This window comes from Helianthus annuus, chromosome 16 (assembly GCF_002127325.2).
Source record: "Helianthus annuus cultivar XRQ/B chromosome 16, HanXRQr2.0-SUNRISE, whole genome shotgun sequence".
Classification (NCBI taxonomy): Eukaryota; Viridiplantae; Streptophyta; class Magnoliopsida; order Asterales; family Asteraceae; genus Helianthus; species Helianthus annuus.
In genome coordinates, this window is record NC_035448.2 from 62,731,246 (window position 1) to 62,803,334 (window position 72,089).

Sequence of the window (72,089 nt, forward strand, 5' to 3'; positions counted from 1 at the left end):
AAACAATAAAACAATAAAATTATAAATTTCATTTAAATAAAAACCAATATTTCTAGGAATATTTTAGATTACAACTTAAAAATAAACATATAAAAATAAAAACTTACATAAACAAAACCTACTCCTCGTTCGAATCCAGAAATTCCAAACATAAAGAATCTACAAGTTCAATTAAATTGTATCTCAGCCGAAAGTGAATTTTTTTCATTACGCAAGTCTTGTTGGACATTTTTGGGAACGGTAACTTGTGCAGGAGGATCCAGCACCCAATCTGGAGATATTGCACGTCCGTCTTCTTTTATTAGCATATTGTGTTTTATTTTCTTGAATTTCAAGGAATAAACATTGTATTTCAGCTATTTTCTTATGGAGTTAATTACACAGATGGACCATGTGGTTTATAGCCGGTTTCACCTTTAGGTACTAACTTTTTTTTCTAACATGTTTAGGTTTTATGGTTTCAATTTTGTAACACGTTTGGGTACTAACATCAAAGTTATTAATATAATGACTAAAATACCCTTCCATTTTTTTAATTTTATCAATGTAACACCTTTGGGTACTAACACCTAATTTTTTTAAGTTTAAATCAATTTAAAAAATCAATTTTATTTATTTTCATCTTTTTATTATATCTCTTAATAAACATAAAATCTATTTTTTATAAGTAAATATTTTTATATAATTTTTAAGAAATGATAAATAATTTAGCACGATAGAAGTTGATCAAAATCTTAAATAGTTAAAAATTCAGTAGGTATAATAATAGTTGGTAATATCTAAATAAATTATTATTAAGATATTAGGTTAAAATTCCTTGTATTACACGTGTTTAATGTATAAAACTTAGTTTTAATTTTTGTAATTTTAAATATCTTTCTATACTAATAAACAAAAATCAGTTTTTGACACGTGTAGTAATTTTAAATATATGGGATTAAATAAGAGTAAATTACGTTTTTGGCCCCTGTGGTTATATCACTTTTACTACATTAGCCCAAAATAAGATTTTTTAACACATATGCCCCCATGGTCTCTATAACTAACTATTTTGGCCCCTGAGGCTAACTCAACCTCAAACCCTGGTTAATTACTAGTCACATGACATGCACATGATGGGTAAATTGGTAATTTCTTCTCACCTTTACTTTTACTGACTTTATAAAAAATAAAACAATAAATATCAAATCTTCAACCTCAAATCTCTGTACATGTCAATGATGATGCGTTCAGATCGTAAGCCACCGCTAGCGTTGAGATCTCCGATTAGGCTTCGTCCCCGCCGCCCTGCTCAGTCATCTGTAAACAATCTTCAAACTTCATCAGATACTCTTCGCTATTTTTCTCGATTTTAATCTCTTTTGGTTCGAATTTGATTGATTTTGTTGCTGGATATTTCTAGGTTTTTGATTTTATATACTGAATTCAGATTTTGAGTTCTGGGTTTGTTAAAGATTTGGTTTCTTTTTACAGGATTGTTTTCGACAATTCCTTTAATATGTTTTGTCTTAGAGATTATGGGTTTTTGATTCCCTAAACTAAAAGTTGGGTTTTCATCTTTTCTTTGGTTTTAAAAAGTTCGCTGTCTAGATGAGATTTTTTTCCTCTTGTGTTGTTACAGAAGATTTTTCCAAGGGTTCCTTTGAAAGTGGGTTTGAAGGAGATTAGGGATTTGGAGGTGAATGGGGATTTGTTTAGGGTTTTGGTGAATGAAATGATTTGGGGGTGAGCGGATGAAGGAGAAGATGTAGCCGTCATTAGTGAGGGTGCAGAGTGGCAGAAAGTGATGTGGGTAGAAATGATTTAGGGTTTGAAGATGATGGGTTCTTAAAGATGATGATGTGTTTTTGAATATTTGGGTTAGAAGATGATAATGTGCATTGTTTTATTTTTTATAAAGTTAGTAAAAGTAAAGGGGAGAGGAAATTACCAATTTACCCATCATGTGTATGTCATGTGACTAATAATTAACTAGGGTTTGGGGTTGAGTTAGACTCAGGGGCCAAAATAGTTAGTTATAAAGACCATGGGGACACATATGTTAAAAAATCTTATTTTGGGCTAATATAGTAAAAGTGATATAACCACAGGGGCCAAAAACGTAACTTACTCGATTAAATAATATAAAACCAATAACAATAATAATAAAAGACTGTATCTCATCGGAACTAAAGTGTTTCCTAAGCAAATAGATACACAAATAAAATAGAGACGTCATGGTTTAATCACACTGTCTCAAAATGTGCCAAGTAATTGATCGTAACACACAAATCAAATTATATTATACATTTTTCGATTTTACTACAAAATTTATTAAATTAGTTGTAGTTATTTTTAAACAGTTTTTCTTGATTATGCTTCATAGATATATTAATTGAACTAATTTTCAGATATTATATTCGTGTGTTTTCAAAATTGTTATGGATTTTAATAGATACTTATTATTTCATTTGTTTCTTTATTTAATTTATATTTTAAACAGTTTTTATATATCCATAATATTAGTCAGATATTTATCTATATTATTTAGTAATATTATTAATAAATAAAAAATGAAGCGAACGTTTTCTGACTTTATTAATTTATATTTATAAATAAAAAATAAAAAAATATATAGATTTTATGTTAATTAAGAGATATAATAAAAAGATGAAAATAAAAAAATAGATTTTGTAAAATTGATTTAAACTTAAATAAAATTAGGTGTTCGTACCCAAAAGTGTTATACTGATAAAATTAAAAAGAATGAAAGGGTATTTTAGTTATTATATTAATAATTTTGGTGTTAGTATCAAAGATGTTACAAAATTGAAACCACAAAACCTAAACACACAGTGGTGTTTGTGAAGAAAACAAGAAGACCCAAGAACGAATCAGATATGGCTTTATTTTTTATGATAACAAATCTAAAAAAACTTTGATTTTAAATTTTCAGATCTTAAAATAATTCTTTGAACACCCTAAATTTGATTTTGAATTTGCAGATCTTAAAATAATTATTTGAACACCATAAATTTGATTTTGAATAAAACGACGTGGTTTGAAACGGCCAGGTGGTGGAGAAAGTGTTTGGGGTTCTAATTAGAAGGGTTCAATGTGAAATCCCAATACTACAGTCGCACAAAACCTTTAGGGGTTTTGGTTCGCAGAAATTCAATGGAATTTAAGTGAATTGGAATTTGAATTTCATCTCTTAAGATGTTTGGTTCAACATAATTTGATGGAATTAGAATCCCAATTCCAATCTGTATGTGTTTGGTTGACAATGAAATTAGAATTGGAATTAGGCATGAATTCCTTTAAATTCCTTTAACTAAAGGAATTCAAAATCTTTTCTATATGTGAAGGAATTAAAGTAAGTTCATTGGAATCTTCGACCGTTTCGAGTCAAACTGTTTCGACCCATACCGTTTGACGCGAACAGTTTCGACGCGAACGGTTTCGACCCGTATTGTCTCGAATCGAACCATTTCGACGCGAACCCGTTTTGACCCGTACCGTTTCGACGCAAACCGTTTCGACCCGTACCGTTTCGAACTGAACCGTTTCGACTCGTACCGTTTCGAACCGAACCGTCTAGACCCGTACCGTTCGACCTGAACTACTTCGAATCGAACCGTTTTGACAAGTACCATTTAGAATTGAACCGTTTCGACGCGAACAGTTTCGACCCGTACCGTTTCGACCCAAACCGTTTTGACCCAAACCGGTGGTTGTGGGTGCCGGGTGATTGATTCCATTTCATTTGACAATCAAACACAACAAAAATGGAATTGAGATTCCAATTCCAACAATTTCCAATTCCAATTGGAATGTTTAAATTTCAAATCCAATTCAATCAAATTCTAATTACTATACAAATTCCAATTCCAAATTATTCCGCGAACCAAATGCTCCCTTGTTTATTAGTTGATAGAGGGCTTATTAGTATGTTAAACATTAATATTAATATATTAGAATAAAGAAAATTTAATTTGTGGTCTAAGACCATGTATAGTGGTTTAGCCAAATAATGCCCTCACCATGGGGCATTATTCGACAACTGGCAGTCCAGTTAGCATGGGGCGTTATTGCAAAAGTGGCGTAGTGGGAATAATGCCCTTCCAATCATATTAAAAAGAAACAAACTAGTTTCTTATTGGTGGGTCAAATCCAGTCAACCATTCCACAAACCATTTTAGGCGTTTTATATATAACGCTAAACCAATTTTTTTTTAAAAAAAAAAAAACTGCCCAAAAAAGGCCTATGTAATGGGGGGGGGGGCGTTTTTTTTGCAAATAATACCCCACTACGGGTGGTCTAAAGAATAAGCAATAAGAGAACAAATACTAAATTGTTGATAGAGGGCTTATTAGTATTTTAAACGTTGTCACATTAGAATAAAGAAAGTTTAACTTGTGGTCTAAAGAATAAGTTGCCCGACCAGTTCAAGACAATACTCTCCTTTATTTGTTATTCGGTCAGAATAAATGTTTGTACTTGGCATTGATAAGAAATAGCAAACCAAGAATTTAGCCTTAAACAGCGTTTTCGTTTCTAGATTTGCATAACCAGCCAATTTCAGTTAATAAATCCAAACCCTGGGTCAGATAACAAAGCAACAGACTTAAACAAATCGAAGAAGACACACAAGTAGTAACTAATAAGTTCCAATTAAGATTTTTCAACATGTAATATAACATTAATAAAATAGTAATTACAAAGCGAGTTAGGTTCACTTGATCTTAACATCTTCTTTCATAACATATACTTACCTTGATAATTTACTCATTCTCTACCCCTTCTCCATTTGACTGCCTGGGTACAACTTTAGGCCTGGTTACTGCTAATCTGCCTCCCACTAATGTTAAACCAATGACGTGTTTTCAGAATCGAAAAAAAAAAAACCTTTAATATTTTTGTTAGCAGAGTTATATAACTTAAAAAGGTAATGAGTCTTACCCTCCAAGGCAATTCATCTCCTTTCCTCAACAATATGTCCTGCACAATCAAGTTTTATAAATTAGTTGTGTTAAATTTGCTAGTACACAACGGACAGGATTACCTTTAGAGAGTTGTCGATGGAGTAAACGTCTCCAACACAACGCTTTTCATCATCTAAATTGTAGACTACAATCGTCAAACACTTGCCATCGACCATCTTTGCGAGCTCATCCCTAGCCTCAATCCCATACTCCGTTCCAATTTTGGGTGCACGCAATCCCCTGTTTTCATCGAAATAATTCATTAATTATAAACCCTTCAAACTCAAAAAACATATTTTGCTCCTACTAATACCGTCTTACAGAAATAAAAGACAGCTGAACCGGATGCTATACGAAACGTATCTATAGTGACCTGTGTGTCTGGTCGAAAACCCGGACCAGAACCTTTTGCATTGTATTCTCATACCCAGAACTGTAACATTAGCATTCGGGTTTTTTTAACGGGCAAGGCAAAGAAGTTTAGTAAGAAAACAGTTTCAACTAGTTGAGAAACAACCCTAATATGTGTTGCATATATTCTTATTCTTAAAACTGTTTAAGTGGGTCAAATAAATCAAATACAAAGGATAACAGCAAAATAAACATTGTTGCAAAGAATGTTAAAACAAATTAAGGATGTCAAATAAACATTGTTAAACAGTCCTGCCTCCGAATCACAAGCCCATTGGGTTAAAAGGGGTCTTATAAGCTAAAGAAAGATGCAACCTGTAACTAAGCGTAAAGCTCGCTTGACTTATTTCGTTGACCGATCATTCTTGTGTGTCCATTGACTTACCGTGCTAGTGCGTTTATTGTGTGCATGTGCGCGTGTGATTAGTTGCTACCATAGACGGTAGGAGTCACGATTATTCTTTGAGATCGTGTTCGGGGACGAGGGGTGCACGCAAGGAGAAGGGAAGGAAGTATATTTGTGCTTAAAAGGCGCGTGCCTTCTGGAAGGGGAATAGAAGGGCCGAGTGCAATGAGTACAACAAATTCTATTTTTGATACCTTAGCCTGATCTGGCACTTTCTGGCCAGAACTTCCATATCATCGATTTCCACCAACCTGTGACAACAAGTTAGGACTTGTAATCAAAAACAGCATGTACAAATTTAAAAACTTAAATATGACATGGAAAGAGCAAATACTCGTAGTCTTGTGTTCCCGCATTTCAAGTGCCCGACGATTATCATGACTGCACAACGCTATACCATGCTCACCTACAGCGTATAGTATATCTTGGGGTACAATATAGAAATCCTTAACCTCAACAGAGACACTGAAGACCACCCCATCTGTTACTCTTGTCCCTATCACCTGATTTGCAAAACTAATAAGAAATCGGGTTTGAAAAGAGTGTGAGTGTTGCATGAATTTCTTCTTACAGGAAGTGTCGACAACTGAAACGCCGGACCATCCACCGCAACCCGTGGAGCTGGAGCATACTCCGGAACCGTTAAAGCTTCATTACGCGGCGCTGGTCCTATCACAGAGTAATAATGAGGGAGCCCGTAAAATTGCAAGAAGCCCTTGAAACAGAGAAATTGATTAATATAAGTTATTCACTTAATCATAGATGACTCAAACTACACTCCTAATGCGTACGATCTTTTGATGCAAATATAAAGTTGCATATATGTGAATATTGTGAAAAAACCTGGTTCCGGTTGGCATCAATTGTTGGACCAATTTTGACTTTTTACATATATTTATACTTATTTTAGATTAGTAACTTGGTTTTAAAATGCGCGATACGCTTCGATGCGTTTTGGTCCAAAAATCTGATACGCGATGCGTAATGCATAATGCGAGCGCATCACGTATCCAATGCGTTTCTTATTTAAAAAAAATACTAAAAACTAATTATGCATAACAATTTTTATTGTCAATACTTGCATATAATAATATACTTCTAAATCATTTATTAAGTGTACTTATACATAAAATACATATAAAAAACACCAATAAACGTCTATAAAAATCAAAGAAAATAAGGAAAAAGAAAACAAAAAAATAATTCAGTAAAAAGACGAGATTGTGAAAAAACGAAAAAAATTCAGAAGAAAGTAGCATGGCTTTACCTGCAACACACTATCATAACGGAAAAATACAAAAATCAGAAAAAGTATAGTTTTTTTTTTGTACTTTTTACTACTGCAACACACAAGCTCCCACCTACATCTTTTGACTTTTACAATCGGATCTCATACTCTCTTTTTTTCCTTCTTTATTCTTACCTACAATCCATAAACCTGCAACTCATTCCCTAACGATTCAAAGAAACAAAGGTTGCAACGCAAAAATCCTTGTTGATACACTTTGTGTGGACGCGACTCGGCTCGGTTCGACTCGGCTCGGTTCGACTCGGCTCGGTTCGACTTGATTTCGACTCGGTTAGGTCCGGCTCAAGCCCGACGTCACGACATTTCTCCGTCGTGCGCCCCAGAGTTCGATACACGAAGCACGGAGCGCCGCAAACCAAGACCAGGTGACACATCACCATGACATCATCACTGTGATGTAATGATGATGTCATGTAGTGGAAAATTCATGAAAATATTCATTTGCATATGGATGTCGACGAAACTGAATATGTTTCGTCGACTAGGGTGTTTCGCCGAGGTCTAGCCCTGTTTCGTCGCTTGTTGGGCTTCTTCAGGCCCAATGTTTAGCCCAAGTTTGTTTCGCCGAGTTATGTTTGTGTTTCGTCATAGTTTGTGTATGTTTAGTATAAATAGCTCTTATAGTTTCTGTGTGAAACTTGGACGAGAGACGAGAGCTGTGACTTTGAGAGAGAGTCAGTAAACATTGTTTGTATATGTTTGTATCGTTCTCATCCCTAATCAATAGATATTGAATCTTTTGGTTACGCGTGTTCTTATTAATTGTGTTTGGTTTGCACCGTCACGGGGATTCCGCACCCATTACCGTGTTTGTGATAAACAAGGATAGGTTTTCGTTATCGATCCACCGGAAAAACGGGACCTACAATTGGTATCAGAGCATTGGCTCTTTTCCTTGTTTAAAACCAAACATTTTCGTGTTTGAAACAAGTGTGTTATTGTGATTTTTCAGATTTCGTTCTTAAAAATTTTATATATTTATGGAAATCAGTGCTTAAATCGTTGTTTTTGCTACAAGTTTTAGTGAAAATCTTATTAGTTTGAATGTTTACATGTTACTAGTGGCCAGTGGGTGTTTATTGAAACTTTAAGCAAAATTTTGTTTTCAAAAATTTCTCCGGTGAAAATTTGGCCGGAATCTTCAAGTAGTTCATCTGATCTTCAACGTGTTTTTGATATCTTCATAACTGTTCTTGAATATATCTTTGGTTGATCTTGTTTGAGTTTAAATTATAGGGTGTTTTATGTTTATTAATATTATATTGAAGGTGGTTGAATTTTGTGTACGTTTTATAATGACTTGTTGAAATTGTGGTTACTAAAAGTATGTGTGAGTTGAAATTTGTGTAGTGTGTCAGAAAAAGATAAGGGATAAGATTTTTTTTTAGATAAGAACAAGGAAGAGTTGGTAAGATATTTCAAAAGCAGTTTCGCCATTGTCAAACACATGTTTCGTCAAAGAATATCATTCTTGTTTCTTCGCAATTCAAATTAATTCAATATCAATTGTTGTTGAATTATTTAAATCATTTCAAAGTGGCCGACAACTTTTTGTATCTATTTAATTTTAATTGGGCCAATCTAAAAAAAACACAATCTAACAATTCACATGTTACTTAGTTTAACAATTCAGTTTCGTCGTTATCTTTTATCATTGAGTTTCGTCGCATCACACAACACACCTGAGTTTCGTCGCACCTTTCAAGGATTCTGTTTCGTCATAATAGTCCAACATCAGAACAGTTTCGTCATCCAGTCTTTTGGGTTTTGTCGTGCATTGAATTGGGCTTCAAACTGAATTGGGCCTCACCAGTTTCGTCGTTTATCAACAAAGTTAATCAGTTTCGTCGCACACAAAGATAATCAGTTTCGTCGCACACAAAGTTAATCTGTTTCGTCGATCAACAATTCAGTTTCGTCATAATTGTCCAACATCATCCAGTTTCGTCGTCCATCATAATTCACAAAAGGAATTCAGTTTCGTCGCACCTTTAATGAACTAGTTTCGTCGCACAAGAAGTTCAATTAGAACAGAGTTTCGTCGAGATACTTGTCATTTTTAACACAGGACTTGCAAAAGTCTCTTAACAGTTTGAGTTCAAGTGTGTGATCAGTTTTTCACATACATACATCAATCATGAGTTGTACGAGCCCATGGGATTGGAGTACGGACCCACGACCAGCTCAAAAGCACACTTCGATGGCCGAATATTTAGCGAATTCCATACCTCAACAACAACAGTCAATAAGTGCAAGTCAATGGGCATTGTTGTCGAATCAAAATCAAAACATATAGAATCCTTTGGTAGCTAGAGGAGAAGGAAATGCAGCTACTAGAAAGACACGTCATGATCTGTTGAAGAAGAAATTCGAATCATTTCATTTCTTAGAGAATGAAACCCTAAATGATATAACTACTCGTTATTATCATTTGATGAGTGAAATGTATTATTTTGGTGTTCTTGCATCTCAACAGGAAATGGTAGCACGATTTGCTGATGCTCTACCTCCAAAGTGGAGCCCATTCATTGAGCTTTTAAAGCATACGGGCGTTCTAGATGCTATCAATGTTAATATCTATGAATTCATTCAGAAGTTGGAGCACAAGAACGAAGAGGAAATTCGGAAAGCTAAAAGGATTGCACCTCCTCAAAACACAGAAATGTATTTGCCGGGTTTTGGTCCTTCAGCTAGTTCTAGTTCCATTCAGCAACCGAAGCTTCAAACGGCGTTTGTATCAGATACAAGCTCATCTCCGTTTCCACAGTTCAATCAAAGTGCTTATCTTTCGCGATCTCAACCCCAACCTCAAGCACAACCTCAAGCTCAAGTTTCCACAACACAACCTCAATTCGATCCAAGTGTCGATTGTGGTCCGGCCATACAGTTGGGAACCTATGATCAAACAAGAACTGCGTTTTATGCTGAAATTGTCAAGAATGTTAGCGATGGTGAATCTTCGGGAAATGATGACAGTTCAGGATATAGTGGCAGTACTGATGAAGATGGCTCAGGTGTGAGTGATTGCAATTTAGAATCGGACGTCAAGGAGGGAATGGATTCTGAAGCTGATAATTTGTCGAATGATGCTAACAAGAAATCTGACTTATCAAGAAAGTTGATGCTACATCAGAAGAAATGGAGAAGATTCTCACTGAAGATGGATCTTTCTCTTCTCAGACTGCCTTTATGGCTAATGTCACAGTTTCTACAAGTCAGGTAAAATCTGAAACTCCTAGCATATGTAGTAATTGTGCTGATATGAAACTTAAATGTGCTGATTTGAAACGTGAATTTGAAACGGTTCATAGTCACAATCAGAGTTTGGTTATTGAACTGTCTAAATGCAAAGAGGCAAATATGGCTTTAGTTCGAAACGAAAAGGAATTTAAATATGTAATTGAAACCTTAAAGAAAAGCGTTTCCGAAGTAAACAAAGTTGTTTATCATAAACAAGTTAGTATTAACGAATACATTAACATTGTTGAGGAAACCGAAAAGGAACTAGCCATTGCCAAATGCGAGCATGATGCTATCAAGCAAAAATTGGAGAGTTATTCTAACTCCCGATTTGTGCTCGATCACATCATCGACGTTCAACAACTAAAGGGAAACATGAAAGGCGTTGGGTATAAGTCGTGTCCGTCTCCTTTGAGACACAACTATACCAAGATGCCCGGTGAAGAGGATATGCCTCGGTATGAACCCAGTGTGCCTCTTGATTATGAGGAAGTTACTACTGGCCTAGGGTTCAAACCGGACAATTCATCGGAGGGCTCATCTGATAGCAAAGAAAAGTCACCATGTGCTTCTTATCAAAGTCCTCCAACCGTTGAGGACTATGATTCGTCAGAGGTGAGTGACCAGGATGAATCACTTGATGAGACGAAAGGAGTAGAAATTCCAATTGAGAATCATATTCTTTGTGATCCTCCTACTCCTGCAGTGCAACCTGTTGCCAAGCAAGTGATAGATCCTGTCAAAGCTGTCAAAGATGTCAAGAATGACAAGGAAAGTGTGTCTGCTGTTAAAAGCAATAACGTGTTGTATACTTTGGTTGGTGATGCTAAAATTTATTCGGACAATGATTTTCCAATTAAAAATGTCGATCCATCTTTGATTGATAAAGTTTTTGAAGACAACATGAATAAATTATTGGGAAAGACGATCCCTGGAGTTGTTGTAACTCAATGTGATCCCATTCCAAAATCCGAAGTCAGAAAACAATTTGGAAGTCAAAAATCACCAACAAAGCAACAACCTTTTGCTCCTAAGGGCAAACAACCAGTTCAACGAGCTCAAAGGCCTAACGTTTCTAAATCAAAATATGAAACAAAAGGAGCTCGTTATCCTAAGAGAAGCAATGATGTTAAATTTGTAGCATCAAATGGTACTGATAAAATTGAGACTTTTGAAAACAAATCAAACACCGATTTTATCCAACAAGTCAAGATTTTAAAACATAACAGTCAAAACAATTACACTCAACATACAAATGGGTGTGATGAAAGAGCAAGTACCTCAGGTTCTACAGGTTCGACATCTGCTAGTCGATCAAATTCTCCTAAGTTTGTTGAAAGAAGAACGTGTTTTAAATGTGGGAAGTTTGGGCACACCATTAAAGACTGCACAAACTCGCCCAAACCAAATTTTGTTGAAAGAACCCCACCTGAAAAGGTTCACCCTCAACGTCGTCCCGTTTCATGAAAACATGATAAAAGAACTGTTAAGGAACAAGAAACGAAACAACGACGTCAGAACATCAAGGCTGTTGAAAAGGCTTTAAAATCTGAAGTCAAAACGGTCAAAAGGGAACCAAGTTCTTGACAACCATTAAAACCAGAAGTTTCAAAATCTGTTTACAAAACTCAATCTGGTAAACAAAAACAAACTTGGAAACCTAAGACGGGTGATAGTTCAGGGGGAGATGCGGTGTTTGAAAATCTTCAGGAAATTGAAATTACATTTCTTGATTCTCAGGGGTAACCCAAGTCTATGAAGGCTTGGGTCCCCCTCTCCAACTAATCTCTGAGTGAGTGTGTAGGAAGTTCCAGGAGGAACTATCGATAGTCATAGGATTGTTGATAGTGGAATGTTCATGCACAAGATCAGTACAAAAGAAATTGTTGCCCTTGATGGAGAGAAGAAGCAGAAAAGGGAAACAGACGAGTCTGAGAAAGAAATTGAAAAACTTCGACAAAATGAAAATCATTCCAAAGTTTGATTGTTAAAGGCCTTGATCAGGTCCCCAGGATAGATTTAAATCAATATGTACGCACCTGCAGCACGTCTGAAGTTCAAAATCAACAAGATGAACGTGCAGTGTACATTTGTTCGCGGTGTGATTGAAGAAAATGTGTTTGTTGAACAAACCAACCGGGTGTGCGGATGCCTTGGTGTGGATTAAACAACCGCACACTACTTCTTAAAGAGAAAGATAAAGACCTTCGCTGGTGCAATGTGGAAGACCAGCCGGACCCGAAGGTTTCTGATCTTGTCGCTGTGAAGAGATTACTCAGTAGCTGCAAAAAAAATCGACTTTGAAATCCACACCGGGTGGATATCCAGTTTGGGGAGCGCTCTGTGACAACCGGTAATTAACGCCTCTTAATTACACGACAAACAAATGTTTAGGCGATAATAAATAGTATTTAAGATACGAACTAACTTAATTAGGCTCTTGGTATGCCTAGTAACACCTATCTGACTCTATAGTGCACTTATGGTGATTTGTGGAAAAACTGTTGATCGTTAAGCGGTAACGAACGGACACGGTACAGGATACTGACAACGCCGACAAATAAGAAGTTTATACGTATAATTTAAGCATATGAATGGGGTTTTTTTTTTTTTTTTTTTTTGCGGAAACATTATGCTTTCAAACAACACAAAACGCAAACGGTATTACTGACACTAATTTATGTCTTTTGATTTTTAAAATAATAATTTACGGCAATTTTAGAAAAACGGATTGAAACGACGACCAACGCGTTTTACGCGATTTCACGTAACCGACCAACGAACACGTCAAAAATCAACTACCGGCGTACCTTTGACATGATTTCGATTTTAAAATATACGTTATTATATTTTACGGACCTCGGGTGCGAAAACGGTTAGTAGGAATTAACGGGCCACATAAAACACCCAATTGGGCTTGTGGGCCTTGGGCCCAAGCCCAAAGCCCATTAACTAAAACCCTAACTATATAAGTGTTGTGATAACCTTATCTTCATTTCATTTGAAACCAGACAAACATAAACACACGCACCCATCCTGCTCCTCACTTTCCCAAACCCAAGTTCCTTGTCTGCAACTTATAATCACACACACCAAAACAACACCCTCTCATTTTACTCTGGTGCCACACAAGACCGAAGCCAGTTAATCGGGCGGCTCCCGGTGGTCCTCTTCAACGAGCAGCCCCCTTTTTTTTTTCTTTCGAGTGACAAAACGGATCACCACCACCACCATCATCCGGTGGTGGTGCGGCGGCTACGAAACAGGAGAGAGAGACTGAGAAGAGAGACAATCAGAGACAGAGAAGCAGCGCCGCCGCTCACGACGGCGACAGTGGAGACGACGACGGTGAATTGCTTCTTGTCGACGGGTTTCCGGTAAGAGCCACTCCCCTGTTCTCTGCATTTTTTTTTTAAAAAATGATGGTGAAAGATACTGTTTTTATTGGTGTCGAGGATGACGACAGCGGAGAACCGCCAGCGGCGGTGCTGGGCCGGCCGACGGAAGCACCTGTGATGGTGGTTATCTCTTGTTCCAGATTCGGGTTTGTTTCAAGTCATGGTTTGAGTTTGGTCCGGGTCACAGCCGTGGTTTGGATTAGGCTCGGGTTGGGTTCGGCTCAGTCAACAACTCAACATATTCGGTCAAGTTTTGGAGCGGTTTGTTCGGGTCAGACTTGAGAAGGTTTGAGTTAGTTTAGTCACGAGTCGGTTTCGGTTCGAGAGCTTTGGTTCCACTTGGGTTCGGATATTATTTTCGGGTTAGCTTCGGTTCTGTCAACCACAAGTCAGCAGTTCGAGTTACGGTACATATTTGGTTCAATCAAAGCTGGCCAACGGCTCGGGTCAACGGGTCAGACCTGGTGCGGTTCGGGTTCATGTCAGCGGGTTCGAGTAAGGCGGTCAACAAGGTCAGACGGTTCGGTCCAGTTGACTCGGTCAACTCAGTCGACGTATCGGCACACGGAGAGCGGTAAAGTTTTAACGACACGTTGAACTTTTATATATATATATACGTTAGTTTAAAGTTTTAGTTAAACGCGAACCCGAGCTCGACCGATACATTAGTGATTTCGTTTTATCTTTGGCGCTTTTTACAAAATTGGTTATATTATAATGCTTTGGTCAAAATTTGATATAAATTGCTTGAATTTTTTTTTTTTTTTTTTTGCTGAATATTGATTGAATTTTGACAAAATACTACAACTTTTATTGTCGGGTTATTCCAAAAACAGAGGAAACTCTGTCCGATTTTCGTAAAAATCCGAAACACAAAACATAATTATATTGTTAAACGACACTTGTTGAAATCCGATTCTTTCTAATAGAATAAATAAAAAGACATTTTATTTTTACGACGTTATAAGTTAACGAAAATCCGAGATTTCATTTAAGATAAGTATGCTCATTTTTATCTATTTCCAAACGCCGGTAATTCGATATACTTTGAATAATTTCATATAAAATAAATATGAAGTTTCTATTTATTTCAAACGTCTCGAAACTCGGATATCTTTCATAAAATAAATATAAGTATTTGTATATTTATTTCGAACGCCTAAACGACAAATGATTCATTACCAAATGACTTCAACACATTATTATCCGCGTCGTTTGGATAACAAACAATTGGAGCCGAGCTTAACAAGCACCAACTATATAATTATTTTTTTAATTTATCCACGAGATACGACGATCATATACGTATACGTTTGCGTTGACCTACATATACATACATATATACACATATATGTGTCTACATCTTATAAAACACTACGATGATTTGTAGTATGATCCGTCAACGTATTTGACGACTAGTCGGGAAACGAATGAATACATTATACGAGTCTATAGCGTGCGTTATTTTTATTCGAATATTTAATTACATATACATACTACCTTTCGAGACGACTAGTACGATTCATAAATATATTTATATTTTATATAAATATATATCTTTAACCTCTCGAACACCAAGTATTCCTAAAGATAACAACACTATCCTAGAATCGTTTATTTAACGATTCGGTAGAGCTCGGACACGTAGTTTAGCTACGTCATTTAATTAGAAACTTATAAGCTATTCCTTGTTAGGAATGCTATAGTTGCATGCTAACGAGTTCACGTCTTGGAGCAACACTACGGAAATCACACTTTAGCTAGCTTTGCACAAGGACATCAAGGTGAGTTCATAACCCCCATTTTTTTTACAGTTTTACATTTTTATAAATGTTTTCGGGGGTGGAAAGACATGCAAGTTTTTGCAAAAGTAAATAACTTTTCGATGAACGAAAACACATATTTAAACCATGTTGCAAATGATTTGCAACGAACTTGAATGGTTTACGAACGCTTTATACCAAACATACCGGTTTTACAAAACACACGCGTATCTACGAAACGTGCATGATTTTCATGTCTAGAGACGGGAATGTCCTAGCTACAACAACGAGACTGGGTTTGTCTGCTTACGCAAAACGAGACCACCCAGTGAGTTCATGTTCCCCTTTTCTTTTAAACGTTTTCGGTTTTATAACTCTCGGGGGGAAATACATGTTACTATGGTATGGTTAAGCAACAAAATGAATTAGTAGATCACGTGCGAATAGGCTGATACTTAAAGCACCATTAATCTTGTTTAAGACCACGGAACAAAGGGGGTAGATCTATCGGGTACAGGGCGAGCCCCACTCACGAGTCCTTGTGTGACCACATGGAGTTTCCTTTGTTACCCTCGCCGGGTGGACCGGTACTAAATCGCTTACGGGTTGGTGGCTTCCTATGTCGGCACACATATTAATGTCCTAGCTACACATTAATGATCAACATATTCATTTACGCTTTACATATCGGATTTCGACAGCTAAACTTTCAAATGTCTTTAAGATTCATTTGACACAAACTCACAAATACATGGATTTACAAACATTGGTAACGTTTTCAACTTATGTACAAGTAAGAGGACGAGTTGGTCCTACTTACAAAGACTCTCATGGGCTAGACTCAAAACTTTCATATATCATGTCGAGAAAATGATTTTACTATATTTCTCAACAACTTTTAAACCGGTAAACAAAAAGATTTGTTTCAAAACAAACTATGAACTCGCTCAACTTTATGTTGACTTTTTTCGCATGTTTTTTTCTCAGGTTGCATTTTCAAAACTATGGAACGGTTGGAATAGGAGAACCCATGGGAATTCGAGTACTTAGCGGCGTTCTTTTTCTAGAAGTCTTAGCTTATTTGCTTCCGCTGTGCAATGAAGATACCGGTCCAGTCACGCCAGCTCTGATATTTCGGGGTGTGACAGATTGGTATCAGAGCAATAGGTTTCAGCGAATTAGGTTTCTGTAGAGATACCTAGGCTTTAACCTCACTTTCCTCTGGGGACTTAGATTTTTAAGACTTAAAACACACACAGAACGCCTAGTACTCGAATATGGGTTCCAACCATTTCCAAAACAATGAGTCAACAATTTTGGTTTTAAACAAACACAAGTGTTGTGTTGATACACGGTTCACAAAACAGATTCATACCTTAAGAAAAACTTTGAGAGTTTGGGATAACATGCATTTAGGACCTTTGTAAAGCTTATGTCGAAACTCATTAAAGGTCCTCACTTAGAAACCGTGACTAACAACTCGGGCAAACGCCATTATATTATGTCGTCTATGCTATCTTACTTACCCGAGCAGGTAACCTACGCAGAACGAAACGCTAGTGCACAAGTATACGAAACTTAAACTATACGTCAGCGGATGTCAAAGTATATCACACACAACTTTCGAGACAAGGCCTTGGGGGAAACACAAATGGCCACGACAACAACGATGCTAATACTGTCAGCGGGAGAGCTACCAACCGAAATGCAGCACTTTGCAACGTGATCCTGCAAATGACACGAGTCATGCCGAGGTACGTTAAAACAAGATTTCACAACAGTCGGTGTTTAGTCTGATGAGACTCACAACTACTGGCGTTGCATAAGAAGTCACATGTCTTCGTACTCCCCCTCCCTCATTAATGGCGATTACGCTATGTTCGAAATTCCAGGTAAAGTCCTTAAATTTCTTTTATTGAAATTCCGACTTTTGCATCTAGTGAGTAGATTTTTTTTTTACATTTCTACTTACCTCTAATGGTCTTTGCATCACAAAGATTTTATTTCATGATAGCGAACACTCATTTGCTTATTTCTTAACAAATTCGTACGCTACACATGCATTGTTTTTTTTTTTTTTTTATGCATGTGGTTTCACTTCGAATGGTTGTTTTGTCAACATCTCATGTATTATTTCGCTATACTAAATCTTTGCATTGTATTCTAGACGACCCATCTTGTTGCAAAATGTTGACTCCTTGGTATCGAGTCAACAGATTTCTTGGAAAACCCATTTTCTTCTGAGTGACATACATGGTTTTTCGTTGTGGCCATGTCAAAAATTTCTTATTGATACATGAATTCATTATTGGATTATGTTTCAACCAAGTTCAATTGATTGAACTTGCTCGTAATATATATTCGATTCAAGATTCCATATGATGGATTGAGGCCATCATATTCGAAATAATCCCAACAAGCACTTCATTTGCTGTGAACCATAACATGCTTGTTTTGCCTTCGATTTCATTGATTGTTTCTCTGAACACGATCACCTTGTGGTGGCGTTTTTCACAAGTTTGAAGCTTGCGCTAATCTCGTTGCTGACCTCATGTACGGATTTAATTATTTATTTATTTGTTTATTGATATTAAATCCGCTTTGTCGATTTATCATATTAAAGCAATCTTAACACAATCGTGTGTTAAGATAGTGGTACACAAATTTATGTCATATTCCGGTGTACCTCTTAATGGATCATTCATCATCAATCGAACGTTTTGCGATATTTAGTGCTCTTTCATCTTTGATCGAAAAACATTATTTATTCGTTTCATTATCTATTGAAAATCCTAACAGATTTGTTTGAAACAACAATTCTGATTTACTTTGTTGATCCGTTCATCTGATTTCAAAACACGGTGATACTTGTTCGGTCACCGCTATTATATAATTATTTCATTCACTACGACGCCTTCTGGTGTTGGTATAAACTTGTAGCTTGTGCTAATCACGATCAACCGTCTCATGTGAAACTATATATGCTTTTCGTTTGACATATCATTTAAGTAGTCTTAATGCAACTATGTATTAAGACGATGATACACCAGGTTCGGTTGTGTTTCATTTCGGTGTATCCTTGCAACTCAACAATGTCAACACGTTGATTTTATCTTATTCATTATTTGGTTCAATAGTTGACAAATCATTTTATGATTCTATTTATTTGAGCTTGAAATTCGAGTTTCAATCATACAACAACCAACGCAAGTTTCCGTTGGTAGTAAATTCTATTGTTTCCAAAATTGATTTGCATATTGTGAACGTTCATTTGGAATTCTATTTGGTCGAAATTCCACTTTTGTTGAACCTTGTAAACTTACTCACATTGGTGATAGTATCACTACGCCTTGTTCACTTGACATCGATTTCTGGAACAAACTCAGTTGAACTGTTGGGTTCTTTTTGATGCAAAATGTCTTTATACCCACGTAATTTGAATGAGTCTTGATTCGATTACGCGGTCATTCACTTGGTATTATTCGGACTAACCTAGGAACGACACAACTCTGAGGAGATAACATAGACTAAATTTCGAGGACGAAATTTCTGTAAGATGGGGAGAATGTGACAACCGGTAATTAACGCCTCTTAATTACACGACAAACAAATGTTTAGGCGATAATAAATAGTATTTAAGATACGAACTAACTTAATTAGGCTCTTGGTATGCCTAGTAACACCTATCTGACTCTATAGTGCACTTATGGTGATTTGTGGAAAAACTGTTGATCGTTAAGCGGTAACGAACGGACACGGTACAGGATACTGACAACGCCGACAAATAAGAAGTTTATACGTATAATTTAAGCATATGAATGGGTTTTTTTTTTTTTTTTTTTTTTTTTTTTGCGGAAACATTATGCTTTCAAACAACACAAAACACAAACGGTATTACTGACACTAATTTATGTCTTTTGATTTTTAAAATAATAATTTACGGCAATTTTAGAAAAACGGATTGAAACGACGACCAACGCGTTTTACGCGATTTCACGTAACCGACCAACGAACACGTCAAAAATCAACTACCGGCGTACCTTTGACATGATTTCGATTTTAAAATATACGTTATTATATTTTACGGACCTCGGGTGCGAAAACGGTTAGTAGGAATTAACGGGCCACATAAAACACCCAATTGGGCTTGTGGGCCTTGGGCCCAAGCCTAAAGCCCATTAACTAAAACCCTAACTATATAAGTGTTGTGATAACCTTATCTTCATTTCATTTGAAACCAGACAAACATAAACACACGCACCCATCCTGCTCCTCACTTTCCCAAACCCAAGTTCCTTGTCTGCAACTTATAATCACACACACCAAAACAACACCCTCTCATTTTACTCTGGTGCCACACAAGACCGAAGCCAGTTAATCGGGCGGCTCCCGGTGGTCCTCTTCAACGAGCAGCCCCCCCTTTTTTTTTCTTTCGAGTGACAAAACGGATCACCACCACCACCATCATCCGGTGGTGGTGCGGCGGCTACGAAACAGGAGAGAGAGACTGAGAAGAGAGAGAATCAGAGACAGAGAAGCAGCGCCGCCGCTCACGACGGCGACAGTGGAGACGACGACGGTGAATTGCTTCTTGTCGATGGGTTTCCGGTAAGAGCCACTCCCCTGTTCTCTGCATTTTTTTTTAAAAAATGATGGTGAAAGATACTGTTTTTATTGGTGTCGAGGATGACGACAGCGGAGAACCGCCAGCGGCGGTGCTGGGCCGGCCGACGGAAGCACCTGTGATGGTGGTTATCTCTTGTTCCAGATTCGGGTTTGTTTCAAGTCATGGTTTGAGTTTGGTCCGGGTCACAGCCGTGGTTTGGATTAGGCTCGGGTTGGGTTCGGCTCAGTCAACAACTCAACATATTCGGTCAAGTTTTGGAGCGGTTTGTTCGGGTCAGACTTGAGAAGGTTTGAGTTAGTTTAGTCACGAGTCGGTTTCGGTTCGAGAGCTTTGGTTCCACTTGGGTTCGGATATTATTTTCGGGTTAGCTTCGGTTCTGTCAACCACAAGTCAGCAGTTCGAGTTACGGTACATATTTGGTTCAATCAAAGCTGGCCAACGGCTCGGGTCAACGGGTCAGACCTGGTGCGGTTCGGGTTCATGTCAGCGGGTTCGAGTAAGGCGGTCAACAAGGTCAGACGGTTCGGTCCAGTTGACTCGGTCAACTCAGTCGACGTATCGGCACACGGAGAGCGGTAAAGTTTTAACGACACGTTGAACTTTTATATATATATATATATACGTTAGTTTAAAGTTTTAGTTAAACGCGAACCCGAGCTCGACCGATACATTAGTGATTTCGTTTTATCTTTGGCGCTTTTTACAAAATTGGTTATATTATAATGCTTTGGTCAAAATTTGATATAAATTGCTTGAATTTTTTTTTTTTTTTTTTTTTTTTTTTTTTTTGCTGAATATTGATTGAATTTTGATAAAATACTACAACTTTTATTGTCGGGTTATTCCAAAAACAGAGGAAACTCTGTCCGATTTTCGTAAAAATCCGAAACACAAAACATAATTATATTGTTAAACGACACTTGTTGAAATCCGATTCTTTCTAATAGAATAAATAAAAAGACATTTTATTTTTACGACGTTATAAGTTAACGAAAATCCGAGATTTCATTTAAGATAAGTATGCTCATTTTTATCTATTTCCAAACGCCGGTAATTCGATATACTTTGAATAATTTCATATAAAATAAATATGAAGTTTCTATTTATTTCAAACGTCTCGAAACTCGGATATCTTTCATAAAATAAATATAAGTATTTGTATATTTATTTCGAACGCCTAAACGACAAATGATTCATTACCAAATGACTTCAACACATTATTATCCGCGTCGTTTGGATAACAAACAATTGGAGCCGAGCTTAACAAGCACCAACTATATAATTATTTTTTTAATTTATCCACGAGATACGACGATCATATACGTATACGTTTGCGTTGACCTACATATACATACATATATACACATATATGTGTCTACATCTTATAAAACACTACGATGATTTGTAGTATGATCCGTCAACGTATTTGACGACTAGTCGGGAAACGAATGAATACATTATACGAGTCTATAGCGTGCGTTATTTTTATTCGAATATTTAATTACATATACATACTACCTTTCGAGACGACTAGTACGATTCATAAATATATTTATATTTTATATAAATATATATCCTTAACCTCTCGAACACCAAGTATTCCTAAAGATAACAACACTATCCTAGAATCGTTTATTTAACGATTTGGTAGAGCTCGGACACGTAGTTTAGCTACGTCATTTAATTAAAAACTTATAAGCTATTCCTTGTTAGGAATGCTATAGTTGCATGCTAACGAGTTCACGTCTTGGAGCAACATTACGGAAATCACACTTTAGCTAGCTTTGCACAAGGACATCAAGGTGAGTTCATAACCCCCATTTTTTTTACAGTTTTACATTTTTATAAATGTTTTCGGGGGTGGAAAGACATGCAAGTTTTTGCAAAAGTAAATAACTTTTCGATGAACGAAAACACATATTTAAACCATGTTGCAAATGATTTGCAACGAACTTGAATGGTTTACGAACGCTTTATACCAAACATACCGGTTTTACAAAACACACGCGTATCTACGAAACGTGCATGATTTTCATGTCTAGAGACGGGAATGTCCTAGCTACAACAACGAGACTGGGTTTGTCTGCGTACGCAAAACGAGACCACCCAGTGAGTTCATGTTCCCCTTTTCTTTTAAACGTTTTCGGTTTTATAACTCTCGGGGGGAAATACATGTTACTATGGTATGGTTAAGCAACAAAATGAATTAGTAGATCACGTGCGAATAGGCTGATACTTAAAGCACCATTAATCTTGTTTAAGACCACGGAACAAAGGGGGTAGATCTATCGGGTACAGGGCGAGCCCCACTCACGAGTCCTTGTGTGACCACATGGAGTTTCCTTTGTTACCCTCGCCGGGTGGACCGGTACTAAATCGCTTACGGGTTGGTGGCTTCCTATGTCGGCACACATATTAATGTCCTAGCTACACATTAATGATCAACATATTCATTTACGCTTTACATATCGGATTTCGACAGCTAAACTTTCAAATGTCTTTAAGATTCATTTGACACAAACTCACAAATACATGGATTTACAAACATTGGTAACGTTTTCAACTTATGTACAAGTAAGAGGACGAGTTGGTCCTACTTACAAAGACTCTCATGGGCTAGACTCAAAACTTTCATATATCATGTCGAGAAAATGATTTTACTATATTTCTCAACAACTTTTAAACCGGTAAACAAAAAGATTTGTTTCAAAACAAACTATGAACTCGCTCAACTTTATGTTGACTTTTTTTCGCATGTTTTTTTCTCAGGTTGAATTTTCAAAACTATGGAACGGTTGGAATAGGAGAACCCATGGGAATTCGAGTACTTAGCGGCGTTCTTTTTCTAGAAGTCTTAGCTTATTTGCTTCCGCTGTGCAATGAAGATACCGGTCCAGTCACGCCAGCTCTGATATTTCGGGGTGTGACACGCTCAAATTCCTGGCAATGCACGAAGAAGTTGCAGGATTACGGTTTTGAATTTCTAATCTCTCCTATACTTGTCGATTTTTAAGCTGCTTTTTGAATTATTATCTCGTACAACACTCTTTGGCCAGAGACGTTGATCTTAAATATCACCTCACACGTGATTGTTTCACTATGAAACTCGTCAATGTTGTCATGGTCTGCACCGCTTACCGACGTGCCAACTCATTTTCCCAAAATTCGATAAAATCATTTCTGATTAAAATTAATTTTGGTAAACGGCATTGAGGTAAAACATGAGTTAACCAACATCGGAAAATCATTTTTGTAAATACCTTTGTGTTTTTTTTAAATTTATCATAGTTTGTTGATTTTAGGGAGAGTAAATCCAAAAACATAGAAAAATTTAAAAACACAAAAACAATAGAAAAACAAAAATGAGTTTCTTAGCGAGAAAAAGAGAAAATGATAGTACATCAGTGGTCTGTCGAAACCTCTTCAAATTGAACCTCAAAATGAAAAACGATAAGCAGCTCTATATAAGATATATCGGTAGGCTCACAATCATTTTAAAGTGTGCAGGGTGATATAAATCTTAAATTGACTGAAGACCAGGTGGGAACCATTCATTGGCATATGGTCTTAGTACCGAAATTTCGTTTGAGAGATTGCCGAGGTTCTGAGATATTCGCTCTTTATGCTGCTTATCATCTGGGTATCATGGTTGTATCTTTTACCGAAAAAAAAACGGGGACGCAAGTCTAGATCTTCCATGATACTATACATACGTGTACATACTGCATTCGACCTCAATAAGTGATCAACAATCACATGTCCAACAAAATAAGTGATAATATATCACATTTATCCGGGAGTTAAGTTCATCTCTCTGCTGTACGAAAGTACTGACCTGTTCACGGACTTGCTCCTATGCCCTCATGCATAATGAAAATCAAGTTCCTCATCAATAAGTGATTCTATCACATAGGGCTTGTTTTCAAACCGAAAATAAGTGAGTTTCTCACATTTTCATATACGTTAAAACAGATGATAATCAGTATACTCACCGGTAAGATGAATTCTCGTGCATACCTTGATACGGGAATGTGTCGTGTGTGGATGAACACCGGTCTGTAAGTATAAAGCATACCTTAAAGTATCCCCTCGCCATGATTACATCTGATAAGTTGAGCTTAAATGGACAACAATACCGATAATCGCTATAGGATGCTTATCTAAATGTTAACTAATTGAACAAAAAGAGCGTTTTGGCATGACCGCACACTGATATGATTCTCTTACCCTCGAAACTCGCAAAAAGAATGTCTGTAAATATTTATTTACTGCTTTCAGTTTCTGCGTCTTTGTATATATTTATTTATTGTTTTCCGGCTTTACGTTTGAAAAATGAAAAATTCCAAAAAGATTTTAGGTGTGTTTTAATATAAACTTTATAAAAGCCAAAAAGATTTTGCTTCTTGTTTATTTTTGATTGACCGATGTTGGAACTCGAGTCTATCCTACCCAAAATCCTGATCGAAAGTTAAAGGATTAAAATTGATCATTTTCTAAACTTTCAAACTGTTGTCGGTCGGTAGTTGATTGTGAAATGGTCACATGTGTCGTTTGTTTATGGAAACTATATTCCAAGCGGTTGTTCTCATTATGCGTTTAGATTTCTTGCATGTGCAGATGCTAAAGGCGAGGAGAACATGTTCGATGACAAGCTTCAGAATGAAGACACGACGTGAAGGCACTCAAAAGATAGTGATGATAGAGTTGTCGCTGACCCTTCATCAACACCACAAGAATCTAAAGAATTAAAGATCAAAAGATTCACGAGCATAACTCAATGGAGAGTTCATTTTAAGGGGGAGTTTGTTAACACACTTCCTAAATGAAAAGAGAGTTTGTTGATACACTTTCTTCTTTCGACGCGTGAAGACTTTGAAGATCCTCCGACATGAAAGACACAGAAGACGAACCATCACAGAAGACGAACCATCACGAGTAGCGTCCAAGGGGGAGTTTGTTGATACACTTTGTGTGGACGCGACTCGGCTCGGTTCGACTCGGCTCGGTTCGACTCGGCTCGGTTCGACTCGGCTCGGTTCGACTTGATTTCGACTCGGTTAGGTCCGGCTCAAGCCCGACGTCACGACATTCCTCCGTCGTGCGCCCCAGAGTTCGCCACGCGAAGCACGGAGCGCCGCGAACCAAGAACAGGTGACATATCACCATGACATCATCACTGTGATGTCATGATGATGTCATGTAGTGGAAAATTCATGAAAATATTCATTTGCATATGGATGTCGACGAAACTGAATATGTTTCGTCGACTAGGGTGTTTCGCCGAGGTCTAGCCCTGTTTCGTCGCCTGTTGGGCTTCTTCAGGCCCAATGTTTGGCCCAAGTTTGCTTCGCCGAGTTATGTTTGTGTTTCGTCATAGTTTGTGTCTGTTTAGTATAAATAGCTCTTACAGTTTCTGTGTGAAACTTGGACAAGAGACGAGAGCTGTGACTTTGAGAGAGAGTCTGTAAACATTGTTTGTATATGTTTATATCGTTCTCATCCCTAATCAATAGATATTGAATCGTTTGGTTACGCGTGTTCTTATTAACTGTGTTTGGTTTGCACCGTCACGGGGATTCCGCACCCGTTACCGTGTTTGTGATAAACTAGGATAGGTTTTCGTTATCGATCCACCGGAAAAACGAGACCTACAATCCTACCTAGTTCATGTTGCGCGCAACAGAACGCATCATGCGATAGGTCGCATTATGCAATTTCACCGCATCAAGCTCGCATCAGGTAATCTCAGCGCATCACTATACCTGATGCGTTTTCAGCATCGCACCAAAGCGCATCACGCATTATGCGCGCATCATGCGTGCATTTTAAAACCAAGATTAGTAGATTTAAGAAAGTGATCATATTTAAAAAAGTAAAATTAAAACTAGATAAACATAACTTCCTAGTTTCGGTTAGCATTGGTTGGTTGTTGGACCGGTTTTGAAGGGTTTTTATTTTTATTTTTTCAAGCAAAACATATACATGTTATAGATTACGGGTAAGCATATTTAGGGAAAAAAAAAACAATTCTGAAACTAGATGAATGCAACTTTAGATCAACCCAAGTACCCGACCCAATTGATAAAGTTTGCAAGCTATAATCTATACGAGATTAGAGAAGGAACCTCTACATCTTCAACATGAACACCATTTGGGTGGAGTCTAATAAAGGTGTCATATACAAGCTTGGTAGCTTTAAGTTCATCCTTGGGTTTTGATTCCTCCCATGCCTTCAACAACAGCTCCTTGTACCTTCAATTCAATTATTTTCTTAGCAGAGTAAGGTTGTAATTAATAAACACACACACATATATACATAGTTTTGGTTAAAGGTAGTTTTTTTCTCAAGCTACACCAACGGTTCTGTTTAAGGGTATGTTTGGCAAAAGTAGCTGGTGGCTGGAAGCTGGTAGCCGGTGGCTAAAAGCTGGTAGCTTAAGCTGATAGCTAGTAGCTGTAGCTTTTTAGATATATTTGGTGTTTGGCAGAGTAGCTGAAGCTTTTAATAAAATATATAAAATGACCAAAATAGACATAACTAAAAAATTAAAAAGTTAGTGCACTAAAAAGTTTATTATTTTTGGAAGTTAAAATAGTCATTTTTTCCCTAAAAGCTTCTAGCTCCTTCTAAACGCTACTAGTAGGAGCGTTCAACTAAAAACTTCAAGCTCCTAACCTAAAAGCTTCAAACTACTCCAACCAAACAAGATTTTTTTTCAGTATGAGTTTTTTTTTTTTTTTTTTTTAAAGCGTAAAGTTATAAACTCCTAAAAGCCCTAAAAAAGCTCCATGCCAAACATACCTTAAAAAACTTAAAACTAAAATCCTAAATGTCCTAATAATTTCTGCAATAACCAAACAACACTAAATTAAAAGTATAACTCAATAATCTACTTCTATTATAATAATATGATCAAATATTGGAAAAAAGTAGCAGAATTTTTAAACAAAATAAAATATATGATACATCAAAGGAAACTGTTTAGTAAAATATATATGTAGAACCAACCAGGAGAATGTGTTTAAAAATGAAGATGTGCATATGGAAGCTATTTAATAGAAAGGATGCTAGAAAAATAAGAAAACCATCCCATCCATGATCCATGTGTGTGTTGATATTATAAGTAACATCGTCTACAACATGATTAAAGGGTTAAGAAATTTACCAGCGGATTTGAGTAGATGGCGATGAATATACAAGCCAGGACAGGTATGCAGGAACCTGTAAGAATTAGGGTTAGGGTTGAGAATCATCCAGGCAAATCGTAAGTGATGGAAATTGGGGGTGACAGTATTGTGGATTCCCTTTCAACTATAAGGATGTCGCGTTCAAGGGCGTCGATACCAGAGATGGAATCGGAATCGCTTGAATCGGAATCGGAGTCAGAATTCACCATGTCCACCCACTACTAGAAAATCTGAAATAGTTTTCCTAGAAAATGCGTCATAAAACTGGTTTTTCTACGCATTTATGACAAACACCTGATGTAGGAAAACAGCTCGTAGGAAACCCGTTTTCAACGAATTTCCTACGCAATTTCCTACACATTTTCTACGAAACTACTACGTCGCAAATTGCTACGAATATCCTGCAATATATTTAATTATTATCTTTTAGGATTTATTTTTTTGTGACCCATTTCCTACAAATAAATTAGAAGTGTTGTTACAAATTTCCTAGAAAACTGGGTATTTTTTGTGACCAACTTCCTACAAATAAATTAGAAGTGTTGTTACAAATTTCCGAGGAAACTGAGTATTTTTTGTGACCCACTTCCTACAAATAAACTAGAAGTGTTGTTACAAATTTCCGAGGAAACTGAGTATTTTCTGTGACCCATTTTCTATAAAGAAATTAGAAGTGTTGTTACAAATTTTCGAGAAAACTGAGTATCTTTTGTGACCCATTTTCAACAAATAAATAAGAAGTATTGTTACAAATTTCCTACGAAAACTGAGTATTTTTTGTGACCGATTTTCAACAAATAAGTATTGTTACAAATTTCCTACGAAAACTGAGTATGTTTTGTGACAAATTTCTGACAAAATAAAGAAAAAAGCTATTATGTTGTGACACATTTCCAGCCACCTAATTTATTAAATAAAAAAACCTGCAAAAAAATAAATAATATTTCTGCTTTTTTCTGGCAAAAAATTCCAGAAATAATCTGCAATACCAAAAACCTGTTTTGCAAAATTCACCGAAGTTACAATGACATAAATTCAAAAATCATGCGTTACAACGCAAGTTCCAATATGTTTAAACCATAAGTTAATACAATTCAACATAATTCCAAAAAGATACCAAAAACTAGAAATAATTAGAGGGAGGACGCCAATTCTTCATAAACTCTTGAAGTTGTTTTTGAAGTCCTTCCCTTGCATTCCTTTCTTCGTCAAGACGAGTTGCAAGTAGATCCCTTTCTTCTTCAAGACGAGATACAATTAGATTCCTTTCTTCTTCAACCCGAGCTTCAAGATCTACCATTCGGGTTCGCATAACTTGGGCCTAAAAAGTTGTTAAAATATATATAATTATAATTAGTAAATACATTATATAAAGAAATGTTTTGAGGCAAAAGAAAAAAATACCAAATGGTAACAAAAGTACCTCTTCTTGAGACCGTTGGTACTCTGCTTACGATGGTGCAGACCCGGCACCGCAGGGTGCGACCTTCTCCAATCACACGTGCCCACACCGCAGGGTCATCTGGATACTCACTAAAGTTCGGCCCATAAACATCTTCCATCGCCCTCAAATAACCCCCCTACAATTTATCAAAACAATGTGATTGTAACTGCAATAGATACGCTAAGGTTGGGTAAAAATGTCATAAAGGTCTTATTAAGGGGATATATGGAAACATTCGTAGTTAATATATTATGATATATGTGTAGGAGAAAAGGGGATAGGAAAAATTACCGGAAAACCATTGCACTACAAAGGAATTGTATTCCATATTATCCATAAAGGCTTCTTGGCTGAAGTATGTTCTTATGCTTATCTCAATCAAATACCTATTCAACTTGTAAATCTTAGGTCTGTGTATTAACTATTTTTCGTTGTTGCAGGGAGGTGACCTCCTTAGGAAAATAGATGGTATGTATTATTTTTTTAATTTAAATCTTGTTTTTCGTCAGATTAGATTTGAGATCTTTTGATGGTTTCATTTTCAGGCACAGGTGGGGAAAGCATCTATGGAAAGTATTTCAAAGGTACAACAATTCTAAGAATAATTCAAGGTGTTTTTTTTAGTTTTTATTAGTACCTATCAATCACTCATGTTATTAGTATTAATACTTTCTAACCCATGTTTGTGTAGATAAGAATTTTCAACTACGTCATTCTGAGCCCGGCATGCTATCTATGGGAAATAAAGGCGCAAATACAAATGGATCTCGGTTCTTTTTAACCTTCAGGCCTCTACAAATGCTTGATCGGTACTTCAATTTTCCGTTTTTATTCATTATTCAGAAACTTACAACAAATATCTTTTGCTTACAATGATTGTACTTTGCATATTTATGAGTGCGTTACAAAATTTGCTTGATGGATCTACTGATAATGCAAAATTTGAAGATATCCAATTGCTATTTACATAAAAAAAATCGCTATTTGTCGCCATGACTCATATAACGACACTACGTCGCATATAGCGGTCGCTATAGCCGCTATTAACAACTATGCGTGTCGCAGTTTATATATTTCATATAGTAACAAACTATTTGATAAGTGGTTCTCCAAAAACCACCTTGACCAAGGTATGTATCTACACGTTTTTTATTTATTATATGATCATGAAAATTAATACATTGCTAAGAGGAAGCATAAGAGCAACCTTACATACCAAAATAACTTTTACTTGTACCAGAGGGTAGCAAATTAAAATTTTCAAACCGTTTACTTGTGAAAAGGTCAACCTGTTATATGTTTCATCTTGACTTTTGACCAGTCAAACGGGTAAAAATCTAATTATAAAAGTGGTTGGGGCGAACGGGTCAAAAGTGTCCAAAGTTTATCTTTACACACACACACACACACACACACACACACACACACACACACACACACACACACACACACACACACACACACACACACACACACACACACACACACACACACACACACACACACACACACACACACACACACACACACACACACACACACACACACACACACACACACACACACACACACACACACACACACACACACACACACACACACACACACACACACACACACACACACACACACACACACACACACACACACACACACACACACACACACACACACACACACACACACACACACACACACACACACACACACACACACACACACACACACACACACACACACACACACACACACACACACACACACACACACACACACACACACACACACACACACACACACACACACACACACACACACACACACACACACACACACACACACACACACACACACACACACACACACACACACACACACACACACACACACACACACACACACACACACACACACACATACACAATATGTGGATAATAAAAATAACAACTATAGGTACTTTTGATATGTTTTTAACCTATTTTGATAATTTCTTACATTAAGTAACGATTTTGAACCGACAAAATATTTCGGCTACTACCACCCAAAATGGTATCAGAGCCACCGATATTGCTTTTGCGGGGGCTCTACAACTACACCAACAAATACTAGAAACTGATTTTGACAAATTAATTTACTTAAACATAAAATTGATTGATAATGAAATTAGACTTATTAAGCTAAATACCCAAACTAATTTTATTGAAAGTGAAGTTTTGAGCACAAATACTGATTTTGATGATGATTATATTTCTGATGAAGATTTTAATTTTAGTCACTATGAATGGACAAGTTCTGATTTTACTGATGATGATACTGATTGGCAATATAGTTCTTCTTAATGGAAAACAAAAATTAAAAGAAGGTGAAAATTCTTTAAAAATAGATAAAGATATAATAGAAATACAAAAAACAATTATTTTTTATGGAGATAAAATAATATTTAGACTAGATAAAATTATGGAATTACTTCAATCTGCCTATCCTAGTAGGAAAGATAAAGAAACAATAACTAATTTACAAGACCCTTTAGTTCAACTTTTGCAAAATATGAAGATACCTAAAGGTTATAAAAACAATTAAAATGAATTCAGATACGGAAAGTGAAAATAATATAATTCCTAAGTTAGACGATTCTGAAATAGAAAATTTAACAACAAAAATAGGGGATATGGAATTAAATGATAATTTCATCAATATTAAAACTCAAGAAAATTTTAATATAAATGATACAGCTAGTACAAGCACTAGATTACCAATAAGAAATGAATCTCAAAGACCATCCCTAGGATACGCCGCTATAAAATCAACAATAAGACAGGAAGATAATTATAGACCTTATCCTTCAATGAAGAATGAACCAATAAATCCTTTTGGAATATATTTAGATTTAGATTGTGTTAATAACACGGAAGAAGCAATTGATAAATGGGAAACCGCTTTTAGAATAGCCGTTTCTGTTAATAAAATGGATATTGAAACAATAAAAGGATTTTTAGAAAGAACCCTATTAAATAGTGCTTTAAGATATTGGCAAAATATAAGTCCTGATGCTAAACAATATATATTTAATTCAGATGAAGATTTGGCCAACATAATAACAAGAGCCGTAGAGGCTTTTAGATTAGAGTTTTGTGGAGAAGGTAATATAATAAGAGACCCAGCTTTTACTCTAATCTCCTTATCTTTATCTTTCATTTCTAATTTTGCTGTAATCTGATTTTTATACATACATACATACATACGCACGCACGCACGCACGCACGCACGCACGCACGCACGCACGCACGCACGCACGCACGCACGCACGCACGCACGCACGCACGCACGCACGCACGCACGCACGCACGCACGCACGCACGCACGCACGCACGCACGCACGCACGCACGCACGCACGCACGCACGCACGCACGCACGCACGCACGCACGCACGCACGCACGCACGCACGCACGCACGCACGCACGCACGCACGCACGCACGCACGCACGCACGCACGCACGCACGCACGCACGCACGCACGCACGCACGCACGCACGCACGCACGCACGCACGCACGCACGCACGCACGCACGCACGCACGCACGCACGCACGCACGCACACACACACATACATACCCATATAGATACAAACGTGCATATACGTACACATACATACATACCCACTTACACAAATACATATATATATATATATATATATATATATATATATATATATATATATATATATATACTCGCATTATACTCATATGCATACGTCCACATAGTTACGTACATTTAATATTTAAAATAAGAATAATTATATAGGTTGTTTCTTACACATTTGTGACAAATCCTTAAATATCATAAGAAATGTGTCACAGCTTGCAATGGATTTAAGCATTTTTTCATAAATCAGTAAGCAATTGTATTGATACAGGATTGTTTCCTACACCTTTGTGACCATTTGCAATGGATTTAAGCATTTTGTCATAAATGCGTAGGAAATTGTATTGATACATGGATTGTTTCCTACGTCTTTGTGACAATTTGCAATGGATTTAAGCATTTTGTCATAAATGAGTAGGAAATTGTATTGATACAAGGATATTTGTCAGAAATGTGTCACAAGTTGTGATGCAATCCCGACGGATGGTTTATGAATCTATATTTTGTCATAAATCCGTAGGAAATTGTATTGATACATTGATTGTTTTCTACGCCTTTTTGACAATTTGCAATAGATTTAAGCATTTTGTCATAAATGCGTAGAAAATTTTATTCATACAAGGATATTTGTCAGAAATGTGTCACAAGTTGTGACGCAATCCCGACGGATGGTTTATTTTAATTAATAAATAAATATTTTTTAAGAATTGTGTAGAAAAAATGCTATTATCTTCCCTTATTTATTTTGCATATGTTAATATTTATTCGGTAAACAATTATAATTATCCTTTTGTAGATTATTTGTGACAGATTTGTGACGCAACTGTCAATTAAATAGGGTTTTCTTATTTTTTGTAGGAAACTTGTCACAAGTTGTGACGGAATTCCGACGGATGGTTGAAGTTAATTAAAAAATAAATATTTCGTCATAAATGTGTAGGAAACAATATAATTTCTGATAGATTTGTGACGCAACTGTCAATTAATTAGGGTTTTCTTATTTTTTGTCACAAATTTGTAGGAAACGATATTATTTTCCCTTATTTATTTGGCTTATATAAATATTTATTTGGTAAAGAATAATAATTAACCTTTTGTAGGTTATTTCTGACAGATTTGTGACGCAACTGTCAATTAATTAGGGTTTTCTTGTTTTTCGTCATGGATGCATCGAAAATTTGTAACAAAATCATGAAATTTTTTTTTGTAGGAAATTCGTCATAAAGGTGTTGTAATCTGTGACGAAAAAAATTGTGTAGGAAATTTCTGTAGCAAATTGTCCCCTTTTCTAGTAGTGACCAGCGTCGTCGCCTGTGTTGATATTGAGTTAGTTAGGGTTTCTATTGCTTCTTACAGAAGTTATATATACACACTAAGGGGTTGTCTGCCAAGTTTTATTTGGTTGTGTTATGGGCTTGGTCCGTTTGCATGGGGATTTGGTTTTGAAAAAATGTTGTAACGTGGTTCATACATAAGCTTATTTTTTTTCTCACTTATATATACCTAAAATTGATGTAATAGGAGGGGTTTGATTGGGTGCTTAATTGATAATTAGGTAATCATTATTATTTTGTATTTATATATAAACTAGGTTATAACCCCGTGTATTACACGGGGTTTAATAAATAAATTTTATATGCTAATTAATAAAATAATATATCTTTAAAACCTCATTTATTGTACGAGTTGAATAAATATAATTTTATATATTAAATAATAAAAAATATATCTATAAGAACCATATTGTACAAGTTGAATAAATGTAATTTTATATACAAAATAAAAAAAGTTATATCTTTAAAACCACGTGTATTACACGGGTTAAATAAATGTAATATTGTTTATTAAATAATAAAATAATACATCTTTAAAAAACCTCATTTATTACATGAGTTGAATAAATGTAATTTTATATACCAAACAATAAAAAATACATCTTTAAAAATATACGCATTACACGGTTTGAATAAATGTAATTTTCTGTACTAAATAATAAAAAAATATATATCCTTAAAAAACCCCGTGTATTGTACGAATTGAGTAAATCTAATTTTATATATCAAATAACAAAAAGTTATATCTTAAAAAACTTCATGTGTTACCTGGGTCGAGTAAGTATAATTTTATACAGTGAAAATAAAAATATTTAATATATTTATACAAAGTTTGGTTATCATGATAAAAATAGATTATTCTGTTGTAGCAAAATTTGTTAACGAAGTCTCAATAAATTTAACCCTTTATTTAAAACTCCGTAAATGTATAAATGATAAATAATAATAGTTAATTTTATTTTAAGTTTCGTAAAATTTATTTTATACCAAACTAAACAAAACATTCAAATATAATTAATTCAAATAAATAATATTATAAATGAGAAGAAGATTAAACTAAATAATAATTATTCATAAGATATTAAACTAATAATATTTAGTAGGAGAGTTATCTTTAATATAAGATATTAAATTAAATAATATTTTGTAGGAGGATTATCTATAATTAATTAGTTAATTAGAAGAGATTAAATTAAAATAATAGTTATATATAAGAGATGACCTAATATGATGACAAGTGTCCCTAAAGTGGTTTCTTTTATTATAGTAGTTAGATAATGTAAAAACAATTAATTTAAAACTACAATTAAATTTAGCATTATAAAATCCAAATCAAATGTATCTAATTAGGTTATAGACTTACATGGGTTGAATAATGAAAACCGTTATAATTTTAAAAGAAAACTATTTTGGAAGCACAATTGTAAGATTTACGTATCGATTTAAGGGTTTTAACGGACACACTAATGCAGATTTTGTAAGAACCCAAAAGATTAAAGATATTGTATGCATTCATCAATTTGTGCAGAACACATACAAGTACACACAGACAATTAGACAAAAGATGTAAAGTTACCTTACGAGTCAAGAAGTTAAAACATTCATTTTGTAATCAACTTGTTAAATAATCAAACAATTTATAAATACAAGTTCAATCAACAAAAACACGTCCAAAATTCTAAAACTCCAGCAGTACTCTTAGGTAGGTAGCACTACCATCTGATTCTAGTTGTCTAATTCATGTAGTCAGAGCGCACATCCAAACACCCCCTAAATGCATTTCAATTTGTAATCAAATGTAACTATTCCGTCTAAAAAAAGATTAAATAAACATACGTCAACCAACTAGAAGCAGAGGTTCCTCAATGATTTTCAATACCTTCTAAAGTAGCTTCAATGGCTTTCCTGTAAGATTAAATATATTATGGTGCTGTATTTAATCTAGTAGCCATTATAATCATTTACATTATATAGATCAAAATATATAACAACCTATTAACTAATTAGTTGCTAATTGTTGATGGACCATATTACCCTTATTAACTAATTGGGTTTCCTTTTGGGTGCATATATAAAGAGACTAATGTAGAGGTTAAGATGTTAGACAACCTAATTATTCATAACATCAAATCTCGCCTCTCTCTCCCAAACCAAACACCCTATTCGGTTAATCTTCACCATCATTAGATTGCACCCTAAGGAGAAACCAGATCATCTTGACAAGCATGTCAAACTCGATGGCAGCATCTCTTACTGGATTCTCTGCTGGCATGTCTTCAATTACGGGTATGTTTTCATGTTTTCCATTATGCCTAAAACAGAACTAATCAACATGTGGTATCAGAGCATATGTTAATTAATCAGTTCTGTTTTCGTATCCATTATTCTGGGATTGAAATCTGGAAAACAAAAATTTTGAAAGCCATATAAAATTCACAGCCTGTTTTCGAGTCCTTTAAAGTTACCGAAATCACTGCTTCGAAAAACTAAATTGTTTATTCATGTTTTTCAAAATCAAATGGGTAATATTAATGTCCGAAATCTGTTTACAAAGCCTTAAAATTCAGGTTTCGGGTTCCAGAATTATATGTTTTATTTTTAGGGTTCATCTTGTTCTTAGGAAAATTCGAATATTTCCTTTATTTTTTGGAATGTAATTTAGATTAGTGGGTGTTTTTTTACTGTTTTGATCTAAATTTTATCTCTTAAGATTTCAAAATCTGTTATAAAGACTAAGTGGATATTATTTGAAAATCTTTTGATAAGTTTGAATTAGCACTAAAACAGGAAACACTATCCCACAATCCTTAAAATTTCGAATTTTCAATCTTATCTCTACTAACAGCTGTTGATAAGCAGATTTCGAGACTTGGAGAATAAGTTTTGAGATTAGATGGTTTCGAATGGGATTCCCATTGAGATTTCTACTCGAAATCTCACTAAAATTTGAGGAAAACTGAGATCTCGACTTGCAATCAGGTTGTTGCTACTCGAAACCTCATAATGAACTCAAAATCTCATTAAGGCATTAGCCTTTCATCACTCAAAACCTCGAGATTTCGAGTGAGGTTTCGATTGGCATTAGGGACTCTAAATCTCATTACGATTTCGAGATTAAAGGGCCACTCGAAATCATAAAGGAACTCATAATGAGTCGAAATCTTACTCGAAACCTTACTTGAGATCTCACTCGAAATCTCAAGTTAAGTCGAGATTTCATAACTGAGTCGAGATCTCACTCGAAATCTAAGGTGAACTTGAAATCTCACTCGAAATCTCATTACTTTATTAAGCTGTTAATGTGAACTAAAATTTAGCTCAAGTGGTTTGATGCATCTATTTATCGTTCAAGTATTACGAAAGCTATGTTAGGTATGCATTACAAACGTGAATGTCTTATTTCTGGCCAAAGCTGATTTAATTCATTTATGCCTAGCATACTTAACAAGTGCATAACCAAAGTGATTGTCTCATTTTTATCTAAAGCTGATTTGTCACGATCACTTTGCACACATGCTTAAATGATTACACTTCTGGCCAAAGCTGATTTGTCTTCGTTTAAGTAGGATTTTAACTTAGTCTATTATTTTGATGTTAGTAATAGACAATATCATAACTTCATAATTGAAAATGGTCATTATTTATGCCTGCCTTAGTATAAGATGCCCTTAGATCATGTTAAAACTTCTTTCTTAGTATCGTAATTCGCTCATCTTATTTCCACTATCAGCACCCAATGGCGGGATTCCACCATTGACTTGTGATAACTTTGCTGCATGGAAGGACTCTCGCATGCTTACTCTTGCATTACTGGACTTCAATTATTCTTTAAGAGAGGATAAGCCAGCGGACCTTACTCCTCAAAGTACTGCTGCTGAGCAGATGACTCATGAAAAGTGGACCAGGTGTAACTGTGACAACCGATAATTAAAGGCTTCTAATTACGCGATTAGTAAACGTTTAAGGTGATAATAAATAGTGTTTAAGGCACAAATTAACTTAATTAGGCTTTTGTAATGAAATGGATTACGCGATTAGTAAACATTTAAGGTGATAATTAGGCTGAGCAGATGACTCATGAAAAGTGGATCAGGTGTAACTGTGACAACCGATAATTAAACACTACTCGACTTTACAGTACGCGAATGATGCTTTGCGGAAAAACTGTGTAACGATAAACAATAACGAACTGTTGCCGTACAAAATAGTGACAACACCGACAAATAAGAACTATATACCTATAATTTAAACATATGGATTTCGTTTTTGCGAAATTATCACACTTTCGAACGACACAAAACGTAAACGTGAACGAAAAAAACGATAGTAAGAACGCACCGACAACGAAACGTAAACATCGGACACATGTACTACCTACACAACAGAAGTTTTACGATATATTTCAAATTTTAATATCCGTAGTTGAAACCGGATCGAAAAACGAACAAGAAACGACAAACGAGGCTTTTACGTGATTTAACGCAACCAATCGAACAAACGCGTCAAACAATAGTTTTCGACGTAATTTTTAGTGTTTCGGATCTAAAATTTTTTTACGACACATTACGAAGTTCGGGTGAGAAAACGGGCTTCGAGAACGTGATTGGGCCGCTCAAACAACTAGAACTGGGCTAACGGGCCTGGGGCCCAACTCACATTTAAAACCTAGGTATAAATACTACCTTATCTTCATCATTTTTATTTTGAAACCCTAATATTTAGAAATGCACACCAGACACCCTCTCTTCTCTCTCTCTCTCGTTTTCAAGTCCGGCGAAACACAGGAGGAGCCGGCAAGTGGCGATTGCCGGCGAGCTTCTCCGGCGACACTCCGGTCGTCCTTGTTCTCCGACTAACCCCCTTCTCATTCTCTCTCCTCTCCCTCTCTCTGAACAGTTGGCCGACCACCACCCTGGGTGGTGGTGCACGACCAACAGTGGCAGAAGCTGCAAACACTAGTAAGTGTTTCTCCTAATCCATTTCATTTTCTTAGCTAGAAAATAGCCAAAAGTCAAGCAAATTGACTTTTGCTTTTACTTTCGGTTATGGCCTTTTTGGTCAAGTCAAAGTTCAAATTGAACTTTACCCTCTGATCATCACGTATAATAGGTGAAATGACGAGTCAAACTTAACGAAATAAAAGTTAAAAATGCATAAAAATGCATTTTATGACGAAAGAGTTTCGGGTATTAAAACCTAAGGTTTTGACACCAAATCAATTTTATAACATTATTAGACATGTTCTAACATGTTAAACTCATCATTTCTAGTTTAATGTTTATTCCTTAGTCAAAAGTCGAGCGGTTTGACTTCTACTTTAACTTTCGAATCTGACCCGTATGGTCAACTTTAGGATCCGACCAAGCCCATTTATATGACATATTAATATACGGAATACCCGTCTGAAGCTATACCTTTTGGTCATGTCGTTTGGTTAGTCAAATGACGAGTCAACTTTTGATACTTTTAAAAGGTCAAAAATACCCTTTTTACGTAAAATAGTTTTAAACCTATATGAGCAACATCTTTTGACATCTTAACTGATCATAAAACTTTAATAAACATGTTTTGACATATCGCACTCGTCATAGGACCCATTCGACCATCTAAACTCGTAGTTACGCATACGATCCGTTAAAGTAGTGTAAACCACTTTAACAAGTCGTAACGGGTCAAAACACTTTTACACACTTCAAATCAGAATGTAAGGTTGAACAAACCATATTACATGAGATCATTCCCTCGTTTGGTTAATAAACCTCATTCTATCCGTTATTCCGTTTAAGCCACAATACACACTAACCGAATAATAATTCGAATTATTAGGAAACACTTGAATCACTTGAGCTTCGCTAGACACGATTAGGCAAAGATATCTACGCAAACCTGTGAGTACATAGTTCCCCTCTTTTACCTTTTCAAATGTTTTGGGGTGATTCATATGTGCCTATGACTATATTCAAGATTTCAAAACAATATATATGGTTTATATATACAAAATGATTTTCAATGTGAGTACATAGTTCCCCTCTTTTACGTTTTCCAAATGTTTTGGGGGTGATTCATATGTGTTAAGCATTTTCTCAAATAATATGTATGGTATATGTGTTTACTAAGTGCTTTTTGTGTGTTTAATTTATGAGACAAAACAAGAAACAAATGCCAAATCCTTGTAGGATCTTTCTATATTAAAAGTTAGATTCTTAAAGAATACTTAAAGTACTATTGTTAATCCTTGATTGGACTTCTAAGAGTACTTTTCAACGTATGAGACAAAACAATGAAGCAAATGGCAAATCCTTGTAGGATATTCCTATATTAATAGTTAGATTCTTAAAGGATACTTAAAGCACAATTTTGAACCCTTGATTAGATTTCTAAGAGTACTTTTCAACGTATAATTATGTGTAGAGTTGTGTAAGTGATTTAGATAACGAATTAAGTGTAATACGATAAGAGCATGGTGGATACGCCGCTGGTACTTCCTATATATAAGTGCTCTTATCATATTACCTCTATTAACACGATAAGAGCATGGTGTAATACCATAAGAGCATGGTGAAACGAGAAAAAAATTGTCAAATCCTTGTAGGATCTTCCTATATTAATAGTTAGATTCTTAAAGTATACTCAAAGTACTATTATAAATCCTTGATTTGGATTTTTAAGAGTACTTCCACAAGTCCTTAGTCAAATTTTGTGTTATGTGTTTATGTGTTATGTGGTGTTATAACATAGAATCTAGAGTGATCTAGGATAATGAGGCAAGTGTAATACGATAAGGGCATGGTAGATACGCCGCTCGTACTTCCTTTATATAAGTGCTCTTATCATATTACCCATCGTAACGTTATCCAAAATCACTTGATGATTATGTGTTATAACGAGACAAAGTACAAGAGAAACAAAGAACAAAGTACACTTTTCAATAACACAAAAATTACTTGGTATTAATCATATTGCCATTTACAAAACATTTTTGTCACAAGTTTTATTATCAAAGCAATGTATTGCAATACTAAACTTTTTGCCATATATTGGCTTCAAAAATATATTTTCATTCGACAACTCATGTAGTTGTCAAAGCATTGCAATACCAAATCTTTTTGCCATTAATTTGACCAACAAAACCTATGTCACTCACCAACTTTATTGTTGACCTTTTATTTTCACATATGTTTCACGTATTGACATTTCAAGTATGCTACATATAGTAACGCACTCGGGCCTTAGATTGCTTCTAAATCTAACAACAATTACTTGTACTCTTTGTGTTGTAAAACAGCATTAATATAATGAAACTTTTAGTACCATGTGTTGTGAGCAATTAGTAATGAGACTCCCTGACAATTCCGCCGCGGGTTGCTTTTACACCGTCGGGGTTTTACAACAATCTTAGAAACTTAGATGAATATTTGAAGTTAAAGGATAAACAGGCTGAATATATTGGAATAGAGAAGTGTAAAGGGATGGATGACAGGACTGCTTAGGGAATCTTGTCATAGCAAGGTAAGCAAGATTGAAGAATATGCTAAGGACCTAAGCAAGTCCATGTCTGAGAAGCCAATAAATGCTGAGCTTGATAAAGAACTGAAACAGGATTACCTTGATCACATCATGAAACATAAACCATACAAAGCAAATAAAGCACAGTTCAAAGATTGGTCAACAGATGCTCTCAAAGAAGAAATAGAAAGAATTCAAAAGATGCATCAATGATCCTTCACTTAAGCTAACTCCACCAGACTAGAAGAAAGGCAAACAAGTTGATCAAAACAAGGCATTGAAGCTGAAGAGAATGAGAGAAGAACTTGTTGCTGCGAAGTTTGGTAATGCAAGGTCTGTTGCCAGATGGGCAGAGTCAAAGATTGTTGAAACTTACAAAAGACTGGAATAGCTGAGAGATAAGGATCCTACAGTTCCTAAGAAGCCAGTATATCCAATAGTGGTTGTCCCTCAACAGACCCTTACAACTAAAAAGCTGTCCTTAGCATCTGGCTTATCCATAGCTGCCTTAAATCAAGCAAAACGGCAGAAGCAGATGGCTGAGGCTGATGAACAGACGTATGATTATTATAGAAAAGAGGGATTCAAAACCCAGTTGTTATACCACAGAGATCCTGCCTGTGACAAACTAAGAGAAACACTTGCAAATCTTGTCAACAAGTCACAATCACCCAACTCATCAAGAATAACTCTTCACCCAAGAAAACCATCTGATTCAAAAATTATAAGGTGAAAGTCATCCTCAGACACCCAAGAATTGACTCTTCTCAGATCAGATGGTGAAGTTCAAAGGCTAAAAATGGAGGATGCATATGGTCTAGATGCAGGTAACCTCCAAGATCTGTTGAACCTTGAACTTGAAAGGGATTTTGAAGATATGATCTCCATGAACTTTGAGTTACAATTCAAAGGCCAAATCAGGGAGATGCTGATGAGGAATAAAGATCATCAATAAAGGAGTGTTTTGGCATCATCTGTTCTAGGGGGGATTGTTGGATCTAGTGGACCACACAAAAGAACAGATGATTGGAAAGCCAAAATAGTCTACAACATCCAATCATGAATAACAGTGCTTTGAAGATCTGCTCATCCCAATGAGAAGGACTCAACATCTGCTTTCTCTAAAGTCTACTAAAGCCAAAAGTCTGCCTAAGAGAAACTCTGCTGTTGAAGACAAAGTCTGCTGATCCAAAGGTCTGCCAAAGTGAACCTCTGCTGATGAAGACAAAGTCTGTTAAAGCAAATTATCCATTGCTGATAAAGACAAAGTCTGAAGAAGTTAAGGTCTACTATGGCTCAACAGATGTTAAAGACCAATAGAGGATAAAGCCCAACATATGATATTCAACAGATGCTGATCAACAATCAATACAACATTGCTTAGGCTATAGCAAATGTTAGGAGTTTGTTAGGTTATTAGATATCGTTGTCTAGGTGACATCAGCTTAGATACTTCAGATGTTTCATTTATACTATAAATAGAACAGTGCATGTATTATTCTATTCATCACTTTCCTCTTGATATTTTTGTATGAACAAACTTGGAGTGATTAGGCTGAGGGGGAGTTGTAATCCTCATGCATACGTAAACATTGTAATTGCAACCTTTATAAAAGCACGATGATGAAAGCATTCTCTTCATTGTTGTGATTTAAAAGTTATTATTCCATTGCATATTATCATCTTTGTTTTATCTTCTTTCATTGTTTCCATCTTAAACTGTCACAACAATCACTACGTCAAAACTGGGTTTTAGCCACACTTTTTCCAAAACAGGCTTGCCACAGTTTTGATTAAATGTGTGGCTAAAGGTCATTTATAATTTCTTAATACACTTTTAGCCACACATTTAATTATTAATGTGACCATTGTATAACAACTCAAAACCTTTAGCCACATATTTTATTATTAATGTGGCTATTGTATAACAGATCAAAACATTTAGCCACACTTCTAGAAAAAACTGTGACATTTACTAGTCACAACTAGAAAAGTGTGGCCAAATGTAACCTATTGACACTTTGTTTGTTTGATTTCTTGATTTATGTGACGAAAACACATCTTTTTGAAACCTTCAGTCACATATTTAATATAAAATTGTGACAATCAATAGCCTCTGTAAAAAAGTATGGCCGTATATAATTATCAAGGAAGATATATATAGTGACTTACAAAAATTTGTGTGACAAAATACAAGCAACTATCATGATATTTCAAAATAAAGTGTGTTTGTGTGGCTAAAGTCACTAGATGGACACAATAAAATTTGTGTCACCAATCATTTCCTCCTTCCTCAAAACCCCCAAATTCCCCACCTCCACATAACCTAAAATTAACCCCCACCAAGTTCAGGAGATCTCCACTGTATCTCCACCGTGTCTCCACCATGACCACCGCCAATTCCAACGTCCACGAAACCCTAACCAGATTTAGTTACCACTTACCATCAATGCTCTCTTCTCATCTACTCTCCTCCGCTACCCAAATTAAGCGTATGATTCAGTTTGAAGCAAGCTAGAATGAGATTACTCATATCGATTTCCACTTTCCTCCTCCTGCAGATGCAGGCGATGTAATTCGGAAATATCTTCAGTGGAGCTCAGAGAGATCTAAAGTCAAATGGTAATTTTTTTACTCAGGCGTATTGTAGTTTTAGTTTACAGTTTGATGTAAATTAGGTTAAACATGAGTGGGTTTGTTTTGATTAAAGCCCTAAGATGTCAATTGGACTTGATGTTTGTGATTTTTGCTGGTCATATTTTCTTTTTTGTTGAATTGTGAAATCTTATTGAAACACTAACAATGTACTAAAGAAAGCAAGGATGTATTTATTAGCTTGTTTTTTTCTTTTCTTTTCTTTTGTTTTTTGCTGTTGAACGGCTAAAGTTTATTAAAACACTAGCAAGGTGCTTGAGAAAGAAAGGAGAAATATGTTAGCTTGTGTTTTCCATATTCCTGAAGAATGTTACTTGGATCTGTCAAACATGCTATACAGTTTGGCAATTATGTCATTTGCATTGACTTAACTTTGTTGGTTTGTTGTTCATAGTGTGTTGAATAATTATAAAGGTTTTTATCGTGTGGATTTTGTAATCAGACTTTTGATTTGTTAACCTTGTGACAGTTCCGGTATGGCTACTTACGAGCCAAAGAACATCCTTATCACTGGAGCTGCAGGCTTCATTGCCTTTCATGTTGCTAACAGGCTGTTCACAAACTACCCTGATTACAAGATAGTTGTTCTTGACAAAGATCGTCCCCCAACTTGAAGTTTGTGAAGGGGGATATCGGGAGCGCCGACCTCGTCAACTACCTTCTGATCACTGAGTCGATTGATACCATCATGCATTTTGCTGCACAGACTCACGTCGATAAGTCGCTTGACAACAGTTTTGAGTTCACAAAGAATAACATCTATGGAACGCATGTGCTTTTAGAAGCTTGCAAAGTCACCGGCCAGATTAGAAGGTTTATTCACGTGAGTACGGATGAGGTGTATGGAGAAACAGAGGAGGATGCCGTTGTTGGTAACGATGAAGCTTTGCAACTTCTTCCTACGAACCCGTATTCAGCCACAAAAGCTGGTGCGGAAATGCTTGTTATGGATTACTGTAGGTCATACGGGTTGCCCGTGATCACCACTAGAGGAAACAATGTTTACGGCCCAAACCAGTTCCCGGAAAAACTAATCCCGAAGTTCATTCTCCTGGCAATGAGAGGACAACCGCTTCCGATTCACGGTGACGGTTCTAACGTAAGGAGTTACCTCTATTGCGAATACGTTGCTGAGGCTTTTGAAGTAATTCTTCATAAGGGGGGAAGTTGGTCATGTATACAACATCAGGACCAAAAAGGAAAGGAGAGTGATTGATGTTGCAAAAGATATGTGTAAGCTTTTCAATATGGATCCAGATTCAAGCATTAAGTTTGTGGAGAACAGACCGTTTAACGATCAGCGGTATTTCTTAGACGACGAGAAGTTGAAGAGCTTGAGTCGGTCCAAAAGGACTGTATGGGAAGAGGGTCTGAAAAAGACCATCGAGTGGTACACCGTACACGAGTAACCCGAACTGGTGGGGAGATGTCTCTGGAGCACTTCTGCCTCATCCAAGAATGTTAATGATGCCAGGTGGGGTTGACAGACTCGTTGACGGGCCGGAAAATGCTGATTTTGATTCAGCTGATGTGGCGATCAATACTTCTCAGATGGGAGTCCAAATTGTGAGTTTGAATTGGAGGTTAGTGAGCCCTTGGTTGTGGTTATTTACACCAGTTTTGGTTGTTGGGGGTTAATTAGCTTAAATATGAGTTATTTTGTTAAGATTATAACTCTAAGATGCTAATCGAATGTTCAGCTGATCCCACCCCCACATAAGACTTTTAACTTTCTTTCTTTCTTTCTTTCAGGAACTTCAATGCAGCGACTGGTCTCTACGTCTTCTTACACAAGACCAAGCTACTTACGCTGCCTTCGACACTCTTTGTTTGATTCACATTTTTTTATTTTTTCAGCAAAGACTTCTCAAACAAGGTTTTTCATTCTCTTTCTATATTCTAATTGTTTGCTAGTTGGCCTAAATGAACATATATACATTACCTTGCTGTTAATGGTTGCTGGTGCATTCCTATCCAAAGCCATAAATATCAGATAATTTGTTTTTTTTTTGCTTTTGTATGATTTAAGTTAGTTGCGTAGTAAACAAGATACATGCTTGCTGCTTATTAGTACTGAGCTTATTCTGTTAGCTTACATTTTATTGGTTGAACGCTGTTTGGATGAGTAGGGCGACCTGGAATCATGCTTGTTTGTAATATGTATGCTATTAGTGTTGTATGTTAGTTAACAGTGCTATCATTTTGTTACCTAGGATTCACATGATTATAAAGTGGTTTGTTTTAGAGATGTGGCGGAGGTTCTGTTTTTGTAATGCTACACCATGCAAGTATTTCATGGTGCTGATGTCTTAATGATGATGATTCTTGGGGCTAAGACTGATATGTTTCAATATACCGTGTCAATAGCAGAAATATTATTCTTTTGATTCTTGCAGTGAGTTATGAGTGTGTACTTATGTGATCGCAAGATTAGTGTTTTTGGTATTTTATTTCGTTACACTGGGTGTGAGTTAGTTAGATGGTTGTCGCCTCGTTTTTTTTTTTGCTTTGGTCACCAAAGGCCTAATACATTGCAGCAGCTCATGTGAGTGTCAATGTCAATAGATATAATGTAGCAAACACATATATGTATTTACATTTCCTGGTCCACATCGTCGCGTACATTATTTCACTGCAATAACCATGTAAACATAATCAATATTATCCTCTACTAACAATAAAAAGAATATGAACAGTATTTAGGGGTCTTTTGGTATTTTGTTGTAATTAACATAAATTAACTAACAAATAGAAAACAAGCCGAGCTCGAGCTTGAAAAAATACCTACGAGCCGAGCTCGGGTTTTAAAAACAAAACTCGAATGAAGCCGAGCTTAAGCTTAGTCAAGCTCGGGCTCGGCTCGTTTGCACCCTGGCCGGAAGGAAGGTATATAAAGCAGTATTTCAGTACGTATATTTTTATAAGTTTGTACTTATGATTTAATGTATTTTCAACCAGGATTCAAACGTGTCGCCTAAGGAAGACGTCTTCTTGAGAAGAGCTATGCTCATCCAAATTACAAAAAAAGGTTGGTCGAAATGAACGAAATAGAGTATATAAACATTTATGAATTATGATGATCTTAAATATGCTATCTTATAACAAAATTCAGTGGGGGTTAAATTCAAAAGTCAAATGTTGGATAAAGTCAATAGAATAAAGTCAAATGCACTTGCTATTTAGAGTCAACATCTTGGAGTAGATCAATATGGGAATATACTTGGCATTGATATCTAAAAACAGTTGTAATATTTTTTTTAAAGTGAAATTGAATGTTTCTAGTAGGAAAGTTATCAGCAGAAGCATAGTCAAATGATGACAATAGTCTTTGGTGGAAGTGTGGACTTGTATTTTTTATATGTATCCATGCCTTGTATTTTTTTTTCTTACAATACTTGTATAGATAGGTGTTCCAATGATAGAGTGGGACTTGTATTTAAGTTCTTTAAAATTTGTTCTCAGGTTGGTGGAGGCAAAGATATATACATGGATGCGGATATTGATGGAATACATGAAGAATGGTCGAGTTGTGGGGAAAAGTTTATTTTTAGGTGACAAACAGTATTTTAGATGTCAAAGTATGCATCTACAGACAATATTTTTGTTAACTTTAAAATATTTGTAGTATATTTGATATACTATTGTGAAATGGATTGTTTTGATATATGAGTATTTTGTGTTATAAAATGGATCATAATCATAATGAACAATAATAGATCATACATATTTTAATGTACCATATTGGGCCTTAATGGATCACAATTAACAACAGTAGATAATATATGTCATAATGGGCCATATTGGATCTTTATGGATCACGATAGACAATTGTGGATTATATATGTCTTAAGTGATATTTTGAACCATAATGGATCACAATGGATAATGATAGATCATACATGTCTTAATGGACCGTATTAGGACTTAATGGATCACAATGGGGAATAGTAGATCATATATGGCTTAATGGATCACAATGTACAATATTCGATCATACATATCTTAATGAACCATGTTGGGTCTTCGTGGATCGCAGTGAATAATAATATATCACATTTGTCTTAATGGACCATATTGGGCCTTAGTGGACCATGTTGGGCTCTAGTGAGTCACAATGTAGATCATACATGTCTTAATTGACAATAGTAGCACATACATGTCTTAATGGACAATAGTAGCTCATACATGTCTTAATGGACCCATATTTGGGCCTTAATGGATCACAATGGACAATAGTATATCTTATATGTCTTAGTGGACCATGTTGGGCCTTAATGGATAATGATGGACAAATAGTTGATCATATACATCTTAATGGACCATATTGGGTTTTAGTGGATCATGATGAACAATAACAGATCATAAATGTATTAATGGACCATATTGTGTCTTAATAGATGAATATGGACAACTGTAGATCATATATGTCTTAATGGACCATATTGGTCTTAATGGATCACAATGGACAATAGTAGATCATATATGTCTTAATAGACCATACTGGTCCTTAATGGACCATGGTGAAGAACTATAGATCATGTTGGGTCTTAATGAATCACAACGGACAATTGTACATCATATTGGACCTTAATAGATAACAATTGATAATAGTATATCATATATGTATTAATGGACCATACCGGGCCTTTATGGACCACGATGGACAATTGTAGATCATATTGGGCCTTAATAAATCGCAACGGACGAGAGTATACCATACCTGACGTTTAATGGACCATGTTGGGTCGTAATAGATCACAATGGACAATAGTAGATCATATATGTTTTCTTAGACAATATCGATAGAACAAAAAACATATGACTACTAGTAGGGATACAAACAAGTCGAGCCGAGCTCGACTAGGCTCGAGCTCAAGCTTGTTTAACTTATAAAGGCTCGATTTGAGCTTTGTTTTTAAAGCTCGAGATCGACTCGTGGACAGTTTTTCAAGCTGGATCTCAAGCTTGTTTAATATTTATTAATTAATCATAATTAATATTTTGAGTTAACTTCCATTTTGCTCCTTATGATTTGGTCATTTTAACGATTTTGCCCCAATAGTTTAAAAATAGACAATTTACTCCCTGTTTTTTCTAACTTATTGTCATTTTGCTCCCCGCCTCTAACTCCATCCAAATAATCCATTAACTAGTTAATTTTATAGATAAAAGCAAGGACATGTAAGTCTTTTCACCTAAATGAACCTATAACTTGTTTTTTTACATATGTATATATATATATATATATATATATATATATATATATAAGTAATTCTTTTCTGATCCCCCATCTTTCCAACCACTCATTCTACCGGCCACCACCATCCACCACCACCTGCAACTACCACCTGCCGACCACGACTACCGCGACTTTTAACTAAATGTTTTAATTGAGTTAGAGCCGGGGAGTAAACTACCAAAATACCCCTACTTCTAATTGAACGTTTTAACTGAGTTAGAGCCAGGGAGCAAACTGGCGACAAACTCGAAAGATCAGGGAGGGAAATGACTATTTCTAACTATTGGGGCAAAACCGTTAAAATGATCAAACCGGTTCCTTTTTTATTATGCGTCCATTTAACGTGTTTTCACAGTGAAAACAGGTTCAACCGACTCAAAAAGTTGATTTTTGTGCTGATTCTTGTCAATTGATTATGAAATTGGTTAAAAAATTTACTTATGAATTGATCATTACCAGGATGGAGCTGCACTTCAGTTTAAATAAAAAACGATAGGGAAATTCCTTGCCGCAGAGCTTGGCGGAGGTACAATCATCGTTGCAAATCGTTCATCGGCTTCTAACCGGGAAACTTTTAGGGTAATTTCATTAAATGCTTTAGCGAGTAAAATGTGGTTGCCAAATTTTATGAATCTACTTGTAAGTTGTGAATGTGTTTTTATTATCTAATTTAATTTGGTACAGTTGTGAACGATCAATGAGACCAGTTTTCACATGCGGGTGTTTTACAAGCAATTTATAGGACTTGACTCAACCGGAATCAAGTTGGTCGCTATTGCAACAGATTATAAAACATCAGATGTTTTCGAGATTATTAGAAAATCTGATGATCCAAGCCTTGTTCGGATTAAAGCACCAAATGGGTCCTTCTTGCAGGTTCTTTTGCTAGCAATGTGTACTTGTTTAGTTACTTATAGATCTTAACAATTGATTGTTATCAAGTAAGTTTCACTTACTCTCATTTTCCTGTCGTTTGTGTGTGATTAAAGGCGAAAACTCAAGATCTTGTGACCGCTGATTCTAAAGGTGATGGGCAATGGCAAGACGATGATCCTTCAGTTTTCGAGATGACGATAGCGCAAAGATTGCAAGGAGAGTACCAAGTGACTCATGGTTATGGTCCTTCAAAAGCGCCACAAATCATGAATGTATGTTTTTTCTTTGCTTCTTATTTCTTTTCTTTTTTACTAACAAAAAATGGACCAGATTATCACAATAAAGTAATTATTGGTGCCTTCACTGCCTTCTAAGTCAAATATACAAATTAAAACTATTTGAACGTTTAGTACACTTTCTGTTTTTGAGTAATTGAACTTGCGATGAATGAAACCTACCAGAAACTCAAACAAGGACTCAACTTGAAAGCACTTTTTGTTCAATTATCATTCTTTCACCGTAGGTTATCTTTCTGTATGTATAGTCCAAATGTCAAATTGTTACTGGTTAATGCTCATTTTCAATTTACCATGTTGACTTATGTGGATGCATATGTAGATGTAGATGCTGTTGCGCTTTAAGTTCTTACTTTTTAATTAGGGGTGCAAACGAGCCGAGCCCGAGCTTGACCAAGCTAGAGCTCGATTAAATTATGAGAGCTCAGGCTCGAGCTCGGCTCGATTCGAGCTTTATCTTCAAAGCTTGAGCTCGGCTCGTTGGTATTTTCTCAAGCTCGGCTCGGGCTCGGCTCGTTTATTATCTATTAATTAATGTAATAGATAAAAGAATAATATAAATAATAGACTTTTTATTGATGGCACTTATAACTTTCATTTTCGTTGCCGAAAGGCAGTTTCGCTCGTATAATCGTCAACAGTTTACACTTGATTTTGCTTATAATAATCCATGTAAGCGAAGTCGAGTGGAAATCCACGTGTAAATATATGATGATTATGCAAGTGAGATTGCCTTTGGCAACGAAAGCGAAAGTTAGGAGTGTCATTAGTCAGATTGTCAGGTATGGATTATTATCGGCGAATGAGTCATAAATTGAATTATAAAATTTTATTCACTTTAAATTTATTATATAGTTAACTTAAGTTTCAGTTGTGTGTTGCAGGCTGGAGAAAACCTTTAAAGTTTCAGAAAAGGCTACAGGTTGTGTTTCAATTGTGTCTGAAATTGAAGAATTGAGCTTTGTCAAAGAACTCCATTATAGGTCAAAGTCTTGAGAGATGGTTATGTTGTTGCAAGTGCTGCTACGAGTGATGCATGTTGAGACAAAAGTGCTGTTAGGAGTGATGCAAGTTATGTTGAAGTTGCTCATACAAGTTATGTTGAAGTTGCTGACTCATTTGTAGATAGCTTTTGATTAGAAGTTTATGTATATAGTAACTAAATTGAAAACTTTTGTATAGATTTTGGTTTATTATTGTTAATATCATTTGGTTTTAGGTTTTTTCTCATGCTTACTATCGTTTTAATTTTACGAAACATTGAAAGCAAAATTGCTAGTTACACGAAAATAGCCATATAGAACCATGACAAATATGTGTGGCCAAAGGTTAGAGAATAGTCACACTTAAAATTACACGATTTCTTGTGGCTTTACATAATCATTAGTTACACCATCGCCATTTTGTTTATTTTGGTGTGACGAAATATTAGCAAACGTCATTGGTAAAAAAATATTATGTGTGACCAAAGTTATACACTAGCCACATTTAAAAAAAATCATATGGCTTTACATAACTTTTAGCCACACAATCCTTATTTTGTTTTTTATGTGACGGAATGATAACATACGTAATGCACAAAATGAATATGTGTGGCTAAAGGTTAGAGAATAGCCACACTTAAAACTACAAACATTCATGTGGCTTTACATAATCATTAGCCACGTTGTCATTAGTTTGTTTTTTATGTGGCAGAATGATAGAAAATGTGATAAGAAAAGTAAATTATATGTGACCAAATGTTAGCCATTAGCCACACTTAAAAGCACATAACTTCATGTGGCTTTACATACACAATAGCCACACTATTGTCACTTTATTTTTATTTGTGTGACGAAATGATAGCAAATGTCACGAGAAAAAAGAGAAATGTGTGACCAAATGTTTAACAATAGCCACACTTAAAATTATAAAACTTTATGTGCGACTAAAGATTAGACAATAGTCACTTTTAAAATTACAAAATTGTTTTGTGTGTCTAGAAATAGTTTTAGCCACACTTATAGTAAACTCATGTGACCAAATAATAAAATGGCCACACATACAGTGAGTTCATGTGGCCACTACTATCATTTAGTCACACTTAATGAATGAAATGCTTGATTACAACAACTCTTTTTGTCACATTTTTTTTTTAAATTGATGTGGCTAAAACAAACTTTTAAGTGACTATATAATAGAAAATGTCACAATTACGATAAATTCATGTGGCTGTTGCTACCCTTTAGCCTCACTTATTGTACAAAATTTTGATTCCAGCAAGAAATAGTGGTACCCTTTAGCCACACATTTAAGTTGCTACGGCCACTAAACGTGAATGTGGCCGTATAATACCTACGATGACTAGACCTTTGGTCACACTTGAGTTGGAAAAAAAAGTGTGGCAAAAGGCGTATGGTCACACTTTTTTTGTGTGGCCGTAAGCCTTTTTTGACGTAGTGAATCAAACTCAGATCCTAACAAAATCCCATTTATTTTATGAATAGGTCAGCTTCATAACAAAGTTAATATATGATGAGATTATGATATTTAAGATTGAAAATCATGAGATTTTGAGGGTATATAGCCACTGTAGTCTATATAACAGTTGATTGACTTACATGCATATCAGATTACCTTTTGTTTTCCATCTTGTATTGTAGCATGGTGCAGTTATCGTAGATGAAAAGCTATACATTGCTGGTGGAAGTCGTAATGGACGGTTTTTGGCTGATGTTCAGGTATTATCATGCCAAATTTAAATGAATATCTTCGGAATTAGTGCAGGTTTTCCTTTTGGTTGACATTGGTGCCTACTTTTCAACGATTGTAAAATAGCTGACATAATTGGTTCAAGTTTTTAGGCAGCAAATAGGGACTGGACTTTGCATTGCCTGGTATTTATGATGTTGTTGTGAAGTCTTGGTTTTGGTTTTACTTAAAAGAAAACATATTCTTCAATGGTTTCCCTGATCAAGCCTATATATACACTTTCTGAAACTAAGAGGTCCAACACTACTTTAGTCTTTGGTCTACACATTTTTTACACTTTTAAGTTTTAAGGGCAGGATGTTTGTGGCTCGATCTGATATGAACTAGACTCTTTGCTTTTACTAGTTATCTTATGCAAGCCCAAAATCATAGACTTTGCCTTTTTTTTGTGCCTTAATGAGCAAGTGTTGTCAGGTCCTGCTAAACCGATGTCACAGCCACATGCATATGACTACTTTCAATAGCTGTGTCATAGAACACTTGCACCCTAATCAAGCCTATATATATTCTGAAACCAAGAGGTCCAAAAATACTTTAGTCTTTAGGCGTAGGCATTTTTTTACACTTTTGATGAGCAATTGTAATTGAAACATTAGGGTTCTATAATATACCCAATGTTTAGGGTCTCAGTTTTGTGGATCTTCTGAATTTCAGTATGTACAACTGATGTTTTTTATGTGTGAAATAAGAATGTGAATGTAATGGAAGCTATAGAGTTTATTTATAGGAAGATTAATGTGAATTTATTGATGTATTTGGTGATATTAAGTAAGATTTTCAGACGCCATTGCTGTGAAACTGGTGTGATGAAACAAATATAATAACTTGATCTGTTTGTTCTGTTTAAGATGTGTCAAAGATTTAATATCTGTTTTGTTTGTAGCGTATGTTATTTGTAAGCTTTAGTTGTTTGCAAAAAGCGTTTGTTACGGTACTCAACGTCTAAGTTGCATTACTACTGTCAAAACCAAGCATCTCGCGAATCAATTTATTAGAAATGTAGCCTGTGTATAAGAAAATGAGAATCTTTATTGAATTGGTCTTGCCATTGCTGGTGATGTCATTGTTTTTATGCAAAAGGTGATGAATTGCTTCTTGGTTGCTATCCAGATAGTGACATTGTAGCTAGCATATGTTCTTAGGGGTGGCAATCATGTCAGTTTGGCAGGTTGGATTCTGCATCCAGGAAAGCTTTCTCTGACAGTGGATGCAGGTTCTCGATCTTTTATGCCCAAGGTGTAAGTTGGACGTCGGGGACTCAGGTTATTGTTTTGATTCGTGCCCTTTTGCTAGAGAGGTGTGGTCTTAGATTTGTAGTTGGATCAAAGTGCCGGATTTGGTCACGCGGGCTGGTATTAATGGTTTGCTCAAATTGATAAACACCTGGTCATCCATTTGTAAGACTAAGAAGATCTATATGATGGTTTCGTATGCGGCTATTTAGAGAAATTGGATGGTTTTTGTATGCGGGCGTTTACTTATGGGTGTTGAATCCCTTGAAAATTTTCTGTGGGGGAGCTAGAGTAGCTTTTTCTTTTACAATAATCTGATGTATTTTGTTTCTATTAATGTTCCTTATGTTTCAGTGGTTTTTGTATTGCGTCCTGTCTCAGTTTCTTTGCTAAGGTTGTGGTTTGTTTTAATAAACTTGCTTGCCTTGCTCTTCAAAAATAAAAAAAATGGTTGAAATTGTTACAAATGCTTATCATGTTCTTATACAGTTATCGACTTTATTCATTTATACCTTTTTCATGTTTTTCCCTTAAATTCCTAGCATTATCACACTATTTTGTTCAATGACAATGGGATTTGGTTCAATTTAAAATCCCAACCTTGCTACTTTTAGCATAAATACACTATAAGTAATTCTTCTCTATAGAATATAGCACCTCCTATCTATTTTGAGTTTATGGAACCTCCTGTCTATTTTTTGTAGAATATCTCAACCATATCCATTTTTTATAGAATATGGCCCTTCTCGTCTATTTTTTGATTTTATGTAAACAGTACTACTGTTATCTAAAGTAAATTATTATTATATATACTATTTCATCTTTAGATTAAAGCTGTACGCATATGTGAAGCAACATTGGCAAAGCAATTGCTTGTGTTTGAAAACATAGAAGCCAAAAGTTTAATGGTGAGTCTATCGCATTTGAAGTTGCAATTGGCCTCATAATCATATTCAAGTTGTTCATCTCATAAGAACTAGATCTTCTATTAACATATTTTAGTTCGATTAATGTGGCATACTTTTGTATGATTTCAATTATGCGTTAGTCATAAATACTTTTAAATATTGTAGGTCCACCCGGAGGATCGAGTAACCTCTATTCCCTGTTTTCCGACAAACCCGTGAGTGCGGAATCCAAACGGGTAAGTTAAACCAAGTTACGAACACGTAAAACACAAGATTCACCGATTAACACTCCAATGTATTAATCTAGAAAACGGTTACAAAGCAATGTTTACAAGATGCTCTCATAAACTCTCAGTGTGTGTGTGTTTACAGTGTGTTCGCTCTAATGAAATCTATCCAGACTTAGGTTTTTTTTGTTTCTGTCTGTTTGTGGTTTATATATAGTAAGATGCTCGACGAAATCAAGTCCTGGACGAAAACTCGTCAACGAAAACCAAGATCTGGATGTTGGATTTTGTCACATTTGGTGTTTTCGTCCCATTTGGTTTTCACCACAAGGGTGTTTTCACCACAAGGGTGATTTCATCCTAGGGTGATTTCGTTCATCAGTTGGGCCAATGACTTGGGCTTGGACTTTGGCATGTAGGACTTCTTCATGTATGGGCTTCTACTTGTGTTGGGCTTCATCATGGATTGGACCAAACAAACTAACAGACAACATAAACATAAACTATATTAAATGCATACTGCACACACACAGTAGCAATTACATCGAACGTTTGCGAAGTAAATCGCATACCGAGTCAAGACAGGAGGTTGTCTTGACTACGGCCTTCACTTCGTAGCCGAGTCGAACCGAGCCGAGCCGTATCCACAGAATATGTATCAACAAACTCCCCCTTGGATGCTGCTCGCGAGGTTCGTAATCTCGTTCTCCATCTCTTGATGGTTCATTCATTCTCGGAAAGGATCTTCAAAGGCTTCACGTGTTGCACATAGAAAGTGTATCAACAAACTCCCGCTTTCATTTAGGAAGTATCAATAAACTCCCCCTTTGATTATGCTTGTGAATCTTTTGATCTTCAATTCTTTAGATCCCTGTGGTGTTGATGATAGATCAGCGGCAACTCGATCATCTTTATCATTTGAGTGCCTTCACGTCGTGTCTTCTTTCCGAAGCTTATCATCGAACATGTTCTCTTCGCCTTTAACATCCACACATGCAAGAAAGCTAAACGCCTAATGAGAACAAACGCTTGGAATATAGTTAAAAATAAACAAATAACACACATGTGACCATTTTTCAACTACCGTCCGACAGTTAGTTTGAAAAGTTAACAGATTTTTCAATTTTGATTATTAACTTTCAAAACTTGCAAACTCTGACCGTTTATGAAGATTCAGTCATTTTGGTTTTCATCAGATTTCAGGCAACGAAGACTTGAGTTCCAACATCGGTTAATCAAAACTAAAGCAGAAATAAAATCTTTTTGACTTTTATAAAGTTTAAATTAAAACACACCTAAATCTTTTTGGTACTTTGAATATTTCAAACTTAAAGACTGAAATCAGTAAATAAATATATACAGAGTTGCAGAAACTAAGAAAAGTAAATATATACAAACATTCTTTTTGCGAGTTTCGAGGGTATGAGAATCATATCAGTGTACGGTGTACGGTCACGTCAAAACGCTCTTGTTGTTCATTTTGTTAGCATTTAGATAAGCATCCTATAACAATTATCGGTATTGTTGTCCACATAAGCTCAACTTATCATATGTAATCATGGCGAGAGGATACGTTAAGATATGATTTATACTTACTGACCGGTGTTCATCCACATCACGACACATTTCCGTATCAGGGTATGCACGAGAGTTCATCTTACTGGTCAGTATGCCATTTATCATCTGTTTTGACGTATATGAAAATGTGAGAAACTCACTTATTTTGATGAAAACAAACCCTATGTGATAGAATCACTTATTGATGAGGAACTTGATTTTCAGATGCATGAGGGCACAGGAGCAAGTTCGTGAACAGGACAGTACTTTCGTACAACAAAGAGACGAATTTGACTCCCGGATAAATGTGATATAATATCACTTGTTTTGTGGACATGTGATTGTTGATCACTTATTGAGGTCGTATGCGATATGTACACGTATGTATGATATCATGGAAAATCTAGACTTCGTCTCCGTTTGTTTCGGTAAAAGAAACAACCATGATACCCAGATGATAAACATCATAAAGACCACAAATCTCAGAACCTCGACAATCTCTTAGACGAAATTTCGGTACTAAGACCATACGCCAATGAGTGGTTCCCACCTGGTCTTCAGTCGATTTAAGTTTATATCACCCTGCACACTTTAAAAGGATTGTGAGCCTACCAATACATCTTATATAGAGCTGCTTAACATTTTTCATTTTGCATTTCAGTTTAAAGAGGTTTGGACAAACCACTGATGTACTATCATTTTCTCTTTTGCTCGCCAGGAAACTCATTTTTGTTTTTCTATTGTTTTTGCGTTTTGAAATTTTTCGATGTTTTTGAATTTTTCAAATTTGGAATTACTCCCCCTAAAATCAACAAACTTACAATAATTTTAAAAACACAAAGATATTTACAAAAACGATTTCCCGATGTGGATTACTTTTGCTTGACCTTAATGCCGTTTACCAAAATTAATTTTAATCATAATTGATTTATCGAATTTTGGAAAAATCAGTTGGCATGTCGGTATTGGTGCGGACCATGACAACATTGACGAGTTTCATAGTGAAACAATCACATGTAGAGTGATATTCGAGTTTAACGTGTCAGGTCAAAGAGTGCTGTACGAGATGATAATAATTTATAAAGCAGCTTAAATATCGACAAGCATAAGAGAGATTAGAAATTTAAAACTGTATCCTGCAACTAATTCGTGCATTGCCAGGAATCTGAGCGCTCTCCCAAGCTGGATATCCACCAGGTGTGGATTTTAAAGTCGATTTTGTAGCTACTGAGAAATCTCTTCATAGGAACAAGATCATAGACCGCTGGGTCCGGCTGGTCTTCCACATTGCATCAGCGAAGGTCTTTGTCTTTCTCTTTGAGAAGTAGTGTGCGGTTATTCAATCCACGCCAAGGCATCCGCACACCCGGTTTAGTTTGATCAACAAACACATTTTCTTCAATCACACCGTGGAGAAAAGCACACTGCACGTTCATCTTGTTGATTTTGAACTTCAAACGTGCTACAGGTGCGTACATTTTGATTTGAATCTATCATGTTGACCCGATCAAAAACCATAACAACCAAATTTTTGGCACATATTTCATCTTGTCGAATTTTTCAACTTCATTCAACCACATTCTTTCACCATCATTCCTTCATCGGAATTTTTGTCTTCTTTTCTTTTTCTTTCTCTCCATTAATGGCAACAATTATTCTCCTAAATGTAACAATATTTCGGAGCCTTATGTCGCCGATCTTGTGCATGGACGTTCCACTATCAACAATCCTAAGACTATCAATAGTTCCTCCTGGAACATCCTGCACACTCATTCAGAGATTAGTTGGGGAGAGGGACCCAAGCCTTCACAGACTTGGGTCGTCTGTCATCATCGAGAATTGTAACATCCATTTCCTGATGATTCGGAATTGATGTACCTACCCCTGAAACACTTACTGGTTTTGGTTTCCAAATCTGTTTTTGTTTTTCATTTTTAACTTCTAACTTAACAGACTGTGTTTGGATAACCTCTGGTTTAAAAACCTTTTTCAATTTCTTTTCTTTGTTTCCTTTTCTGTTTCATTTCCCGGTGTTTAACAAGACGAGGATCATGTCTTGGTGAAGCAGATCTTTTATGGTAACTGTTACCATGGGGGCATGAACCTTTGCCTTTCCTTTCGTGAGATATGGACAATTTCTGACAATGTGCCCATACTCACCACATTCAAAGCATGATCTCCGCTCAACAAACCTCGGAGTATCATAACTGTAAGAACTTGACGACGAACTTCGTGATCTTGAGGTACTTGGTCCTACATCACAACCGTTTGTGTGTTGTGTATACTTGTTTTAACTGTTTCTTTTCAAAATTTTACTTTTTTTTAACAAAATCCGTGTTGGATTTGTGTTGGATTTGTTTTCGAAAGTTTCTATTTTATCAGTCCCTCTGGATTTCACGAAGTTCACCTTCTGAATCGTCTTCTTGTTTTGGCGTTGTTTGCCTTTTCCCTTTCCTTGGTAAACGTGACCTTGCTTTCGTTGATTGTATTGTGGTTGCAATTTTTGATTCCCATATTTCTTTCTAACTTCGGATTTTGGGATAGGAGCACACTGAGTTACTACAACTCCTGGGCTCGACTTTCCCAAAAACTTACCGGTAGAATCTTCGAAAACTTTATCAATCAAAGATTGATTGACATTCTTGATTGGAAAATCATTGTCTGAGTATATTTTATCAGATCCAATCAACGTGTAAAGCAAGCTCACGCTTTCACAGCTTCCAGATGAGGATTCAACAGACTTGGCTGTAGCAGTCACAAACGGTTTTGCAGGTGGATCACAAAGAATGTAATTTTCGAGAGGTATGTTTTCCTCTTTTGTTACCGTTTCTGACTGTTCAGAGTTAGTATCATCGGATTCATCACCTGACGAATCAGCATCCTCAACAATGACTGGAGGTTCCTGATTTCGTTCAGCTGTTGACACTTTTGCATCTGCTGATTCATCCGAATATGAGGATACTTCCTTTTTGTAACCTAGCCCAAATGTGAATTCCTCAAGGCTCAATGAAACTGAGGGCTCAAAATGAGGTTTATTTTCCTCATCAGGCATCGAAGAATAATCGTGTTTAATAGGTGGTGGACATTTCTTATAACCTATGCACGTGACATCATTTTTCTTTTTCTGAACATCAATAATGTGATCCAGCACATAGCTAGAGCTCAAATAGCTGTCTAACTTGAGTCGGATCGCCTCACTTTCAGATTTAACACATGCCATTTCTTTTGCATTAACTCGAGCCTTTCGATGTAAAGGTTTAGTTCAATTTGTTTTCTTGGAACCATTTTCGTTAGCTCAGTCTTATCCTTTTTTAATGTTTCAATTATCTCTTTAAATTCCTTTTCATAATTTTCACGAAACATGTTGGCCTCTGTGCATTTTGAAAGATCCACGATCAAATGTTGATTGTGGATATATGTCACATCATATTTGCTTTGCAAATCGTCATATTTGCTTTGCAAATCAGACAATTTAACATTTAATCCAACACACATATTACACCTATCACAACTATCAGATTTTGATTCATCAACACGTACCTGACTGGAATCACTCTCAGATGTTGACTCATTTGTCTCAGAATCAACAACCTCCCTTGATGATTCACATTCAGATCCATCCTCGCTTGAACTTGTACTTGAAGTTGTAACATCTTCAACTGTAGGTCCCGTTTTCCGGTGGATCGAAAACGAAAACCTATCCTTGTTTATCACAAACACGGTAACGGGTGCGAAATTCCCGTGACGGTGCAAACCAAATACAATTAATAAAAACACGCGTAATCAAAAGATTCAATATCTATTGATTAGGGATGAGAACGATACAAACATATACAAAGAATGTTTACAGACTCTCTCAAAGTCTCATAGCTCTCGTCTCTCATGTCCAGTTTCACACAGAAACTGTGAGAGGTATTTATACTAGACAGACACAGACATTGACGAAACTAAAAGGACTAGGCGAAACACATGGCTACGGCGAAACTACAAATTCGACGAAACTGGGTGAGTTTCGTCGACATGTATTGCTAAACAATGGGTTTCGTCGTTTGTATTTGGCCCAAATTGAAGGTGAATGGCCCATGTGAGGTATCGGCCCAAAGTTAAGTGGATTGGCCCAAGAAGCAATGCATGCATGAACACATAGCAGTTCTACGTGAATTTGTATTTGTTCAAACATGTGACATCATCATGACATCATGATGATGATGTCATGTTGATGTGTCAAGCGGGAAACGTTCTCGGCTCTCCGTGCTTCGCATGTCGAACTCTGGGGCGCACGACGGAGGAATGTCGTGACGTCGGGCTTGAGCCGAACCTAACCGAGCCGAACCGAACCGAACCAAGCCGAGTTGAACCGAACCGAGTCGCGACCACATAATATGTATCAACAAACTCCCCCTTGGACGCTACTCGTGAGGTTGATCTTCGATGTCTTCCATGTCGGAGGATCTTCAAAGTCTTCACGTCTTGTAAGCAGAAAGTGTACCAACAAACTCCCCTTTTCATGTAGGAAGTGTGTTAACAAACTCCCCCTTGACATAAGCTCATGAATCTTTTGATTTGTCAAGTCTTTAGATCCTTGTGGTGTTGACGATGGTCAGCGGCAACTCGATCATCTTTATCTTTTGAGTACCTTCACGTCGTGTCTTCATTCCGAAGCTTGTCCTCGAACATGTTCTCCTTGCCTTTAACATCTGCACATGCAAGAAAGCTAAACACATAATGAGAACAGACGCTTGGAATATAGTTAATCATAAACAAACGACACATGTGTGACCATTTTACAATCAACTACCGACCGACAACAGTTTGAAAGTTTAGAAAATGATCCATTTTAATCCTTTAACTTTCAAAATATGTTAACTTCGACAGTTTATGAAGATACAATTGTTTTCCGGCTTAAAATCAGGATTTTGGGTAGGATAGACTCGAGTTCCAACATCGGTCAATCAAAAATAAGATAGAAATAAAATCCTTTTGGCTTTTAGAAAGTTTATATTAAAACACACCTAAAATCTTTTTGGAATTTTTGAATATTTCAAATGTAAAGACAGAAAGCAGTAAATAAATATATACAAAGATGCAGAAACTGAAAGCATTAAATAAATATTTACAGACATTCTTTTTGCGAGTTTCAAGGGTAAGAGAATCGTATCAGTGTACGGTCACGCCAGAACGCTCTTGTTGTTCAATTAATTCACATTGAGATAAGCATCCTATAACGATGATCAGTATTGTTGTCCACATAAGCTCAACTTATCAGATGTAATCATGGCGAGGGGATACGTTAAGGTATGGTTTATACTTACTGACCGATGTTCATCCACACACGACACATTCCCGTATCAAGGTATGCACGAGGGTTTATCTTACCAGTGAGTATACCGATTATCATCTGTTTGACCGTATATGATGTGAGAAACTCACTTATTTTGATTTGAAAACAAGCCCTATGTGATAGAATCACTTATCGATGAGGAACTTGATTTTCGATGCATGAGGGCATAGGAGCAAGTCCATGAACAGGTCAGTACTTTCGTACAGCAGAGAGACGAACTTGACTCCCGGATAAATGTGATATTTTATCACTTATTTGTTTCGACATGTGATTGTTTATCACTTATTGAGGTCGAATGCAGTATGTACACGTATGTATAGTATCATGGAAGATCTAGACTTGCGTCCCCGTTATTTTCGGTAAAAGATACAACCATGATACCCAGATGATAAGCAGCATAAAGACCGAATATCTCAGAACCTCGGCAATCTCTCAAACGAAATTTCGGTACTAAGACCATATGCCAATGAATGATTCCCACCTGGTCTTCAGTCGATTAAGGTTTATATCATCCTGCACACTTTAAAATGATTGTGAGCCTACCGATACATCTTATATAGAGCTGCTTATCATTTTTCAGTTTAGGTTTAAAGAGGTTTGGATAGACCACTAATGTACTATCATTTTCTCTTTTGCTCGCCAGGAAACTCATTTTTGTTTTTCTATTGTTTTTGTGTTTTTAAATTTTTCGATGTTTTTGGATTTTCAAATTTTGAATTGGATTTACTCCCCCTAAAATCAACAAACTAAGATAAAATTTAAAAGACACAAAGATATGTACAAAAATGATTTCTCGATGTCGAATTAACTCATGTTTTACCTCAATGCCGTTTACCAAAATTAAATTTTAATCCGAAATGATATATCGAATTTTGGAAAAATGAGTTGGCACGTCGGTAAGCGGTGCGGACCATGACAACATTGACGAGTTTCATAGTGAAACAATCACGTGTGAGGTGATATTTGAGTTCAACGTGTGAGGCCAAAGAGTGCTGTACGAGATGATAATAATTCATAAAGCAGCTTAAATATCAACAAGTATAGGAGAGATTAGAAATTTAAAACCGTATCCTGCAACTGCTTCGTGCATTGCAGGGAACCTGAGTGCTCTCCCAAACTGGATATCCACCCGGTGTGGATTTCAAGGTTGATTTTTGTAGCAACTTCACTTAATCCGAGATAACTCTACACACCAACAAGATCAGACACCTCCAGGTCCGGCTGGTCTTCCACATTGCACCAGCGAAGGTCTTTGTCTTTCTCTTTCAGAAGTAATGTGCGGATGTTCAATCCATGCCAAGGCATCTGCACACCCGGTTGGTTTGTTCAACAAACACATTTTCATCAATCACACCGCGAAGAAATGTACACTGCACGTTCATCTTGTTGATTTTGAACTTCAGACGTGCTGCAGGTGCGTACATTTTGATTGAATCTATCATGTTGACCTGATCAAAAACCAAAACAACCAAATTTTTGGCACATATTCCATCTAGTCGAATTTTTCAACTTCATTCAACCACATTCTTTCATCAGAAATTTTTGTCTTCTTTTCTTTTTCCTTTCTCTCCATCAATGGCAACAATATTCTCCTAGATGTAACAATATTTCGGAGCCGCATGTCGCCGATCTTGTGCATGGACGCTCCGCTATCAACAATCCTGAGACTATCAATAGTTCCTCCTCCTGGAACATCCTGCACACTCATTCAGAGATTAGTTGGAGAGGGGGACCCAAGCCTTCACAGACTTGGGTCGTCCGTCATCATCGAGAATTGTAACATCCATTTCCCGATGATTCGGAATTGATTTAGCTCCCCCTGAAACAGTTACCGCTTTTGGTTTCCAAATCTGTTTTTGTTTTTCATTTTTAACTTCTAACCTAACAGACTGTGTTTGGATAACCTCTGGTTTCAAAGCCTTTTCAACTTCTTTTCTTTGTTTCTTTTTCTGTTTCTTTTCTCGTTGTTTAACAAGACGAGGGTCCTGTTTTGGTGAAACAGATCTTTTATGGTAATTGTTACCATGGGGGGTATCAACCTTTGCCTTTCCTTTCATGATATATGGACAGTTTCTGACAATGTGCCCGTACTCACAACATTCAAAGCATGATCTCCGTTCAATAAACCTCGGAGTATCATAACTGTAAGAACTTGACGATGAACTTCGTGATCTTGAGGTACGTGGTCCTACATCACAACCGTTTGTGTGTTGTGTGTAATTGTTTTGACTGTTTCTTTTCAAAATTTTACTTTGTTTAACAAAATCCATGTTGGATTTATTTTCAAAAGTTTCAATTTTATCCGTTCCCGTTGATTTCACAAAGTTCACCCTTTTGTTCTTCTTTTGGGTCTGTTTCTTTTGACCTTGAGTCGGTAATTTACCTTTTGGTTTGGTGCGATTTTGCTGCCTTTTCACTGTCGGTAATTTCTGATTGCCATATTGTTTCCGAACTTCGGCCTTTGGAATCGGAGGGCACTGTGTTACCACAACATGTGAACCCGACTTTCCCAAACACTTACTTGTCGAATTTTTAAAAACTTTACTGATTAAAGATTGATTTACATTCTTAATCGGAAAATCTTTGTCAGAATAGATTTTATCATCACCAATAAGAGTGTACAACAAATTCACACTCTCAGACTCTTTTGCAGACCTGGACTCGATCGGAACAGTCTTAGCAGGTTTTGCGGGAGGATCACATAGAATATGATTCTCAAGAGGTATGTCCTCTTCTTTGATTACCGCATCAGACTTTGCGACTTTGCTGAGTCAGTATCATCGGATTCATCATCAGAAGAATCAGCATCCTCAACAACAACTGGAGGATCCTGATTCTGTTCAGCAGAAGACACACATGTATCTGCTGACACATCTGAATCTGATGATACTTCCTTCTTGTATCCATGTCCGGTCGCAAATTCCTCAATGTCTAAAGGAACAGATGGTTCAAAGAGTCCTATACTCCTCATCAGGCATGGCATCATAATTGTGTCTAACAGGTGGCGGACATTTCTTATATCCAATGCATGTGACATCCTTCTTCTCTTTCTGAACATCAATGATGTGATCCAACACATAGCTAGAGCTTAAATAGCTGTCTAACTTGAGCCGGATCGCCTCATTTTCAGTTTTAACACAAGCCATTTCTTTTTGCATTATCTCAAGGCGATTGATATAGCAATTTATGTCCGTTTGTTTTCTTGAAACCATTTTTGTTAGCTCGGTTTTATCTTTCTTTAATTTTTCAATCATCGATTTAAATTCCTTTTCATGGTTTTCATAAAACATGTTGGCTTCTGTGCATTTAGAAAGATCCACGGTCAACTTTTGATTGTGGATGAATGTCACATCATACTTGTTTTGCAAGGCCTCATGTTTGCTTTGCAAGTCACACCACTTAGCATCCAAAGAAACATGTTTGTTTTGCAAGTCAAACAAATTAGCTTTTAAAGCATCATGTTTGCTTTGCAACTCAGACATATTAGCATCTAAATCAACACACCTATCACATCTATCACAACTATCAGATTTTGATTCATCGACACGTACCTGACTGGAATCACTCTCAGATGTTGGCCTTTCTGCATTAGAATCAACAACCTCCCTTGATGATTCACGTTTAGATCCATCCTCGCTTGAACTTGAAGTTGTAACATCTTCAACTGAAGTTGAAACGTCTTCATCTGAACTACTGTCATGTTCAGAACTGTCGTTATTTCCCGAGGATTCACCATTGCTGGCATCTTTGACAATTTCAGCACAAAACGCCGTTTTTGTTTGACTACAGTTCCTTGGATCAAGAGATGATGGTGCTACAGTAGAACGATGGCGCTGTGAAGCAACTGGTGTTAATGGATTTCCATACAAGTCTGTTGTTCTTTCTGGTTTGCGAACTGATTGTATTGGATTTCCATATATGTCTGTTGTCGTTTTCGGTTCACTTTGCTTTTGATTGGTAACCGATGCCCATTGTTCTGCCATAATTCGAGGTCGTGTGGGAGATTCGGTTGCGGGAGATTCGGCCCATGATGGCGACAAACGCGTGTTTATATACTTGCTCTCTGCAGTTGCCGGCGTACCCCACCAATTTGGATTCATTTTAAAAGTTTTGACGAAACTGATTTGAATAATTATGATCGACGAAACAGATGTGAATTAAGATCGACGAAACAGATGTGAATTATGATCGACGAAACTCTTTTGTGTTGTTATGCGACGAAACAGTGTTATGTGGATCTGATCGACGAAACTTAAGGTGTGATGTAATGCTTCAACGAAATGTGTGGGTATTTTGTTGACTAAAGTGTCCAACTTGTAGGATATTTTCACAAACAATATTATCTTATATTTTATACTTAAAAATCTTATCCTGACACAAGCTCTTCTTTTGTCAAACCCAACATGCTTTCGGCTACTATTCAACCAACCATCATCATCATGCTTTTGTACCCAATAGTCAACTAAAAGTATTTTAATCATAAACACTTCAATATTTTATCAAAACAAAGATCAAACACAATAATATATGAAGAACACTTTGAATATGATGAAGTTTCCGGTAAACTTATGAGTTTTCTGGTGAACCGAAAAATTTCCGAACACGAATTTTTGCTAAGAAACTCGACACAACTTTTACCTATAAAGATCTCCAACCTTTTTAACAAGTTTTAAACCAAACAACATCAAACAAACACAGATTTTCGAGTTTAAAAAGAGACTCAAAACCCACTCGAAAATGCCACTCGAACCTCGGTTTTCAACAAGAAATCGAGCCCCTTACGCTCTAATACCAATTGTAGGTCCGTTTGCGGATCGCCGGACAACTATGATTTCTTGTTTCGGGTGGCGAAACGAGTGCGGAATCCCTGTTACGACACAAACCGAGCGAGAGGTAAACAATACGCAAAGATATCAACGATTAACAATTACGTGTATTGATTTCGACAAAGTTTAGTTACATAAAATGATACAATACGAAACAACTAAACTTTCAGTTCTCTCGCATTCTCTCCTCACACCTATGTCTGTTTATATAGTGCCAGCATCGACGAACCAGAACAGGACTTCGAGGAATCAAGACTGTTGTCGACGAAACACATCACAGTGGGGTTCGTCCCAGTTGAAGGTTTAAGCCCAAATGTAAAAGTTTCGGCCCACTAGAGTTGTTTCATGCATTCTTTACGTGAATCATGTTTCACAAAATCCATATTTGAAAGCTTAGTCAACTTATGACATCATCATGACATCATCATGACATCATCATGATGATGTCATGATGATGTGGCGGCGGGAACCGGCTCGCGGCACTTCGTGCTTCGCGTGTCGAACTCTGGGGCGCACGACGGAGGAATGTCGTGACGTCGGGCTTGAGCCGGACCTAACCGTGTCGAAACCAAGTTGAACTGAACCGAGTCGAACCGAGTCAAGTCGCGTCCACAAAAGGTGTATCAACATCAACTGAAGTTGAAACGTCTTCAACTAAACTACTGTCATGTTCAGAACTGTCATCGTTTCGCGATGATTCACCATTGCTGGCATCTTTGACAATTTTAGCATAAAACGCCGTTTTTGTTTGACTACAATTCCTTGGATCAAGAGATGATGGTGCTACAGTAGAACGATGGCAGCTGTGAAGCAACTGGTGGTACTGGATTTCCATACAAGTCTGTTGTTCTTTTTGGTTTGGGAACTGATTTTATTGGATTTCCATATATGTCTGTTGTCATTTTTGGTTCACTTTGCTTTTGATTAGTAACCAATGCCCATTGTTCTGCCGTAATTTGAGGTGGTGTGGGAGATTCGGCCCATGATGGTGATAAACGCGTGTTTATATACTTGCTCTCCGTATTAGATGCGGGTGCGGGAGATTCGACCCATGATGGAGATAATCCGGTGCTTCTATACTTACTTTCCGTATTAGCCGGAGTACCCCACCAATCCGGATTCATTTCGAATATTTAATGACGAATACCTAAATAAATCATACAAATCAAACAGTTAAGAATGTTTTAAAAAGCTTTTGTTAATAATATGAAAAGATATGTGACGAAATTAAGGGGTTTTCATCGCTGATATAGGGGTTTTCGTCGCTGTAGGATGATGATTGACACTTCTGATTTCGTCGCTGAAATGCTTGATTGACACTTCTGGTTTCGTCGCTGAAATATTTGACGAAAATCAGGGGTGTTCGTCGCTGGGGTGATGACGAAAATAGAAGAGTTTTCGTTGACTGATGTATGGTGATTTCGTTGACTGATGTATGGTGATTTTGTCATAGACACTAAGTTGATTTCGTCGAAGACAAGTCAAGCACCAGTGATTTCATCCAGCATGTAGTGATGACGAAATCAGGATTGTGATTTCGTCCAGAATGATTACAATTGGATTTCGTCCAGAATGGTAACAATTGGATTTCGTCCAGAATGGTAACAATTGGATTTCGTCCAGAATGGTAATGTTGACAAATGTGATTTCGTCCAAGCCTGATTTTGTTGACTAATGAGATTTCGTTGACTGGAAGAGTGATTTCGTCCAGACACACTAGATGTTGGTGATTTCGTGGACAATAGGTGAAGACAAATTAGATATTTATCAAACTAGATCAAATCTTATCCTTCTGACAAGAAAACTTCTTTTTCAAACAACCATCCTTTTCAGACTTTTCTTACTAACTATCATGATGCAAATGTACACAAATGTCAAACAAGTGTATTATATTCAACAACAATAATTCATAACACAAACAAAATCAGAATTTTAAGATCAAACATAGAGACTTATGAAGAACCAACAAGAATAACTTGAAGCACCTGATGAACTCCGATGAATTTTCTGATCACAAATTTTGCACACAAGTTTAGCAACAAGAATAACATGTGTACATGCATTTTAACAATGGTTTTATAAAAACTAATAGCAAGATACAAAGATTTTCAAGGTTTTGATGAAAAGCTTTTCCAGAAATATGTTTTTTTTTAAACAAGAATACAAGCTGAAAAACCCTTTTTAAAATCTATCAAAACACAAGAAAATCAACTTGGTTTAAACAAGGAATCGAGCCAATGCTTTGATACCAATTGTAGATCTACCCGGAGGATCGAGTAACCTCTATTCCCTATTTTCCGACAAACCCGTGAGTGCGGAATCCAAACAGGTAAGTTAGACCAAGTTACGAACACGTAAAAGACAAGATTCACCGATTAACACTCCAATGTATTAATCTAGAAAACGGTTACAAAGCAATGTTTACAAGATGCTCTCATAAACTCTCTCTCAGTGTGTGTGTGTTTACAGTGTGTTCGCTCCAATGAAATCTATTCAGAGTTCCATTTTTTTTTTGTTTCTGTCTGTTTGTGGTGTATATATAGTAAGATGCTTGACGAAATCAAGTCCTGGATGAAAACTCATCAACGAAAACCAAGATCTTGGATTTCGTCACATGTGGTGTTTTCGTCCCATTTGGTTTTCACCACAAGGGTGATTTCGTCCTAGGGTGATTTCGTTCATCAGTTGGGCCGGGCCGATGACTTGGGCTTGGACTTTGGCATGTAGGACTTCTTCATGTATGGGCTTCTACTTGTGTTGGGCTTCATCATGGATTGGACCAAACAAACTAACAGACAACATAAACATAAGCTATGTTAAATGCATACTGCACACACGCAGTAGCAATTACATCGAACGTTTACGAAGTAAATCACATACCGAGTCAAGACAGGAGGTTGTCTTGACTACGGCCTTCACTTCGTAGCCGAGTCGAACCGAGCCGAGCCATATCCACATAATATGTATCAACAAATATAAGTAACTTTCTCCATCCCGGGAAGCAATCTCGGGTGATAACCCAGTTTTACATAATATATTTGAAGTTTTATTTGTATAAGATAAATTAAATTAACTTCTTATCTAATAAGCATACCATGATGTGCCAATATCATCAAAAATATAATTAGGTTTGACTCACTTAGGGACCATTTTTTCTACATACACGTCCTCAAGAACCCCAAAATTTTCAGGGACTAATAATCGCTTTTATTCTTGATGGGAACAATGGAAACTTGTCTTGAATGAAAGGTAAAGCAGTAAATCTAAGTGGAGTGACACTTGCCCAATTTTCTTCAAAACATGTTAAATCAACAACAAAACTTCTTTACAAATAAAAATGTATAAGTCATGTGATTTGTTGAATTGGGTATTCGAGTATATATTCCAAGAAATATTGGGTAATCAAGTTTGTTGAATTACGTATTCGAGTATATATTTCAGGAAATAGGAAATATTGAGTAATCATTCCAAGAAATAAATAAGACAACTCAAATCTTAAGTAGAGGTACACTTACAAGCAAGTGTAGTAGAGCAAGTAAGAAAGAAGATTTCTCATTATGATAAAACTGAAATAGAGATGGCTGAAAAAATGGAGAGCATCCAATGTTTATTAGTGCTTGGAGGTTTGTTATCATCGTCTCAATTTCCAAACCCAATTGCCCAAGTTGAACACAGTCTAAGAATTGAGATTGTGATAACAAAACTTTAAGCAATTATAAACAATGCATGTTCTCCATCCTTTGAACCATCTGTATTTGAGCGTTATAATAACGAGAAACATTCTCTGATATTCTCTTCTATTTCGGCTTGTAGTTGTGCCTCTACTTGAGATTGATGTGTCATTTTTTTTTCACTTAAAGAAGTTCAATCCAAGAGTTAAAAAAAATACAAAGAGACGATCCTACACCAAAAGTATGCATGCACTGGTGTCTATCAGGCCTCTTCACTAATTAGATCAGTGAAGACTTGGGTTGAATCACTTGGCTCATGTACCCGCCTTCTTCAACTTCTCATTTATCCTTTCCTGGAGAAAAACATACGGATTCATAATGGTCAATTTTATATCAATATTTATTGTGAGTGTGTATATATCTACTTACAAAGATATCATCAACCAATGTGGTACCTTGGTTCTTAACATGAGTTTAATACTTTAACATTAATATTCTCATATACACCCTGAAAACTGAAAATCAAGTAGCCATTAGATACCGTTCAAAACAAGTAGCCTTTAGACAAGTACATTAATATTAGAAAAAGGGTGTGCCTATTGGCACACTAAAGTGCCTATTGGCACACCAAACCCTAGCAAAATTAGGGTTTATCTACGTAGCGTATTGGTCAATACGCAGCGTAGGTAAACCTTAAGTGTGCAGATAGGCAAACTGGGTGTGCAGATAGTTAGGGCCTAGAAAAAAAACAAAATAGATAAATGCATGTTACTAGCTTGACGCCAACGAGGTCAGTGGTGGCTGTCGACCAGCGTTCTTCTTCGGTCTAAAAAGCGTGAAGGGGTCTAATGGAGGTGGAGTTTTATGTGTCGAGGGTGGCTGCCTGAAAATAGAATGAGAAGGAGAGTAAGATGGAAAGAAGGAGGATGAGTGATGAGATGAGATGATATGAGATGGATGGGAATATATAGGGGAGTCCCTGGTTACAAATCGAGCAAAATCCCAATGTTATTTAATTCCATTTAAATCAATATATAACATTTAAAATTGTTTTAATTGAATTCCGTTTCTAATCAAACTATATTGCGACAAAATTCACAAGCAACATTAACTTCTCAATCCAAATAATTAATCTTGTAATCATTACTAAATATCTTAAAACAAATTAAGTCTAATTATATAAATACATATCTTTCAACATGGAGAAAAATATGGTACAAAAGTGAAGAAAACCTGAGAAAAACATAAGATGATTTCCAAGGATGGATGAACCAC

At 36.2% G+C, this 72,089-nt stretch overlaps 2 protein-coding genes, 1 long non-coding RNA gene and 1 pseudogene across 6 annotated transcripts; 3 read left to right on the forward strand and 1 right to left on the reverse strand.

Moving 5' to 3' along the window:
* Positions 1 to 4,642: 4,642 nt before the first annotated feature.
* Positions 4,643 to 6,563, reverse strand: LOC110916078 (staphylococcal-like nuclease CAN1). The gene is made up of 6 exons (XM_022160832.2): positions 6,354 to 6,563; positions 6,117 to 6,285; positions 5,977 to 6,033; positions 5,046 to 5,205; positions 4,943 to 4,981; positions 4,643 to 4,841 (listed from the first exon to the last, which is right to left on the reverse strand). The coding sequence occupies exons 3-6, from the start codon at positions 6,012 to 6,014 to the stop codon at positions 4,827 to 4,829; spliced, it is 252 nt and encodes an 83-aa protein (XP_022016524.1). The 5' UTR covers positions 6,015 to 6,033; positions 6,117 to 6,285; positions 6,354 to 6,563; the 3' UTR covers positions 4,643 to 4,826.
* Positions 6,564 to 12,930: 6,367 nt separating this feature from the next.
* Positions 12,931 to 29,729, forward strand: LOC110915905. 3 transcript variants are annotated; one of them, XR_004884269.1, is made up of 10 exons: positions 12,931 to 13,708; positions 13,787 to 14,303; positions 15,425 to 15,513; positions 19,734 to 20,100; positions 20,178 to 20,694; positions 21,833 to 21,921; positions 29,018 to 29,106; positions 29,192 to 29,219; positions 29,297 to 29,335; positions 29,443 to 29,729. It is a non-coding gene; the product is annotated as an uncharacterized LOC110915905 (long non-coding RNA). The 3 variants fall into 3 exon arrangements; XR_004884268.1 differs by lacking the exons at positions 29,018 to 29,106; positions 29,192 to 29,219; positions 29,297 to 29,335; positions 29,443 to 29,729 and adding an exon at positions 22,889 to 25,651; XR_004884267.1 differs by lacking the exons at positions 29,018 to 29,106; positions 29,192 to 29,219; positions 29,297 to 29,335; positions 29,443 to 29,729 and adding an exon at positions 22,889 to 25,651 and having other exon boundaries at positions 19,734 to 20,694.
* Positions 29,730 to 44,363: 14,634 nt separating this feature from the next.
* LOC110915375 lies at positions 44,364 to 47,556 on the forward strand (annotated as a pseudogene).
* A 2,035-nt stretch (positions 47,557 to 49,591) lies between these two features.
* Positions 49,592 to 51,484, forward strand: LOC110915376. 2 transcript variants are annotated; one of them, XM_022160059.2, is made up of 4 exons: positions 49,592 to 49,708; positions 49,814 to 50,005; positions 50,119 to 50,277; positions 51,173 to 51,484. In XM_022160059.2, the coding sequence occupies exons 2-4, from the start codon at positions 49,844 to 49,846 to the stop codon at positions 51,257 to 51,259; spliced, it is 408 nt and encodes a 135-aa protein (XP_022015751.1). In that variant the 5' UTR covers positions 49,592 to 49,708; positions 49,814 to 49,843; the 3' UTR covers positions 51,260 to 51,484. The 2 variants fall into 2 exon arrangements, with proteins under 2 accessions (XP_022015751.1, XP_022015752.1); XM_022160060.2 differs by having other exon boundaries at positions 51,186 to 51,484.
* Positions 51,485 to 72,089: the final 20,605 nt, after the last annotated feature.

Coding starts and splice junctions, on each gene's coding strand:
- LOC110916078 (XM_022160832.2), bottom strand. CDS start 6,014: ATGGAAGTTCTGGCCAGAAAGTGCCAGATCAGGCTAAG. Junction 5,206..5,976: donor AAGTGCCAGATCAGGCTAAG/GTATCAAAAATA, acceptor CGATGAAAACAG/GGGATTGCGTGCACCCAAAA. Junction 4,982..5,045: donor CCATCGACAACTCTCTAAAG/GTAATCCTGTCC, acceptor TTGATTGTGCAG/GACATATTGTTGAGGAAAGG.
- LOC110915376 (XM_022160059.2), top strand. CDS start 49,844: ATGCGGGTGTTTTACAAGCAATTTATAGGACTTGACTCAACCGGAATC. Junction 50,006..50,118: donor CAAATGGGTCCTTCTTGCAG/GTTCTTTTGCTA, acceptor GTGTGATTAAAG/GCGAAAACTCAAGATCTTGT. Junction 50,278..51,172: donor AAGCGCCACAAATCATGAAT/GTATGTTTTTTC, acceptor CTTAAGTTTCAG/TTGTGTGTTGCAGGCTGGAG.